At 42.3% G+C, this 60,948-nt stretch overlaps 5 protein-coding genes across 18 annotated transcripts; 3 read left to right on the top strand and 2 right to left on the bottom strand.

The window, feature by feature from the left end:
* The first annotated feature begins 847 nt into the window (after positions 1-847).
* LOC139378473 (integrator complex subunit 13-like) lies at positions 848-14,444 on the top strand. 6 transcript variants are annotated; one of them, XM_071120672.1, is made up of 18 exons: positions 868-892; positions 1,631-1,879; positions 2,033-2,107; positions 2,354-2,556; positions 6,101-6,181; positions 6,407-6,497; positions 6,774-6,902; positions 7,449-7,472; positions 8,337-8,421; positions 8,564-8,656; positions 8,893-8,982; positions 9,109-9,287; positions 9,784-9,951; positions 10,099-10,253; positions 10,516-10,746; positions 11,591-11,724; positions 11,989-12,124; positions 12,589-12,863. In XM_071120672.1, the coding sequence occupies exons 2-18, from the start codon at positions 1,655-1,657 to the stop codon at positions 12,623-12,625; spliced, it is 2,136 nt and encodes a 711-aa protein (XP_070976773.1). In that variant the 5' UTR covers positions 868-892; positions 1,631-1,654; the 3' UTR covers positions 12,626-12,863. The 6 variants fall into 6 exon arrangements, with proteins under 6 accessions (XP_070976775.1, XP_070976773.1, XP_070976774.1 ...); XM_071120670.1 differs by lacking the exon at positions 868-892 and adding an exon at positions 911-1,225; XM_071120671.1 differs by lacking the exon at positions 868-892 and adding an exon at positions 1,341-1,361.
* A 771-nt stretch (positions 14,445-15,215) lies between these two features.
* Positions 15,216-22,959, top strand: LOC139378477 (high-affinity choline transporter 1-like). Its single transcript, XM_071120677.1, has 9 exons — positions 15,216-15,280; positions 19,588-19,771; positions 19,902-20,015; positions 20,178-20,333; positions 20,776-20,924; positions 21,266-21,409; positions 21,675-21,828; positions 21,955-22,172; positions 22,299-22,959. Exons 2-9 carry the CDS (start codon positions 19,588-19,590, stop codon positions 22,863-22,865), a joined length of 1,686 nt encoding a protein of 561 aa, XP_070976778.1. The 5' UTR covers positions 15,216-15,280; the 3' UTR covers positions 22,866-22,959.
* Positions 22,960-25,025: 2,066 nt separating this feature from the next.
* On the top strand, positions 25,026-34,250 carry LOC139378471 (zinc finger protein ZFMSA12A-like). Of its 4 annotated transcripts, XM_071120665.1 has the most exons (10): positions 25,026-25,221; positions 25,941-26,143; positions 26,463-26,525; positions 28,102-28,194; positions 28,302-28,397; positions 28,644-28,754; positions 28,952-29,072; positions 29,191-29,752; positions 32,191-32,255; positions 32,351-33,903. In XM_071120665.1, the coding sequence occupies exons 1-10, from the start codon at positions 25,209-25,211 to the stop codon at positions 33,700-33,702; spliced, it is 2,679 nt and encodes an 892-aa protein (XP_070976766.1). In that variant the 5' UTR covers positions 25,026-25,208; the 3' UTR covers positions 33,703-33,903. The 4 variants fall into 4 exon arrangements, with proteins under 4 accessions (XP_070976766.1, XP_070976767.1, XP_070976765.1 ...); XM_071120666.1 differs by lacking the exon at positions 26,463-26,525 and having other exon boundaries at positions 25,038-25,221; positions 32,351-34,250; XM_071120664.1 differs by lacking the exons at positions 25,026-25,221; positions 26,463-26,525 and having other exon boundaries at positions 25,673-26,143.
* Positions 34,251-38,047: 3,797 nt separating this feature from the next.
* On the bottom strand, positions 38,048-48,962 carry LOC139378465 (zinc finger protein ZFMSA12A-like). 6 transcript variants are annotated; one of them, XR_011628302.1, is made up of 10 exons: positions 45,927-46,136; positions 44,893-45,095; positions 44,719-44,808; positions 44,403-44,498; positions 43,838-43,948; positions 43,604-43,727; positions 41,855-42,065; positions 40,113-40,162; positions 38,762-40,000; positions 38,048-38,376 (listed from the first exon to the last, which is right to left on the bottom strand). XR_011628302.1 is itself a non-coding variant. In XM_071120656.1 (9 exons), exons 2-9 carry the CDS (start codon positions 45,040-45,042, stop codon positions 38,886-38,888), a joined length of 1,947 nt encoding a protein of 648 aa, XP_070976757.1. In that variant the 5' UTR covers positions 45,043-45,095; positions 46,464-48,962; the 3' UTR covers positions 38,048-38,885. The 6 variants fall into 6 exon arrangements, 5 of the variants coding, with proteins under 5 accessions (XP_070976757.1, XP_070976754.1, XP_070976756.1 ...); XM_071120656.1 differs by lacking the exon at positions 45,927-46,136 and adding an exon at positions 46,464-48,962 and having other exon boundaries at positions 38,048-40,000; XM_071120653.1 differs by having other exon boundaries at positions 38,048-40,000.
* An 802-nt stretch (positions 48,963-49,764) lies between these two features.
* LOC139378464 (zinc finger protein ZFMSA12A-like) lies at positions 49,765-58,991 on the bottom strand. The gene is made up of 9 exons (XM_071120652.1): positions 58,813-58,991; positions 57,976-58,178; positions 57,508-57,567; positions 57,225-57,320; positions 53,009-53,119; positions 52,775-52,898; positions 52,216-52,465; positions 52,025-52,074; positions 49,765-51,900 (listed from the first exon to the last, which is right to left on the bottom strand). Exons 1-9 carry the CDS (start codon positions 58,868-58,870, stop codon positions 50,540-50,542), a joined length of 2,313 nt encoding a protein of 770 aa, XP_070976753.1. The 5' UTR covers positions 58,871-58,991; the 3' UTR covers positions 49,765-50,539.
* Between the last annotated feature and the right edge of the window lie 1,957 nt (positions 58,992-60,948).

Raw genomic sequence — 60,948 nt, 5'->3', positions numbered from 1 at the left:
AAATACATTATTTATATGATTAAATGAAAAATATTTCAATTGAACGTGTCATATGCTGCACATGGATTGTGCACATTTTCAACAGCAGGGATCATCAGCTAGATTCAGCCATGGGACAATTTTTTCTTGAGTGGATGGTCTGGGGGGTGGAACATAATAAAAACATATTCGTACACTTCAAATTGACCGCAAGAAGCCTAAACAGATATAACATTTGACTAAAACAGCATCATTTCAAACCTTGATTACATTTGGGAACATTGGGGGCCGTCTTTCAGATGGGGCATTAAAACTGGTGTCCTGACTCTGTGGTCATTCAAAATCCCATGAAGTTTATTGTAAGAGTAGGGGTTTTCACCCCGTTGTCATGGCTAAATTCCCAACCTGGCCACATTCCATCATGGCCGCCTAATCATCCCCCTCATTCCTAATTGGCATACATCACTCCTCACCTCTCCACCTGATAGCTGATGTGTGGTGAATGTTCTGACACAAAAATGGTTTCTCAGTTGGTATAAAAGTGCTATATAAATCCAATACATTTATATTTTCTGGTATACAATCACATACGTGGTGGCAGGTAGCCTAGTGTTTAGAGCTTGGGCCAGTAACCGAATGTCATTGTAAAGAAGAATAAGAAAGAATGAGTATTTATTCTTAACTGACTTGCCTAGTTAAATTAAAAACATATGAGTGGGAATACTTGGGGACATATTTCCAGAATAAAATCAATTGGAGCTATTTTCCTGGTGTTTTACAGCCTGTCCAACAAAGAAAATTCAGAAAACTTGGGGGGCCAAATAAAAACAAATTTGGTCCGAGGGCCTCCACTTGGGGAACCCTGCTCAATTTATCTAAGCAAAGAAGACAGGAACCATGAAAATATGTTGATGTAAGACACGGACCATCCATACACGACGGACATAGTTCCATCAATAACATCTACAGCCGCCTCGGATTTATTTATTTTTGCTCCAGCATTATGTCGTTTTTTTTATTACCCACATAGATAGCTATTAACTTAGTTGTACAACTACAATCCGTATTTTCGCTGGTGGAAAGGAACCATAAAATACGGGTGCTATATGGTGTGAAAACCTGACTTTATTTTAGACTAATTTGTAAGATAACTATGTTTTGATAGCTAATCTGGCTAGCAAACTAAACTAACATTAGCTTGGTTTAACATTGGCAAATCGATGCGCCTCAGTCTCGTCAGTCCCAGGTACTTCTGCAGACGGCTCACCCACTACTTAGCTAGCTAGCTAACGTAGCAATTAAGTTTTTTTTTAATCGGTCTGGAACTAGCTAAACTAGCTAGCTAGCTAACGCTTGTAATTAAATCTAGCTAGCCAAGTTAAGTAAGTAAGCAAGCTAGCTAACGACCGTTATCCAGGGTAACTTATCTTAGCCAATTTACTTTAGCTAGCTAAATCTATAGCTAAAGGACATTGTCATAGGGCATGTTTCTCGTTCAGCCAAGTTAGTTACTGTATATATTAGCAATGTAAATTGGTGTCAGTACGTCGGCTGCAGCTAGCTAACGTTACTGGTGCCTTGCTCTTTTCATCTAAATTGAGAAGAGATGGTTTCTTAGCATCAGACTAAATATCTCCTATCACCTCTGCAGAACTCACACAGGGCTGAACCAGAGATGAAAATGTTCTCAGTCTCCCACAAGACGGCCTTCGTGGTCGACCACTGCCCTTATATGGCAGAGTCCAGTCGGCAGCAGGTGGAGTGTGACGTGCTGACCAAGAGCCGTGGCCAGGGCATGATCCCGCTGGCCCCAGTGTCCAAGTCCCTGTGGACCTGTGCTGTGGAGTGCTCCATGGAGTACTGCCGCATCCTCTACGATGTTTACCCCCTCAAGAAACTGGTAAGTCCCTCCATCCCATAGCCTGGCGTTGCCTGGTGGTCTAGTCTGTTTTAGAACAGAGTATAGTCTGTCTGGGTTGGCCAACTCGTCTGTGTTCATTCATATTCCGAGTTGGGCACAGCACATTATATTGCTTCAGTGGTTATGTTTCAGATCAACTACATTGTGAGTGATTCAGAGTTCCACATTCTGAACAGCTGGAGGCAAGAGGACCAAAGCACTCATGAGGTACTTTATTTCCATCTTCGAGAGATGGATGCTTATTTATCAACAGGGCAGCAATTTTGTACAGCACTAATTCTATGGTTCTAAGCAATCTATTGTTGAAAGTCTACTGCTTTTTGTTATTGCAATACTCACTACACTACTACCAATCTCATTGTCTCAATTTGAGGTTAACCAATCCTGTCCAGATAGAGGTTTTGTTGTATGTATTGTTGACTTGACCTGCTTCCCTTTGTAATCATGTGATAGCTCATGTCTGCTCTGGCAGCTGTGGGTCCACCTAACCCGCAGGAGGACCCTGAGTGTTGCAGCGTCCTGCACGGCCTGGTGGCAGCGGTGGAGTCACTGTGTAAGATCACTGAGTACCAGCACGAGGCACGCACCACCCTCATGGACACTGCTGACAGGGTGGCCAACAGGGGGCGCATTATCTGCCTTACAAACGCCAAGAGGTAAACATTAACATAATTAGTAAATAATTGTTTGTTTATTTATTATAATAAAACATTTTTAGGGGATAGATCAGCTATGAAATTAACAGAAATATTTGGAACTATCAAATAACATTACTTGTATAATTTAAAATCCCCAAATCCACACACTTACTCATTCACAGATTTTTCTTTATTTTTACTTTTTTATACTTTGTAGAATAATAGTGAAGACATCCAAACTAAAAAATAACACACGGAATCATGTAGTAACCAAAAAAAGTGTTCAACAAATCAAAATATATTTGAGATTCTTCAAAGTAGCCACCCTTTGCCTTGATGACAGCTTTGCACACTCTTGGCATTCTCTCAACCAGCAATTACCTGGAATGCTTTTCCAACAGTCTTGGAGTTCCCACATATGCTGAGCACTTGTTAGCTGTTTTTCTTTCACTCTGCGGTCCAACTCATCCCAAACCATCTCAATTGTGTTGAGGTTGGGTGATTGTGGAGGCCAGGTCATCTGATGCAGCACTCCATCACTCTTCTTCTTGGTCAATTATCCCTTACATAGCCTGGAGGTGTGTTAGGTCATTGTCCTGTTGAAAAACAAATGATAGTCCCACTAAGCGCAAACCAGATGGGATGGCGTATCGCTGCAGAATGCTGTGGTAGCCATGCTGGTTAAGTGTTCCTTGAATTCTAAATAAATCACAGACAGTGTCACCAGCAGAGCACCATAACACCTTCTCCTCCATGTTTTAAGGTGGGAAATATACATGCAGAGATTATACGTTCACCCACACCGCGTCTCACAAAGACATGGCGGTTGGAACCAAAAATCTCAAATTTGGACTCCTGACCTAAGGACACATTTCCACCAGTCTATGTCCATTGCTCGTGTTTCTTGGCCCAAGCAAGTCTGCTTCTTATTGGTGTCCTTTAGTAGTGGTTTCTCTGCAGCAATTTGACCATGAAGGCCTGATTCACGCAGTATCCTCTGAACAGTTGATGTTGAGATGTGTCTGTTACTTGAACTTTGTGAAGCATTTATTTGGGCTGCAATTTCTGAGGCTGGTAACTCGAATGAACTTATCCTCTGCAGCGGAGGTAACTCTGGGTCTTCCTTTCCTGTGGCAGTCCTCATGAGAGCCAGTTCCATGATAGTTGTTGTGACTGTATTTGAAGAAACTTTCAAAGAAAAAACGTTCAAATTTTCCAGATTGACTGACCTTTTTTTATTTAACCAGGTAAGTTGACTGAGAACACATTCTCATTTACAGCAACAACCTGGTGAATAGTTACAGGGGAGAGGGATGAATGAGCCAATTGTAAACTGGGGATGATTCGGTGACCGTGATGGTATGAAGGCCAGATTGGAAATTTAGCCAGGACACTGGGGTTAACACCCTTACTCTTACAATAAGTGCCATGGGATCTTTAGTGACCACAGAGAGTCAGGACACCTGTTTAACATCCCATCCAAAAGATGGCACCCTACACAGGGCATTGTCCCCAATCACTGCCCTGGGGCATTGGGATATTTTTTTAGACCAGAGGAAAGGGGGCCTCCTACTGGCACTCCAACACCACTTCCAGCAACATCTGGTCTCCCATCCAGGACCAACCCTGCTTAGCTTTAGAAGCAAGCCAGCAGTAGGATGCAGGGTGGTATGCTGCTGGTTTATGTCTTAAAGTAATGATGGACTGTCATTTCTCTTTGTTTATTTGAGCTGTTCTTCCCATAATATGGGCTTTACCAAATAGGACTATCTTCTGTATACCACCCCTACCAAACACATTAAGAAGGAAAAAAAAATCCACAAATTAACTTTTAAGATGGCACACCTGTTAATTGAAATGCATTCCAGGTGACTACCTCTTGAAGCTGGTTGAGAGAATGCTAAGAGTGTGCAAAGTTGTCATCAAGGCAAAGGGTGGCTACTTTGAAAAATCTCAAATATAAAATACATTTTGATTTAACACTTTTTTGCTCACTACACAATTCCATATGTGTTATTTCATACTTTTGATGTCTTCACTACAATGTATACAATATTACAAATAAAGAAAAACCCTTGAATGAGTAGGTGTGTCCAAACTTTAGACTGTGTATATATATTTTTTTATTATTCCACTACCCCCCCCTCTCCCGTAGTTGTAGGACCTGTGGAAAACATTACAATTCTATATATACACTGAGTGTACTTTACATAGACCAGGGATCATCAACTGGACTCAGCTGCAGGCCGATTTCTTTTTTTTTTTAAATGTATTTTTTTTTATCTATTTTTTTTTCATGAGTGAATGTTCAGGGGGACGGAACATAATTACAAATAATGTATAGACTGCTCATTGACCACAAGAAGCCCAAATGGAAGACTAAAACCTAATCACTTCAAATCTTGCTGACATTTGTATACAATTACACATTTCTAATATGTGTGATAATACTTTGGAACAGATTTCCGAAATTAAAATCACTTGGAGCTGATTTGCTGGTCTTTTTACAGTCTTATGTCCAACAATAAAAAAAACATTTTTTTGTTCATATAATTTTTGGGGCCAAATTCCCAGTTGGGGAACCCTGACATAGACTGATCAGGTGAATCCAGGTGAAAGCTATGATGCCTTATTGATGTCACTTGTTAAATCCACTATAGATCAGGGCTCTCCAACACTGTTCCTGGAGAGCTACTGTCCTGTAAATTTTTTCTCCAACCCTAATCTAGCATACCTGATTCTCATAATTAGCTCGTTGATAAGATGAATCGGGTCAGTTACAACTGGGGTTGGAAGAAAAACACACAGGAGGGCAGCTCTACAGGAACAGGGTTGTGGAGCCCTGGTATAGATGAAAGGGAGGAGGCAGGGTGAAGAAGGTTTTTTAATCCTTGAGACAATTGAGACATGGATTGTGTGTGTGTCATTCAGAGGGTAAATGGGCAAGTTCCTTTGAACGGGATATGGTAATTGGTGCCAGGTGCACCGGTTTGAGTGTCAAGAACTGCAATGCTGCTGGGTTTTCCACGCTCAACAGTTTCCCGTGTATATCAAGAATGGTCCACCACTCAAAGGACATCAAGCCAACTTGACACAACTGTGGGAAGCATTGGAGTCATGGGCCACCATCCCTGTGGAATGCTTTCGATAGCTTGTAGAGTCCATGCCCCGACGAATTAACCACCACAATCTTAATTCCAACCCTCCGATGTCCACAGACTAACCCATCTTTCCCAGAAGACTTACGAAGGTCTTGAACCTCTCTGTTTGTGCCAAGATTTCCCCTAAAATAAATACTCATATTTCCCATTGATTGATGGTGGTTTTTCAGATCTCCTAACAGTGCTGTTTGTAGGTCCCTCTGAACACAGATTATGACTTAACAACCACTCCTGGACCTGACTCCAAAAGTGAGCCACCGAAGGACCGTACCAAAAGAGATGATCTATTGATTCTGTTAAACCTGGTTATTAATTGAGAACCTGTAGATACTGAATTAATGCCCATCTTTGAAGGCATCCATGGAAATCCTAATGGGGTATTGTGTGTTTGTCTGTTACAGTGACACCCATGTGCGAATGCTGGAGGACTGTGTGCAAGAGACCATTCTAGAGCAAAACAAGATGGCAGCAGGCTCAGACAGGTATGAGATATTGAGATGAGAATAACACTGTTTTTACACTCTTTAGTGGGGATAAATATGAACTTTAGAAGTCAGATTTTTGATGGGAGAATTCAAATGGATTTTAGAGGAGGAGATTTGTTAGACTGGGTTAATTTCATTGGTCATCTTAGAAGGGTTTTGAGAGGATCCTAAAGAAGTGTCCTGAATCTTTCCAATGCATTCCAACGTGTCTCTGTGTTTCAGACTGATGTCTATCCAGCAGTGTGAGCTGGTGCTCGTCCACATCTTCCCTCAAGGAGAGGACACACTGGTCTCAGACCGGCCAAAGAAAGAGGTAGGTTTAAACCTGCTCAGGGTTGCATTAAATTGACTCTGTTTTCACCTAGTCTAAAGGTTAATCTAGATATGTATAACATCACTCCAAACACACTTTGTCATATCAACGCATACTTAATCTGATGTAGATAAAATATACTGTTAGGATCCTGTAAACGTGTGCTCATTTCCACATGCTGTAGTTACAAAGTTCTATAGAGATGCCATACAATAAAAAATGGCATGCTACTTTGTTAGTGTTAAAGTCCTACATAGTCCTCCTCTGTACCGACAGGTCTCCTCTCTGCTGACCAGCGAGGTTCACAGTGTGCGGGCAGGGAGGCACCTGGCCACAAAACTCAACATTCTAGTGCAGCAGCACTTTGACCTTGCCTCCACCACCATCACCAACATCCCAATGAAGGTACGTCTTCTGCCCTCTAGCTCTCCCAAGGTTCAGGCCTTCACCAGCCCCATCTATAACCTTTCACCCTTTTCACTGACTCCCACCCATTACTTCCTTCAGGGCTGTGTCCCAGCAGTCTTGAGTTAACTATTTTCCCGCCTCCTTCATGTCATGACTGATGTTAGATTAGTTATTTAAGGTATAAGGTGGGCTATTTTTGAAGGCTGGACGAACGTTTGAAAAGGGCGACGTCCCGTCTGCAAAATGACCTATCCTGACCCGCCCACTTATTTTCTCTGCATCCACAAACCAACACATTACACATTTTCTATTGGCCCTTCCACCCAATGCACCTATCGCTTCACTCGCCTCAACCTTCTGATACCCTAACCTTGCCACACCCCCACCACATCCTCGGCCCCAAAATGTCCCAAACTTTGTTCTTCTTCCCCGTCAGCCATTGTGCACTATGATTTTACACACTGTTCTTTATTTGTTCATCATCATGTTGAAATGACTCTTGGAACCGCTGCTGTTTTCATGCTGTATTTTCTGTTTTGCTAGCCCACATTAAATGTTTGCGAGCAGGTCAGTACTCTTAAACACACACCAAGAGGGACCGCAGAACGCAAGGCTGTGTGGATTGGTTTTGTCCATCCATCGGACGCTCAACAGCTCTCACTTTTGATTGGCCGCCGATTGTCCACTTGACATTCCAGCAGCCAATCAGTGTTGAGTGTTAGCATGTTTGGTGGATGAGAATGTACGCATTACGTGCCCTGTAGTTTGCCCCCTCCCCCGGCCTCATGTCCTGTCTGACTCCTTGTTGGTGCCTTCTCTACCTCAGAGTTGATTGGTCGCAGTCCCTCCTTGTAGTGTCTTGTTGTGGTCCTTTGTGCTGTGTTGAGTAGTACGTATTGGTATCAGACCACCCTCTGTCCCTCCTTTCCCTCTCTCTTTCCTCTCTCTCTTTCTCTCATTTGAATAGTAAGTCATTTAGTCCTTAGCCATGATAGGCAGGTAGACGCCTATCTCCTAACTTTCGCCCCAAATGTTTTTGTCCTCCATGTAGTCCCATGTTATTCATCTGAGTTAGAAAACATGTATAGCCCTTTTCACTGAAATACACGTCAGACCCTTAAACTTTAGACTGCAACAACCACAGCTGTCAATCTTCACATCACTGGAATCACTTTTATAGGAAGAATGGAAGAGAGAACAAAAGAGAGAGACGAGATGCAAAAATCAGTGGTTTATGCATTTGCTGGTACTTCTTGAACCTTTGTTAACATGAAAGCAGCAGTGTTTGTTTGTCTTGACAGCAGTGGATAGGCACTCACTACTGCAAGTCGCTCTGGATAAGAGCGTCTGCCAAATGACTACAATGTCAATGAAAAGGATACCTCGCTGATGTCTTTTTTTTGGTCTTCTCCGTCTCCTTTGGGTGTGAAGGAGGAGCAGCACGCCAACACGTCGGCCAATTACGACGTAGAGCTCCTGCATCACAGGGACGCCCATCTTGAGTTCTTCAAAAGTGGTGAGGTTTTAAGAAATAATAATAAAATAATCTGTATTGTTTTGGCCACTAAATTATTGTGGCTTTTAGTGGCTTGGCCATAAAACCACTACAGTAAACATTCAGTTCTCCCTTTCATCTCTCCTCTTTTTCTGTTGTTCAGGCGACCTGCACATGGCTGGTAGTACGAGTCGAGACAGTGGACTTAAGGAGACGGTTACTCTTAAGTGGTGCACTCCTCGCACCAACAGTGTAGGTAGGCACCATGAACCCTGGGAAACGTAGTTATTTGTTGTCGCGCTAACTCAATTAAAAGTTTCGGTAGAGGTGGGGCTTGAGTGGCGTTTGAAATTATAAAGATAAAAGAAGAGGTCCTTGGTATCGACACATCAAAATCCCAAGAGCATTTTCTGTTGTAATATTCTCCTTTGGCTTATCTGGATATTTCCCATCTTTCTTGCGTGTGTGTCTGTGTGTGAACTGGTGGCTCAGAACTGCACTACTGCACTGGAGCCTATCGGATCTCGCCTACGGACGTCAACAGCCGACCCTCATCGTGTTTGACCAACTTCTTGCTGAACGGTGAGCCTGAATATTTTTGCCCCTGCCCCTTGCCTCTACCCCCTACCCTAAATGTTAATACTACTTGCATACAGAAAATACAAACAAATGTAGTTGAAATACAGATGGTGATTGATTGCATTGCAGGTCGCTCAGTGCTGCTGGAGCAGCCCAGGAAGTCTGGGTCAAAGGTCATCAGCCACATGCTGAGCAGCCACGGCGGGGAGATCTTCCTGCACGTGCTCAATAGCACCCGCTCCACCTTGGAGGACCCTCCCTCCATTAGCGAGGGCTGCGGGGGCCGGGTGACTGACTACCGCATCACTGTAAGCCCCTCCCACCTCTTCCTCCTCTACCCCATAGTGACTGACTACCACATTACTGTAAGCTCCTCCCACCCCTTCCTCCTCTACCCCATAGTGACTGACTACTACATTACTGTAAGCCCCTTCCTCCTCTACCCCATAGTGACTGACTACCACATTACTGTAAGCCCCGACCAACCCCTTCATCCTCTACACCATAGTGACTGACTACCACATTACTGTAAGCCCCTTCCTCCTCTACCCCATAGTGACTGACTATCACATTACTGTAGATTTGTTTACAAATCTAATGCATATAAAATGTCAATGTGAAAACACAAACAACGAATTGGTGTAACAGCTGTGTACTGTGTTATGTAACAACGTGTACCTGCAATGTCCTATATTTACGCTGTGTCTATGTAACTACCATGTTAACACTGGTATGTATAAAATACACTTATTCTAAAGTGGGACCAAAAGTTTTATACCAGTATCTTTGGGGTGTCTGCCGCAGGACTTTGGCGAGTTTATGAGGGAGAACCGTCTGACTCCTGTCCCAGAGTCCCCAGACACTGAGGCTAGTGGGAAGCCCCCGGCGGAGAGGGCCAAAGCCCAGCTGGAGCGTTATACTCGCTATTGGCCAATGATCATCTCCCAGACCACCATCTTCAACATGCAGGCGGTGAGCAGGACAACAGCCTTCTTTCACACACTGCACAGTTGCTCACCTCATATCACTCGTTTGATTTATTTTTTTAACGGTCTGTGTGACTTGTGTGTTCATTGTATGTGTGTGACTGTGTATGTGTTAATTGTGTGTGTGATCCAGGTGGTTCCGCTGGCTAACCTCATAGTGAAGGAGAGTCTGAGTGAGGAGGACTTGCTGACCTGCCAGAAGACCGTTTACAACCTGGTGGATATGGAGAGGAAGAACGACCCTCTTCCCATCTCCACTGTGGGCTCCAGGGGAAAGGGCCCTAAAAGGTAGTCTGTCTCTGTGTAAGAGAGAGACTGATGTTGTGACTTATTGTCACTCCCTGAGTGTTTAGGGGTGGGAAACAGGGTGTGTGTGTGTGTACGTGTCTGTGTTTGTATGTTAAGGATGTGTGCGGAAGAGAGTGAATTGGGGAGAGTCTGAAAGTGTAACTGTGTCGCTCCCTGAGTGTTTGGAGGTGGGAACCATATAAGTTCAGTGTGTGTGCCTGGTCTCCTGTCCTGACTGGTTAATGTCTCCTCCGGGCTTTAGGGATGAGCAATACCGCATCATGTGGAACGAGCTGGAGACTCTGGTGAAGACCCACGTAGCTGGCAGTGAGCGACACCAGAGGGTTCTGGACTGCATCATCGCCTGCCGCAGCAAACCCCCCGAGGAGGAGGAGAGGAAGAAACGGGGGAGGAAGAGGGAGGACAAGGAGGACAAGGCAGAGAAGAGCATCAACAAGGATTCAGAGGACAAGAGTTGGCAGGAGTCAGAGAGGTCAGGGTGACAACACACATTTTGTTTGACCTAAGCCTGACCTACTGTTTTAAACAACAGACCTGCATCCAATCAACTCTGTGATTCTGAAAAAATCCTGTCTGAAAAATGTATTTTTAATAATATATACAGTACCAGTCAAAGGTTTGGACACACCTACTCATTCAAGGGTTTTTCTTTATTTTTTCCTATTTCCTACATTGTAGAAAAGTAGTGAAGACATTAACACTATGAAATAACACATATGGAATTATGTAGTAACCAAAAAGTGTTAAACAAATCACCCCAAGCAACCCTTTGCCTTGATGACAGCTTTGCACACTCTTGGCATTCTCTCAACCAGCTTCACCAGGAGTGATTTTCCTGTCTTGAAGGAGTTCCCACATATGCTGAGCACTTGTTAGGTGTCCAAACTTGACTGGCACTGTATATACCGGTTTAGTATTTTACCCTGGTATTCTCCTCGTCACTGTCATACTGTGTTGGATTCTACCCCCAAGCCATAAGACTCCTGAACAGCTAATCAAAGGGCAACCCAGAACCCTCTTTTACGCTGCTGCTACTCCCCGTTTATAATCAACGCATAGTCACTTGAACTCTACCTGCATGTACATATTACCTCAATTACCTTGACTAATCGGTGCCCCCGCACATTGACTCTGTATTTTACTGCTGCTGTTTAATTATTCGTTACTTTTCTTTTTTCTACTTATCTATTTTTTACTTAACACTTTTTTACTTCTTAAAGTATTGTTGGTTTAAGGGCTTGTAAGTAAGTGTTTCACAAGTTCTACACCTGCTGTATTTGGCGCATGTGACAAATAAAATTTGATTCATCCACCAGGCTGAAGGGGGCACTAGAGCGTGGAAAGGAGGAGCAGGGGGAGTCGGAGGTCATAAAGGATTCTCCTGACTCGCCAGAGCCTCTCAACAAGAAGCCCCGTCTGGAAGAGATTCAACTACCTGAAAAAGCCAAAGGTGCATGCCCCACCCCCCTTCTGGTTGGCCTTGACCTTATTGTCCTCAGATCCATGGTGTGACCTGGCATGTTTGTCCAATGCCAAGTTCATGGTTATCATTGCAATGAGTAGTATTCTATTATTATTTGTTTTGTTTCATCACTGCATTAATGACCTTTTTTTATTCAGAGACAATACATTAAGGTGTGCCATTACCAGTATGGTTCCTTTTCACTGATCTTTCTGTCTCTGTGGGTGTTTTCGGCCTGTGGTTACAATGTAGGTCCGGTGTCCCTGCTCACCATGTGGACTAACAGAATCACTGTGGCCAACTCCAGGAAACACCAGGAGTTTGCCGGAAGGATCAGCTCTGTGAACAACAAGGCAGAGTTATACCAGCACCTTAAAGATGAGAATGGGTGTGTGATAATGTACTGTATATAACCATTCCCCACATCAGTGTATTATAGCCCCTAGTTCTAATTAAGCAATAAGGCCGAAAGGAGGTGTTATATGGCCAATATACTATGGCTAAGGGCTGTTCTTATGCACAATGCAACGCGAAGTGCCTGGATACAGCCCCTTAGCTGTGGTATATTGGCCCTATACCACAAATCCCAGAGGTGCCTTATTGCTACTATAAACTGGTTACCAAAGTAATTAGAGCCGTAAAAATACATGTTTTGTCATACCTGTGGTATACAGTCTGATGTACCACTTCTGTCAGCCAATCAGCATTCAGGGCTCGAACCACTCCGTTTATAATGTTTGATAGAGATGCTGTAGTTTGTTTTCTTGACTGAAATCTGATTGTCCAGTACCTGTTATGGAGTAGATAGTCTTATGATAAATAATTAGTTGACTTTTCTTCTACTGTTAACAGAATGGACGTCCACGAGAATGGGAAAGCCACCAGATGATGTGACCTGTCTCTATACAGGATGCACTCACTCCACTGAACACCTTACCACAGCAGGAATATGAGCTTGGACCAGAGATCATGTCAATCTGAGGTGTATGGACTGTCCTCCCCTACTCTGTCCATACCAGGCATAGATTAATGGGTAGCAGTCAGACTTTGTAATTTTTGTGATTTTTAGGTTTTCTACCCACGTTTGTATGGATAGGCTCACATATTGTGTGAAGCAATAAAGTTGTCAACAGGCAGTATTTTTTTCCTGTGCCGTTCTACTTTTCTCGTGGTTTGGTTAATGATACTACTTGGCATCAAGTCTCGTAAATAACAAAATGCAGTTTTGTCAGTTTGGAAGGTTTTTGTCTGAAATATACAGTAGTAAAATCCAGTTATGATGGATATTGCATCTTAATTCTACTAAGATTCCTCAATGAAATGAAAAATGAAAATGTATGCTTTGTTGTACATTTTGGTACATAGAAGTACAAATGTGTGTAGATTATCACAGCAATACAGTTCCAGTATAAAAGGCACATTCATAATTGCCCTCCTAAGATCCATTAATACTTTGCCTTCCAAAACGGTTGTGCAACACATTTGTCTCAACAACCCTCGTAGTGGCATGAGTAGTGTGTGTATGAATATGTCACAACCTCACTTCCAAGAATGGATTCATTTGTTTGTATGCTTTTCTTCTTGGGATTTGTGTTCCCATGGTCTGTTATGTGGGTATTGGGGTGGGAACTGGTATTGTGGAGGTGGGTGAAATACACTGCTCCTTGATAAGGTAGTCTTCCCTGGAGATATGTGGGAGAGAGATGCTCTCCACTGGCTGGTGAGGCATTAAGCCACAACCTCGGGGGAGGTGGGGCACTTCTGGTTGGAACAGGGGGGGTATCCTTGGCCTTATTGTCCTCAGATCCATGTTGTGAGCTGGGACAACCCCCTCTGAGGGCCAAATCGCAAGAGTTTTTACCCTCACACGGCTTCTACAGAAATAGAAAACTGTAAATGTAAGGGTGACTGCCAGAAAGAGGCAGCAGACCACTAGCAGAGCTGTCAACACACTGGCCATCCAATGATAGGGGTCTGTCTGTCGCACTGATACACTAGTGGGATCTGAGGTTGGGACGGTGTTGACAGAAGTGGGATATGGAGTACTGGTGGAAAGAGTGGGACTAGAGGCTATAGTTGTGGCAGTAGTTGGGCTGGAGAAACAGTCACGTCTGAAGCTCACAGGGCCTACCTTGCTGAAGGGGAACTCTGGGAGCATTGCCTGGCTGAACGCAGGGCTACTCTGTCTGGCCTCTGAACTAATTTCCTCCCACATGCGCCAGACCTGACCCACAGGGTACCGTCCCTCGACACCATCTCCCCCCCACCTGTCATAGGGTGAAGTTGTATCAAGACACAAGAGTGGATCCAGGAGTCATTGAAGAAGCGGGACAGCTTGTCCAGGAGAGGCTCCACCCTGTGGCGCAGTTGAACATGATCATTCAAGTCGTCCTCCGCATTGGTGTCATACCATGTCATTATGTGTCCAATTACTAGACTGCCTGGTTACGAGGAAACCATAAATGCTACCAGGCAGGGACCCTCCAAAGGCTTCTATGACACATTCAAGGCTGGCTGAACACATTGCTTTCTATAGTTTTATATGTTCAGGGTTCCACTTTACTATCATATAGAAAATAATATAAAATAGCCTTACATTATAACTGTAACTCAAGTTATGTAGTCTACATCTATGAAATGCACCTGTCAGCTCATTTATGTAGACAAAACCCTGTAGCAACATGCACAAGATACAGCCACCTCAAAAAGAAGCCCCATCCACCCCTATTATGCAGCCATGTCCTATTTCATCCCCCTCTTACAGTTGTGATGGATAGAGAGGGGGATGTTGACAAACCCAGGGGGTGACATCAACGAGAGACTTTTGAAAAAATAAACTATCACTGGGTTTCTCAATGCCGCTAGGCTTTAGTTGCCCTGTCATTTATTCAGCTCTCCACTGTGAAAGAATGTGGTCACGCAACAGGACAACAGTGGTCAGTTGTTACTCAAAGTCTCAACATTTCCCTTTTTCTTTACTTATGGAGTTGAGTAACAGAGCGTTACTTACCTTAGATTTTAATTGACCCAGTTTCCCTGCAGTGAAAGAATGTTTGGCTTGAGTTGCAAGCTGACCCTTGACAAAGTGGCCACCTGGTCCCGCTGGGTTTGGGTTTATGCTGTGGGGTCACACCTGAACTAACTTGTATTGGGGGCCATCATGTCTCAGCAGGATATGGATATGGGCCAGACAGTTTAATGATTAACATGAGGAAATTGGCGCACTGGAATCCCAGACCATAATGATTCCTTATAAGGGATGTAACTGACGATGACAGAATACAGCTCAATGTAGTAATGCAAAGCTAAAATAAATCAGTAAATCATAAATTCCACTAATATATTTTTCACAGTGTGGTCAACATATTTTTACTGCAATTGTTTTTTTAGTTTAGTCCACATGAGTGTACTGTAATGATCAATTATTAACTTGTTATATTGACTACACTAATAAACTCTTAGGACTAGAGGGAGGAGTTAGAAGATGTTCTCAAAGTACATTTAGGTTTTTCCTCTGAGAGGATCAAGGAAATTGCACATCGAGGTAAGTTTAAACAGTTCTTAGCATCTTATATTTGTTTTGCCATATTGATCGTACTTGGGAGTAGTACACTTTGGTATGTCTCAATGCTGAAACATCAATCAAAGAAGTGTCTACTGAACTTGAAGAAAAATACTACAAAGTATATAAAACCAATTAAATATGTGACAGTATCTATTGAATATTGGAACATTAAAATAGGACTAAATTTATATTAAAATGTTATACTGTTTTGCATAATTGACTGACATTTAGAAATATGATAACATTTGAAGGGTGCACTGTACTGTCTGGTCTTATGAAAATATTGCGAAGACATATTACAGAACTGTACAAGATCTGTTTATTTACATAACAATATAATTGTCTCATAGTTTCCATATATGAAACCACAATGAATGCAGAATGATATAACAATTTTTTTTGTGTGTAGTAATTAAAGTGTAATGCTACATTTTTTGACAAGTCAGAAACTCGGGTACCTCTGAGTTAAAATTAACGTAAGTTGTTTGCGTAGAGCTTCCTATTGGTTGATTCTGATACCCAAGTTTCACACTTGGAAAGTATAATCTTTCTACAACTAGTTTCCAAGTTTGACATTTCCGAGTTTCCTAGTTCTGACTCAATCTGCCTGACTAACCGGTGTCTATGTAGCCTCACTACTTTTATAGCCTTGTTACTGTATATAGCCTGTCTTTTTACTGTTGTTTTATTTCTTTACCTACCTATTGTTCACCTAATACCTTTTTTTGCACTATTGGTTAAAGCCTGTAAGTAAGCATTTCACTGTAAGGTCTACCTACACCTGTTATATTCGGCGCCCGTGACAAATACACTTTGATTTGATTTGACATGCAGCATAACTATTTTGTAATTATACAGTAAATACATTACCATTTTCTTATGTGCAAGACCATTCACATATTTCCATCCACCTCTAGTATGTAGTTCCAGTGTAATGCCTTTGTAAAGAGATTTTTTTTGGTATGGGATGATTGTGTGTGTGTCAGCATGTTAATGAAACCGACTGACTGACTGAATGCATATCTGCTCTCTCTTTACTGGTTGCCTTGGTGAGTTATTGGGCTAAGGTGAAGATGAAGATCTATGGCAACATCTCTGAACACAAATCCCTCCTTGCTTTACCCTTATTTGGGTTTCACGTTCATTTCTCCCATATATTCCATGTGGAGAAGACTCCTGTGGAGTGGACTCCTTTCTGTTGTTTTAAATGCTGGTGTTATGCAAATTAGATTGGAGTTCACCCTAACAGCACGTTTATAATGGACATTACTTTGAGAAATCAAACAACCAGAAATAATTTCCAATGGGAGGAAAAGACACAGGGAGACATTGTCAGAGGTTGTCCACTTGGTGTGACAAATTGCAGGAGTCATTATTTTTCAAAGGAGGGAAACACCTTCTGTTAACCCTCCTATTATGTTGCTGATCAACTTGACCCCTAAAATACTAGTTAACCTCTCTTTATCTCCATGAAATTAAATACCTTGTCCTCGTTTAGCGTCATGAACCCAACTCAAAATGTGGACACACTGATGTGTTGTAGAATGTCTGTAGATTTTGTGTACAAACATGATGTTGTGGGTCATTTTGACCCAGAGGCTTTCATGTGTATAGATAATTTCACAGGTCCAAAATAAACAAATGTCTGATGTATTTTGTTTTGACTGGTTCTGGTTGCACTTTTATAATTATGTTTGGGTGAAAGGGAGCTTCCCCAAGCTTCTTAGCGTGAGGGCAGCAGATATCTGACACAGACACTCAAAAATGAGCTCCAACAGAAAATGCTTGTTTGTGAGAAAGAAAAGGTTTAACAAATAGTACTTAAATATAGAGTTCTTTAAATCAAATGTTCTTGCATTTCTTCTTTCTGAAAGGTCTGACAAGACAAAATAAAGTTTTGGTTGTTTTTCCTTGATTCTTTGACTGTCTTGAGTGTGTTTAAACTATACGGGTCAATCTGACTCATACCACAATGGCCGTACATTTTTTTCAGCAAAGCACCTGGGTTAAATGAGTGAGGCAAACTACTTCTGGTGAACAGAAAGAGGCAAAACGTTAGGCTGAACTTTATGAAAATCACAGAACGAAACCACTGTGTGATTAACCAATCGGGGGAGGGAAGGTCTAGCGAGCTTGAACAACGGGCTGGATTGGCTATTGATAAGTTCCCTACCTGTGTGAATGTTGTTTGATACCACAAGCTACATTTCTTTGGAAATAATAAACTGAAGTGATCCGTCACTTACCGGGCATGTCCACTAGCAAGAGATGCCTCCGACAAAGTTACGGAGCCCATTCATTTTCAGCGTAAGGAAGTAAGTTAGCAAGGCAAGAGCAGCTCGCTGAACAGACCCTGAACAGGGAAGGACTTAAATTGGGGAAAGCTTGATATATGTAAATTATTGCCAATATTGCACAACCAATTAAAGCTTAGAATAGCTTCCAGCCCCTACTGGATTGGCTGTCGATACCTAGCAGTACCTATCATGTTATTGGCTTGCTAGCACCCACATGGCAAGCTAGTCAGGGCGAAGCTAGCGTGGCTAGGTGAAGCATTGCTTGCTGGTGGATATTGGCCATTTATAGTAGACAGCCTATGAGCGATTTAACAGTTTGTTTCAAGAGGCAACCAGAGTTTTGCGAAACATTATGCAAATTATCATTAGATGTACGTAAAAAGTATGAATTAGTTGAACTTTTGATGGACAAAGTGGACAAAACTATATAAACTCAGCAAAAAAAGAAACAGCCCTTTTTCAGGACCTTGTCTTTCAAAGATAATTTGTAAAAATCCAAATAACTTCACAGATCTTCATTGTAAAGGGTATAAACTCTGTTTCCCATGCTTGTTCAATGAATCATAAACAACTAATGAACTGGATTGGCTGTGGAAGGGTCATTAAGACACTAACATCTTACAGATGGAAGGCAATTAAGGTTACAGTTATGACAACTTAGGACACTAAAGAGGCCTTTCTACTGACTCTGAAAAACACAGTAAGAAAGATGCCCAGGGTCCCTGCTCATCTGCGTGAACGTGCCTTAGGCATGCTGCAAGGAGGAATGAGGATTGCAGATGTGGCCAGAGCAATAAATTGCAATTTCCGTACTGGGAGAAGTCTAAGACAGCGCTACAGGGAGAGCTGATCGTCCTCGCAGTGGCAGACCACGTGTAACAACACCTGCACAGGATCGGTACATCCGAACATCACACCTGCGGGACAGGTACAGGATGGCAACAACAACTCCCTGACTTACACCAGGAACGCATAATCCCTCCATCAGTGCTCAGACTGTCCGCAATGCAATAGACTGAGAGAGGCTGGACTGAGGGCTTCTAGGCTTGTTGTAAGGCAGGTCCACATCAGACATCACCGGCAACAACGTATTGGCACAAACCCACCATCGCTGGACCAGACAGGACTGGCAAAAAGTGCTCTTCACTGACGAGTAGCGGTTTTGTCTCACCAGGGGTGATGGTCGGATTCATGTTTATCGTCGAAGGAATGAGCGTTACACCAAGGCCTGTACTCTGGAGCAGGATCGATTTGGAGGAGGAGGGTCCGTCATGGTCTGGACTGAGCTTGTTGTCAATGCAGGCAATCTCAACGCTGTGCATTACAGGGAAGACATCCTCCTTCCTCATGTGGTACCCTTCCTGCAGGCTCATCCTGACATGATCCTCCAGCATGACAATGCCACCAGCCATACTGCTCGTTCTGTGTGTGATTTCCTGCAAGACAGGAATTTCAGTGTTCTGCCATGGCCAGCGAAGAGCCCGGATCTCAATCCCATTGAGCATGTCTAGGACCTGTTGGATTGGAGGGTGAAGTCTAGGGCCATTCCCCCCAGAAATGTCTGGGAACTTGCAGGTGCCTTGGTGGAAGAGTGGGGTAACATCTCACAGCAAGAACTGGAAAATCTGGTGCAATCCATGAGGAGGAGATGCACTGCAGTACTTAATGCAGCAGGTGGCCACACCAGATACTGACTGTTACTTCTAATTTTGACCCCCCCTTTTTTCAGGGACACATTATTCCATTTCTGTTAGTCACATGTCTGTGGAACTTGTTCAGTTTATGTCTCAGTTGTTGAATCTTGTTATGTTCAAACAACTACTTACACATGTTAAGTTTGCTCAAAATAAATGTAGTTGACAGTGAGAGGACGTTTCTTTTTTTGCTGAGTTTACGTTTTCGTCCATCTCTGTGTGACATTGGCCTAAGTCTCGATGGTCTGTCGTCAATATTTATGTATCTTATAGAAATTCCCTCTCCTCCCTGAAGATGGCGCTTAACTGGCCCGGCCTGCTGTCAATCGGGGTGTTCTACCTCATCGTCCTCGCGACAGGCGTCTGGGCGTCCAGGAAGTCCAAACGCGAGGAGAGGAAGTGCACTGGAAACCTTAGTGAGGTTGCCATGGTTGGAGGGCGGAACCTCAACATCTGGGTCAGCATCTTCACTACCACAGGTGTGTTGTCAACCTAACTAACTTGTAACATAAGATCACCTAGATTTGAAAGTCATTGAGTCTCTTTCAAAGTACTTTAGTGTTTTTCAATGTTTAGTGATTGTTCTGTGTGACCACCCATTCTCTACAGCTACATGGGTGGGAGGAGGTTTCATCTTAGGCAATGCTGAGGTGGTCTACGACCCTAAAAGGGGCCTGGCTTGGGCCATCGCACCAATAGGCTTCGTCCTTAGCCTGGTTGTAGGTATGTATGGTTATGTTATCCTAACACTTGGGCTGTGGAGGCTGCTGAGTGGAGGATGGCTCATAATAATGACTGGAATGGAGCGAATGGAATGGCATCAAACATATGGCAACCATGTGGTGTAAGGTAAATAATTCACAGTAAATGGATTTGTGACTGCAGGTGCGTTGTTCTTTGTGAAACCGGTCCGAGAGAAGAATTACGTCACCATAATGGATCCGTTCCAGGAGAAGTATGGAAACACGTTAACTGCTATTCTCTTTGTCCCATCACTCCTTGCTGACATCTTCTGGATAGCCTGTGTGCTCGCTGCATTGGGTAAGTCAGTTGTTCTGTCAGCAAAATAGCCATCACAGCACCTTTTAGCACGTGCCAGGACTAGAGCCACGTTTACCTGGTTATGTCACGTGGAAAAACTGTCTCTAGCTTAGATTTCTCTGAGTGATTCTTTGATGTCATTTATTGAAGAATAAGTAATTGTTTTCCACCACCACATTTTCTGGAAGCATGAGAATGAGTCTAAAGTCTAAACTCTCACATTATTAGTTGCTGATGTTGGCCAACTCCCTGATGCATGAATGAGTGCATGAACCTGCATGGCATGTCTGTAAGTTATACATTGGGTGAATGGTTGAGGCCTTCTAGCGACATCATGACACTAGATCTCAGGGATGTTGATGGCTATAGGCTACACACAGAAGCTTGCAAGCTACTACGCTAGCTAGAATGTGTGAACAATCTGTACAATGCTTTGCTCTAGGGGGAACGGTGAGTGTGATCATGGATATCCCATCACCCTTGGCTGTGGCCCTGTCTGCTGCCGTGGCAGTTCTCTACACATTACTGGGAGGGCTGTACTCGGTGGCCTACACTGATGTCATCCAGCTCATCTTCATGTTCCTCAGTCTGGTGATAAAACTTTGTCCTGCACTCTTAGAATTTTTTTTTTCAAAAGGGTTCTTTGTCTGTCCCCATAGGGGAACCCTTTATGGAAAGGGTTCAACATTTAACCCAAAAGGGTTCTACCTGGAACCAAAAAGTGTTCAAAGGTTTCTGCTATGGGGACAGCGGAGTAACTATTGGTTCTAGGGTCAATGTGTTATAGTGAGTGAGGCACGTGTGTGGTCTACTGTATATATACACGCCAAGATTAACTTTATTTACGTGTCAGCGTTTCTGTATGGGAATTGCTTCAACTTCTTTTTTTCTTCCCTTTCAATGGTTTTGTGGTTATGTTTTTTCCCTTCCAGTGGTTCTGTGTGCCCTTCATACTGATGAGCCCCGCCTCAACAGACATTACAGTCACAGCGGTGACAAAACTGTATCAGGAGCCATGGACCGGCAGGCTGAAGTTGGCAGATGCAGGGCGCTGGCTGGATGACCTGCTACTGGTGGTAATGTCAACATAAAGTCACATTTCACTCCAATTTCACAGTTTGTCAAAGGTGGTCAAACATGGTCTAATATCTAGTTGATTCCACATCACAGACCATCTGTTGTATAGATCTATATCTAAATGTCTCCCAAACGATAACCCTATAATTTTCATTGTATTGTGTTACCTTTCTATTTTCTGTGCTGGTTGTTTTCTCATTTAGATCCTGTCACTTTTTGGATTTCAACATTTTTATGGTCCATTTCAATGTCTCGCTCTCTCAGACTCTAGGTGGAATCTGTTACCAGGCCTTCTACCAGAGAGTCCTGGCCACAGCCACTGTGGCTCAGGCTCAGTTCACTTGCTATGCTGCCTCTGTCTTCTGCTTCATCCTCGCCATACCACCTCTTCTCATTGGTGCTGTGGCAGCATCCACAGGTACAGCAGTATGTTCATCAAAATGGAGGAGTATTCTTCATGGGAAGAGCCGACTGTCCCAATAATGTCAATCACTGGGAGTTCTGTAAATCTCATAAGCTTGCTTTTTTTCTCTCCCTCACTTAGATTGGAACCAGACCAGTTTTGGTCTACCTACTCCCTACGAGCAGGGCAAGGCGGGTATGATTCTGCCCATCTCCCTGCGCTACCTGTGTCCACCTTTCGTCTCTCTTGCCGGAATCGGCGCCATTGCTGCTGCCGTGATGTCATCTATTGACTCGGCCCTGCTGTCTTCTGCGTCCCTTTTTGCCCGAAACATCTACAAAAACATTTTCAGCAAAAGGGTGAGAGAAAGTTGGAGAATCTACTTACAAACATCTTAGTTTATTCTATGTAACTATCTATTTGTAAATGTTTCCCACAAATTTACTGAATAGGGCACTGCGATTGATTTTTCTTCTTCATTTTAGGCCTCTGAGAAACAAATTCTACGGGTTGTAAAGGTGTCCATCCTACTGTTTGGTTTCATGGGGGCGGGCTTGGCAATGACGACCTCCTCTGTGTATGTCTTCTGGATTCTCAGTGGAGATGTGATGTACACGGTAGTGTGTGCACAGTTGATCTGCATCCTCTTTCTACCTGGGAAGGTCAATGGGTATGGTGCCTTGGCAGGTCTTGTGGTAGGGCTACTGCTGCGGCTACTAGTGGGAGAGCCCCTGCTTGGTGTGCCTGGACTCATGCCCCTTCCCTGGGACAGCCTACACGAGGACGGGCGTCTGCTGCATGTCTTCCCATTCCGCACCGGCATCATGTTGGTCTCTCTGGCCACCATCCTGGTTGTGTCACGTTTCGCAGCCTGCCTTTTCCTTAAAGGGCTACTGCCTGACAACTGGGATGTATATGGACTTGGCCAAAAAAGGAGGATTTTGATGAAGGATATGGTAGCTAAGGATCTGACTGAGAAGATTGGACTGAACACAAGGCAGATGGACCCATCTCCTCATGCAAGCACAGAAGATATGAGGTCTTTACAATGACTTGGGGTTCCATCATGTAGATAGTTACAGTGGGCAAAAAAGTATTTAGTCAGTCACCAATTGTGCAAGTTCTCCCACTTAAAAAGATGAGAGAGGCCTGTAATTTTCATCATAGGTACACTTCAACTATGACAGACAAAATTAGAAAAAAAATCCAGAAAATCACATTGTAGGACTTTTAATGAATTTATTTGCAAATTATGGTGGAAAATAAGTATTTGGTCACCTACAAACAAGCAAGATTTCTGGCTCTCACAGACCTGTAACTTCTTCTTTAAGAGCCTCCTCTGTCCTCCACTCGTTACCTGTATTAATGGCACCTGTTTGAACTTGTTATCAGTATAAAAGACACCTGTCCACAACCTCAAACAGTCACACTCCAAACTCCACTATGGCCAAGACCAAAGAGCTGTCAAAGGACACCAGAAACAAAATTGTAGACCTGCACCAAACACATGAAAATCATATTTCAACCAGGCAGGTGCGCCACAAAATTCAGAAATAGCGATATAATTAATGCCTTACCTTTGAAGATCTTCTTCTGTTGGCACTCCAAAATGTCCCAGAAACATCACAAATAGTCCTTTTGTTCGATAATGTCCTTCTTTATGTCCCAAAAATGTCAATGTATTTTCCGCGTTTGATTCAGAAATACACCGGTTTCAACTCGCCCAACATGCCTACAAAGTATCTAATAAGTTACCTGTAAACTTGGTCCACACATTTCAAACAATGTTCCTAATCCAACCTCAGGTACCCTAAAATGTAAATAATCAATCAAATTTGAGACAGAATAAACTGTTTCTAATACCTGATAAAAACAACGTGAAGCGTGCTCCAGTTCACGCGCACCAAAACAGTAGAGTCCACCTGGAGTGACTATTTCTTAACTTTTCAAAAGAAAAACATTGAACAATTTCTAAAGACTGTTGACATCTAGTGGAAGCCATAAGAACTTCAGCTAGGTTCTTAATAATAAGGGTATCCCATAGAAAACAACTGGAAAATCCTATGACCTCAATTTTTTTTATTCCCTGGATGGTTTGTCCTTGGGGTTTCGCCTGCCATATCAGTTATGTTATACTCACAGACAGTATTTTAACAGTTTTACAAACTGTAGAGTGTTTTCTATCCAAATCTACCCATTATATGCATATCCTGGCTTCTGTGCCTGAGTAACAGGCAGTTTACTTTGGGCAAGCTTTTCATCCGGAGGTGAAAATACTGCCCCATACCCAAGAGAGGTTAATTCAATAAACAATGTTACCTTTTCAAAGAAATGTAGCTTGTGGAAAGTTCTGTTACCTTTTCTTGTTACTTGTTTGTCATCTTCATGTTTATGATACATTTGTATAAATATTCTTCAAAGTCTGTTTGTTTAGAAATAAATTAAAATACAAGCTAAATAACGAGTGATCAAGCATGAATGACACCACCCTAGTTAGGTGGAAAAACAAGGTAAAACGGTGAACTGTCACTTTAAGAGTTTGTCTCCCAGACACATATTAACTCGGTTCTGGACTAAGGAGCATTTTCAATGGAGATTCTTTGTGTGCACATTCTGGATCCTGAGTGTCTATAATATCATATACACAGTGGTGTTAGCCCAGTTAGCTATCCTATTTCTGTCTAGACAGATCAATGATTATGGAGTGTGTTTGGGCTTTGGGATAGGGCTTTTCCTCTGTGGCCTGTTTGATGTGCCCACACACATACCTCTTCTTTGCTCTTTCCCTTACTTCTCTCCTCAGCCACAATCTTTCTTGTGTCACGTTTGGCAGGCCCCCTTTTCCTTACTGGCTACTGCCCCATAGATGTGATGTGTTAATTAGGTCTGTCAGAAGGTGATCTTTAACAGCTGTGGCTGCTAAGGATCAGACTGAGGAGAAAGGACTGAATACTGTCAAATAAAATCTAAGGCCTTTCTTCTGCCTGTATCTCATTTACAGTTGAATTAATTTGGTATTAATGAACTGATCATATTAGTTGTCAATTAATCAAACCATTATTTATTTAAATGGTATTCAATTCAATAAACATGTTTATGTTTTTGTTAGTTACTTCCACCTCATCAAAAAGAAAAAAGAAACAGCTTCATGAATGATGTAAAGTAAGTTACTTCATGATCAGAACACGTGCAGCGAAAAGGACTTTTATTTTGACAATTTTGTGGACGTTCCCACCCGGAAGTAGCTAAATACTCGAGGACACGTTTTTTCTTTCTGTTTTGTTCATGCATTTTAGAACAACATCTAATAATAATACTGCAGTTTTACAGCAGAATGCTGTAAACAGTTTTCAGCATTGATACAGTCATTTAGCAGACTTATAACACAGCAAAAGATGGATGCTATGGGTATGTAGCTAACAGCCTCCTGTAGGTAGCCTAGTTATATATGGCTTCAAACTTGCCGTGGACATTGTAGCTATTTTAGCACACAGTTTATTTTTATATGAGGGATCTATCTATATGTCTATATGGCCCCAGCTAGCTAGCTTTGCAACCTGGTCTCAGAGCATGTCGTATTATTCTGTATGTAAATCAACACCTGCCGTTTATTATGATATGTTAAGTTTCGTATGGTATGTAATCATTTGTGGACGTCCATTAGCCATTTTGTATGATATGTTACGAAGTACAATATAACGTATTATATTACGTATTATATGTTTCATATTTTCAAACGTACAATAGTTACGAATTTGCAAATGTATGATATGATAAGAATTCTATCTTGGTGGCTAACGTTAGGGTTAAGTTTAGGAGTTAGGTTAAAGGTTAGCTAACATACTAAGTAATTGCAAAGTAGCTAAAAAGTAGTAAGTAGTTGAAAAGTTGATAAAATGCTAAAGTTGTCCTTGATGAGATTCGAATTAGCAACCTTTGGTTGATAGACATTCGCAGTTCGGCGCGAGATCACCGTTAGACGATGACTTGTTTCTGCGCATGAGCTTAGCTAGCCAACGTTGCCATGACATCTCCTACAAGCAAGATCAGGGATTTCTATTGGAGAAGCAGTTATCTTTATACTGTACTGTCTTTGATATTACTGTACATCCTTCTCTACACAATAGATTACCCCCTTCCTTTCTCCTCCCTGCGCCTTTTGGTCCCACCTCTACGGCTATTGTCTGCATTTATGTGGCAGGTAGCGCATCAGAGGGCCATCAAGCACTATGGAAAGTTAGAGGAGTTTGTGACAGTGGTTACACAAACTGTCCCAGAACTTATAACTGACAGACAGAGGACATTGCTTCTTCTGGCATTAAGGGCAAGGGTAAGTACATTCTGAAACGTACCCTGGTTGTAGTAATGTGTTTAACAATGTGTCAGGTGTATGAAGGGCTGTGTCTAGCCCAGATGTATTCTTAAGGAGCCTACCGTTACTCCTGAAGGTCCAAGGACCTTATGCTATTTTCAGAGGTAGATTGGCTATGACAGCCAAATACTACCATCTAAAGGTGAATCGATTTAAATTGTTACGTGATATGGTTCTAGAAACAAAAAACCCTCTACTTTCATATCACATCAAAAATAATTTAATAAATGCAAAAATGTTAACTTACTGTACACTGTTTTAACCGGCTTTATCACAGTTGCAGCAAACAGTATATTTCAGGTTCAACACGATTCTGCCGGCCTTCTTCGGTTACACACAGGTATGCTAGATAGATAATTAGCGCAATTGGTCCCTCTGTCTTCCGTAGACATGCGCTGTAACGAGATATGGCCGTGTGGGAACCATAATTATCCCTATAAAGGTGTGTATCAATTAAACCTTTTTTATTATTTCTCACTAATATGAAAGAAGGTTTCCAAAACCGTACCGCAAGCGATGCGTGATAATGTTCAGATTGAGCATAGGGGCTCTTAACAAAACTCTGTACAGAAGACACCTTCATCCAATGACTCTTATGTGTAATGTACTAAAAGTTAAATTAATAAAGGTTAAATCAATAAAAAATAATGGAACAGAGTCATGATCAAGGGCTAGGCCGTGTAGACTTGACAGTTAATGCTGTTTTTGTATTCTGATCATGGAAATCCGAACACATCATGCGTCTACACCTACATTTAAATGTGTCCCAATTCCCTTTTCCTGCGCTATATTCAAATGCCAGTATGCATTCTGCAAATGGTGGAATAAGCTAAATATGATAACACAACAACAACTTGATGGCAGTAGTTAACTACTGTAGCTTACTAGCCAGCTAACCTCTGTAGCTAGCCAGCAAGCAAAGTTAAAGGGATTGCAAATAACTCTAGCCAAAACAAGGGCATTATTTTTCAAAATAATGCAACCAAGCTTTCACTTCCTGGCTGATGTCTTGATGTTGCTTCAATATATCTACATAATTTTCCATCCTTATGAGTCCACCTATTTTGTGAAGTGCACCATCCCTCCTGCAGCAAAGCACCCCCACTACCCGATGCTGCCATGGTTCCCCATGGTTCACTGTTGAGATGGTGTTCTTCGGCTTGCAAGCCTCCCAATTTTTCCTCCAAACAGTTATATTTTTGTTTCATCAGACCAGAGGACATTTCTCCAAAAAGTACAATCTTTCTCCATATGTGGAGTTGTTAACCATAGTCTGTTTTTTTTTATGGCGGTTTTGGAGCAATAGCTTTTTCCTTGCTGAGCGGCCTTTCAGGTTATGTCGATATAGGACTTGTTTTACTGTAGATATAGCGCCTGTTTCCTCCAGCACCTTCACAAGGTCCTTTGCTGCTGTTCTGGGATTGATTTTCACTTTTCACACCAAAGTACGTTAATCTCTAGGAGACAGAACGCATCTCCTTCCTGAGCGGTATGACGGCTGCGTGGTCCCATGGAGTTTATACTTGCGCACTATTGTTTGTATAGATAAATGTGGTACCTTCAGGCATTTGGAAATTGCTCCCAAGGATGAACCAGAATTGTGGAGGTCTACAATTATTTTTCTGAGGTCTTGGTTTCTTTTGATTTTCCCATGATGTCAAGTAACGAGGCACTTCTGACCCACTGGAATTGTGATACAGTGAGTTATAAGTGAAATAATCTGTAAACAATTTTTGGAAAAAGTACTTTTGTCATGCACAGAGTAGATGTCTTAACTGACTTGCCAAAATTATAGTTTGTTAACAAGAAATTTGCGGAGTGGTTGAAAAACTAGTTTTAATGACTCCAACCTTAGTGTATGTAAACTTCCTACTTCAAGTGTAGACACGGCCAAGGATGCAGTTAATATTTTTCAGGTAACTCTTCAGCTGTTTCAAGGTGAGCATCCAGAAGACCTCAACAAAATTAAGATCCATCTTGACAGATTCTCATCCTGTGGTCTTTCACAGGTGAGTTGGTATGGTTTGTTCTTGCACTTTTCTGTATATAGGGTCAAATATATAACATTTTCTGGTTGCCCTGCTTTTTGTATCATTGTGTTGGGTTTATGTTACAGAATAATGATGCACAGATGCATGAGTTGGAAGAAAACTTCCTCAAACTCACCAAAAACCTTCTTGAAGACCCAGTCGAGAGGATCCAATTCTTCAAGGTATGGCTTAAATCTTAATTGTGAATAACAACATTTTGTCACTGAATAGCAGACATTATTAACCAGTTGAATTATCAAAAAAAGTTTATAGTTAATCTCTGACGAATGGTCAGTCTGCCCTTCTGCTATAGCAACTGTGCCAAGGGCAGCAACATCAATATTATCTATCCTTGGTTTTGCGGACGTACTTGTCTGTCATACAAATTGTGTGACTCCTTTCACTTGCTCTCTCTATCTCCCTCTCAGGCAGATTTCCCTGTGGTGTATGGCTGTGATTTTGACAGAGCTTTGCAAGCACTTGTTTGTCAGTTCCTCTCCAGACTAGAAGATCTGCTACCAGTGCCAGACCTTAAGCAGGTAGAGAGAAAACCAAGGGAGATGTAAATAGCCCTGATATTCAATGCAGTCTTTATGAGCTCCATTTTGGCTCTATGTTTGTTGTTATATGATCATCTTTAAAATGTTGCATTTAACACATTGAGAGTGATGTTTGAGATGTAAAAGGATTTCTATGCTTTTGTTACACTCTCATTTTCGGTGTACTGTCTTCATAGACTGCATCCTGGCTCAGCGTTGTACCCTCTGCCTCGGATGAGTGTCTGCAGTCTCTTTCTCACACAGAGGACCTGCAATACCTGCTTCAGCACCACACATGCTGTGGAAAGTTAGACAAACGTGATAATCTAAGCTCCTTTATCACAAGAAACACATTGTGACAGGCCACTCACTACATGTTAACTTTTCTGACATACTGACTTTTTACTTTACTGTCCTCTACCCTTGTGTCTGTCAGCATTTCCCTCCTCGGCAGAAGACTGCATCCTCGCTTCACTGTCCCTCCCTACCACAGTGGGAGTGGCATATACCTTAGATGTCTTGCCTAACTTGGAAGGCTCTACCCATGTAAGCAGAGAGATGGAAACTTTGTCAGACAGCAGAGATTCTCAACAGACAGAATCAAGAGCACGTTTAGATGGAAACCAGAACAGTAAAGAAGACAGAGTGTCTACCATGGGTAGCGATGATGATGAATGCACAGAGAGAGGTGTGGAAGAGGAGAATAAAAACACAAGTGCTGTGGGAAGGGTTATTACCGAAGCAAAGGACCAGAGGAGATGTGAAGGGGCTGTTGGGGACCTGTGTGCTGCTGGAGCACCAGACCTCGCAGCCAACTCTCCAATGGTCACCTCCAGTGTGGCTCAAAAACCCTCAATATTTCCCGCCCAACTTACACTCAAAAGCAAAGGGGACCACAGAGTCAATTCCTCCAAGAGATCTAGAAAGAGCCCAGAAGGGAGGATGGCTGAGTCCAGTGTGAACTCTGATACACCTCTGCTTGAATCCTCACAGGAAACGTAAGAGAAAAGTGTGTTGGAATTGTGCTTGTGAATTAGGTTTTTATTTTATTTATGATTTATTTATTTATATGTATTTCTTTATTTAACCAGGTAGTACAGTTGAGAACAAGTTCTAATTTACAACTGCAACCTGGCCAAGATAAAGCATAGCAGTGTGACAAAAACAACAACACAGAGACACAGAGAAAGATCTATGTACAATGTGTGCAAATGTAGAAGAGTAGGGAGGTAGGCAATAAATAGGCCATAGAGGCAAAAATAAATACAATTTAGCATTAATACTGGAGTGATAGATGTGCAGATGATGATGTGCAAGTAGAGATACTGGGGAGCAAGAGGGTAAGTAATAATATGGGGATGAGGTAGTCGGGTATGCTATTTACGGATTGGCTGTGTACAGGTACTGTGATCGGTAAGCTGCTCTGACAGCTGATGCTTAAAGTTAGAGAGGGAGATATAAGACTCCAGCTTCAGAGATATTTGCAATTCGTTCTAATCATTAGCAGCAGAGAACTGGAAGGAAAGGCTGCCAAAGGAAGTGTTGGCGTTGGGGATGACCAGTGCAATATACCTGCTGGAGCTCGTGCTACGGGTGGATGTTGCTATGGTGACCAGTGAGATGAGATAAGGCAGGGTTTTACCTAGCAAAGACTTATAGATAACCTGGAGCCAGTGGGTTTGGCGACTGATATGTAGTGAAGGCCAGCCAACGAGAGCATAGAGGTTGCAGTGGTGGGTAAGAAATGTGGCTTTGGTGATAAAACGGATGGCACTGTGATAGACTACATCCAAGAATGCGGTGATTGACAGAGTCGAAAGCCTTAGCCAGGTCGATGAATACGGCTGCACAGTACTGTCTTTTATCGATGGCGGTTATGATATCGTTTAGAACCTTGAGCGTGGCTGAGGTGCACCCATGACCAGCTCGGAAACTAGATTGCATAGTGGAGAAGGTACGGTGGGATTCGAAATGGTCGGTGATCTGTTTATTAACTTGGCTTTCGAAGATTTTATAAAGGCAGGGCAGGATGGATATAGGTCTATAACAGTTTAGGTCTGTCTCTACCTTTGAAGAGGGGATGACCGCGGCAGCTTTCCAATCTTTGGGGATCTCAGACGATACGAAAGAGGTTGAATAGGCCAGTAATAGGGGTTCCAACCATTTGGGCGGTTGATTTTAGAAAGAGAGGGTCCAGAGGGGGTTGGGCGGGTTGCTGCAAGGGGTGCTGAGGTGTTGGCAGTGTCAGGGGTAGCCAAGTGGAAAGCATGGCCAGCTGTGGAAAGATGCTTATTGAAATGATCGATTATCGTAGATTTATCAGTGGAGACAGTGTTTCCTATCCTCAGTGCAGTGGGCAGCTGGGAGGAGGTGCTCTTTTTCTCCATGGACTTTACAGTGTCCCAAAACTTTTGGGAATTGGTGCTACAGGAACAAATTTCTGTTTGAAAAAGCTAGCCTTAGCTTTCCTAACTGACTGACTATATTGGTTCCTGACTTCTCTGAAGAGTTGCATATCGCGGGGGCTATTCAATGCTAATGCAGAACGCCACAATGTTTTTGTGCTGGTCAAGAGAAGTCAAGTCTGGGGTGAACCAAGGGCTATATCTGTTCTTAGTTATACATTTTCTGAATGGGGCATGCTTATTTAAGATGGAGCGGGAATCACTTTTGACGAGCAACCAGGCATCCTCTACTGACGGGATGAGGTCAATATCCTTCCAGGATACCCGGGCCAGGTCGGTTAGAAAGGCCTGCTCGCTGAAGTGTTTTAGGGAGCGTTTGACAGTGATGAGGGGTGGTCGTTTGACCGCGGACCCATTACGCACGCAGGCAATGAAGCAGTGATCGCTGAGATCCTCGTTGAAGACAGCAGAGGTGTATTTAGAGGGCAAGTTGGTCAGGATGATCTCTAAGAGGGTGCCCATGGTTACGGATTTTGGGTTGTACCTGTTAGGTTCCTTGTTAATTTTTTTTATATTGAGGGCATCTAGCTTAGATTGTAGGACGGCCGAGGTTTTAAGCAAGTCCTAGTTTAGGTCACCTAACAGTACGAATTCTGAAGATAGATGGGGGGCAATCAATTCACATATGGTGTCTGGGGCACAGCAGGGGGCTGAGGGGGGTCTATAACAAGCGGAAACAGTGAGAGACTTGTTTCTGAAAAGGTGGATTTTTAAAAGAAGAAGCTCGAATTGTTTGGGCACAGACCTGGATAGTATGACAGAACTCTGCAGGCTAACTCTGCAGTAGATTGCAACTCCACCCCCTTTGGCAGTTCTATCTTGTTGGAAAATGTTATAGTTTGATTTGTTTGACATACACCATCAACACCATGCATCTTTACATTTGAATCCATTATATTAAACTACTGTTATCTAATACTGTGGTGCATTAGTATTTAACTGAACATGCGCTGTGGATCCTCCCCTAATAGGACTGGTGCTGAAGAATCAAGACCATTTTCTCCAGACCATGATGACACAGAAGAGGAAAACAACGGTACGACTTTTGAAACTTACTTGTAAACGGGGCCCCAAGGAATCCATAGTTGTGCAAAGACAATGGCATTTATTTTATTGCGTTATTCTCCACAGAACCTGCTTCAGGGGAGTCTTCTCGGCTGTCTAGCTGCGCTCAACCACCACCTAGTGACGTATCGACATCCTCGGAGACCCTTTCCAAAGCATTGTCCACTGCACGGCGTATTGCCAACAAGTGCTCCCAGTGTGGAAGGTGTTTTATCTATCCATCTCAACTGGTTCAGCATCAGCGAATTCACACTGGAGATCGACCCTACAAATGCACCCAGTGCGGAAAGACTTTCAGTAATTCAACTGGGCTTTCAAAACACCACCAAAAACACTGTCTAGACGCAACCTTCGATTGCCCCAAGTGCGGAGAGAGTTTCAGATCTCTCCGCGAGCGGTTCAAACACCTATCTACTCACAAGTCCCTCAAATGTCTGTTGTGTGGAAAGAGTTGCCAGACGACTTCTGATTTGCGAAAGCACCAGCAAACACATAGTGTGACGCCGTCGTTCAACTGCTCTCTCTGTGAAAAACGTTTCAAGTTCCTGTCGAGCCTAACCAGACACAACAGGACCCATTCAGTGGAGGGGGGGTACGCTTGTTCCAAGTGTGGGAAAACATTTGGATCTTTAAGTGAACGGCTCCAACATAAGAGGACACATAGGGCACAGCTCAACTGTACGGATTGCGGACATTGTTGCAGTTCCCGCTCCGAACTAAAGAGTCACCAGCAAACTCACTCTCGTGAACCTCTCTTCAACTGTCGACACTGTGAAGACAAATTCTTTGGGTCAGTAGAGCTGAAGATCCACCAAAAAACTCATGCAGTGGACAAACCCCATCAGTGTGATGCGTGTGGAAAGTGCTTTGGTGCCTTAGCCACCCTTGTACTCCACCAACGGACGCACACGGGGGAGAAACCCCACACATGTCCTCGTTGTAATAAGCAGTATATCTCCAAAAGTCAGCTGACGTCACACATGCGGACTCACACGGGCGAGCGTCCATACAGCTGCTCTTACTGTGGGAAGTGTTTCTCTCAGTTAGCTAATCTTACTGTGCACACAAGGATTCACACGGGGGAAAGACCTCACATCTGCTCTCGGTGCAAGAAAGGGTTTTGCTCAGTCGGTGACCTGCAGAAGCATGAGCGCTCTCACACCAAAGAGAAACCTTACAGGTGCACAGTTTGTGGAAAGGCCTTCACAGTGTCAAGTCATTTGACGGTTCACATACGCAGTCACACAGGAGAGCGCCCCTACACCTGCCCTGAGTGTGGAAAGAGTTTTGCGCAGAGCTCTGTCTTAACTAAACATCAATTCACCCATACAGGAGAGAGGCCATACCCATGCCATCACTGCGTAAAAAGTTACACCCGTCTCACACATTTGAAGAGACACCTACAAACACACACTTGAGAGAGTCCGGTGTGTTTTCCTGTTTTGGTTTCTTTCTGAAAAGCGTTACCATGGATTGCTGTTTCACTGTCTGTCAATGTGTTATGCTGAATAACGTCAATGTATAACTGAAAACCATGCTCAACATGCCTTTTTGTGAAACTGTAGTTTGTGTACATTACTGCCAACATGTATGGAAAATAAAAATTTCAAAATATAAAATAACCTCGTCACTACAGTATGTGTCATATAAATGAGCCATTTTATGATCATTTCTAGCTTGGGCCTGCTTCTCTCTGGATGTTTGGGCCTGCTTCTCCCTGGAAGTTTGGGCCTGCTTCTCCCTGGAAGTTTGTGGTTTGAGTCAGTTTATTTTGAATGTAGCAAATGTCAGCATAAAAACCAATACAAAAACTGAGAAGACAATATTTGAACTTTGAAATACAACTGTATTTTTTTTCTTTCTTCTATGCAAAAAAGCTGTTACAGTAGGCCTAATTTATTATATTCTACCTTACCTATTCTATATGTAATAAGCATTTAGCTTAATTAAAAACAATACACAGAAACAGGTGTGTACGTAAATGTAAATATTGTTTTTTATTAAACTTTTATTTATTACCGTTTATAGATTATAATTTCAACACTTAAACTGCTACAAATGTAATCTTCATTTCCACATGGAGGTAGTAGGTATTTGAGCAATTACGTGTTTTCTATTGTTAAACGTAAACTTGTATGCAGGTGTGTGAGGTGTAATTATGGCTTATGGTCATGTGCCTGCAGGGCCACTTTCAGTTGCCAAACTTTGCAGCGTGCGGGTTTCTTCTTTTTTCTAATTTTATTCAACTGTTACCATGCACCTGCAAAAATGTTAGCTCAGATGTGCGAGTGCCTTTTGAATTTAAAAACTTTGCGTATAGAAATAGAGCCGACATGATTCCTTGTCAGAGCAGCATGTTTGTTTTACATTACATATTTATATCTGAACGTTCCAAAACTAACTTGTGACCTACTGAACGTGCCCCTAGTGTGTGAGGTAACTGTGTCATGGTGACTGGCCTATGCCCATATATGGAGTTCCTGCTGCAAAGGCTGAGATGACACAGACAGCCCAATTCTGATACGTTTTCCTCTAACTGGTATTTTGACCAATCCGATCAGCTCTGAAAAAGATCTGATGTGATTGGTCAAAAGACCAGTTAGTGGAAAAAATATCAGAATTGGCTACTTGTGTAAATGCCGTCTCGTCGTTGTTGGTAATCAAGCCTACCACTGTTGTGTCGTCCGCAAACTTGATGATTGAGTTGGAGGCGTGCGTGGCCACGCAGTCGTGGGTGAACAGGGAGTACAGGAGAGGGCTCAGAACGCACCCTTGTGGGGCCCCAGTGTTGAGGATCAGCGGGGAGGAGATGTTGTTGCCTACCCTCACCACCTGGGGGCGGCCCGTCAGGAAGTCCAGTACCCAGTTGCACAGGGCGGGTCGAGACCCAGGGTCTCGAGCTTGATGACGAGCTTGGAGGGTACTATGGTGTTGAATGCCGAGCTGTAGTCAATGAACAGCATTCTCACATAGGTATTCCTCTTGTCCAGATGGGTTAGGGCGGTGTGCAGTGTGGTTGAGATTGCATCGTCTGTGGACCTATTTGGGCGGTAAGCAAATTGGAGTGGGTCTAGGGTGTCAGGTAGGGTGGAGGTGATATGGTCCTTGACTAGTCTCTCAAAGCACTTCATGATGACGGAAGTGAGTGCTACGGGGCGGTAGTCGTTTAGCTCAGTTACCTTAGCTTTCTTGGGAACAGGAACAATGGTGGCCCTCTTGAAGCATGTGGGAACAGCAGACTGGTATAGGGATTGATTGAATATGTCCGTAAACACACCGGCCAGCTGGTCTGCGCATGCTCTGAGGGCGCGGCTGGGGATGCCGTCTGGGCCTGCAGCCTTGCGAGGGTTAACACGTTTAAATGTCTTGGGGGTAGAATCTGTTAAGAAGCCTCTTGAGGCAGTATGGATAGAAGTAGTTTAGCTCGTCTGGTAGGCTTGTGTCACTGGGCAGCTGCACTATTTTGTGGCTCCATAGCTCCCTACACCATTAACTAGTGGCTCCATAGCTTCCTACTCCACTACCTAGTGGCACCTGTGGATCTGTTGGGGCGGTATGCAAATTAGAGTGGGTCTATTGTTTCTGGGATAATGGTGTTGATGTGAGCAATGACCAGCCTTTGAAAGCACTTCATGGCTACAGACGAGTGCTACGGGTCAGTAGTCATTTAGGCAGGTTGCCTTAAGTGTTCTTGGGCACAGGCACTATGGTGTTGTGCACATGGTCCTGCCAGTCCATGGTGAGTAATTGCAGTCCTGATGTCCAGAAGTTATTTTCAGTCATAAGAGACGGTAGCGGCAACATTATGTACACAATAAGTAAAAAAACAAGTTACAAAAAACGTAAAGAAACGAACAAAAAACACAATCGGTTGGGGACATGTCAAATATATATGCCTTATTATTAAAATGCCTGCCAAACGGCCACATTCCCCATTGACTGTGGATTGAAAATGTCTGATTGCTTGGGAATGTCCTCCCAAGCCCACTTTATTATGTTTGATTGAGATATCTAGAAAATATTGTTTATGTAGGCTCTGATGATATCTGATTGGATTTTAGTTATTTTGTTTGTGGGTCATTACCAGAATGTCAGCCCTGGGGGCCCAGTTTAAAAAAAATCTATATGGATTTCATAGAAATATAATGAATAGAACGGGAGTCCCCATTCAAGTCAATGATTAGTCCGTTCTATTCATTATATTTCTATGCATTTCAACCTATCCGATAGAATAGATAACGTTTGAAAAACTGGGTTCTGTTGATTCAGAACTATAATTGTTAGTGAAAACAGTAGATTTGATATAATACACAACCAACTCTTACAGTGCAACTGCAAAGGTATTCAAGTCTGCAAGTTTTTATTTTTATCACATGACCTGGTAAGCTTTCTGAAGGTTAGAAAATGCCCCCACCACTTTGTGTATATTGTTTCATTCGCAGAAATCACTTCAATGAGACCATTTGCAAGATTGACACACAGCGAAGAACATCAGGAATAACAAATGACAAACATTCTGTAGCAGAGTAGCGATGTATCTCATACCTTTACCTTTCTGGGTGTTCAATACAATCACCAGCATTACTTTAGCATCGTGAAGAAGAATTGTATTTATTTTATCCACACAGAAGATATCACCCTTCTAGGAAACTGGTCCTGAGGTCCATAGTGTCAGGTCTGGATGAGACACTACCCCCCCCAGCTGGAGGACTCAGTCCCAACTTGAAGCTCATCTGCATGTAATGTAGTGGTAAAACAAATAGATGGGTAAACCTTGATCGCCGGTCACGGTGAAAAAAGTAACACACCCTATAATTTCAATGACTTTTTCCTCAAAGGTGGGTAAACTGTCAAAAAAACACTTACGCTGTAGTAAACAACTTGGAAAACCCTGTGAAACCTGTATGTCTGCATTTACACAGGCCGGCAAATTAATGTTTTCACTAATGAGTCTTTTGACCAATCAGATCAGCTCTGAAAAAGATTGGTGATTGGTCAAAAGACCAATTAGTGGGAAAAAAGATCAGAATTGGGCTGCCTGTGTCTACACAGCCTATGTGAACTGTGCTGATGGAATCATGTTTCTGGATAAAGATATGTTTCAGCTCATGTTTTACCCACTGCAAAGTGAGAACATGTTACTGATAGAAGCAAAGGAAGATAGAGGTAACTTCCTAAAACGAACATAGTGTCTTAATAGGGCTTTGGGCCTTCCAGCACAGCTTCAATGCCCCTTGCCATAGATTCTACAAGTGTCTGGAACTCTATTGGAAGAATGTGACACCATTCTTGCCCAAGAAATTCCACAATTTGGGTTTTTGTTGCTGGTGGTGATAAACCCTGTCTCAGTGTTCAATTGTGTTGAGATCTGGTGAGACACACCCTTTAAACCCCCTATGCTTCTTCTTCTTGTGAATTGCTTAATTAATTCAGGAACCACACCTGTGTGGAAGCAACAGCTTTCAATTTACTTTGTATCCCTCATTTACTCAAGTGTTTCCTGTATGTTGGCAGTTACCCGTCCTTCTGAGCTTTGGCTTGTTTGATTGCACGAGGCCCAGTCGGGGGCCCTCTGGTCCACCCAGGACATCTAGGGCAGTCGCGTCCCAGTTCTGAACAGTCACCTGTACGATAACCCTGTAAGCCAGTGCCAGATGGGAGCACACCAGCATGTAATGATTATGAAAATGCTTGACTCAATCATTCATCTACTTTAATGTTTTGGAATGACACAACGTTTACACAAAGGCTAAACGGTTGGCATTTTTAGATGGATATGTTTATTGATATATTAATGCATAACTAAATTACAGAAGAGTAGATTCTGGCAATTATACTGCATTCAACAGAACAATAAATCACTATATCACCATGGAAATAAATCCAGGTGCTGAACATTTAAACAGTTTCACCAAAACTCCATATAACATTACGTAAACAAACAGATGGAACAGCCTCAACCAGTGGCTTATGTACATATTTGCATCCTCAACTATTATGCAGAGTGATTTTTAAAAAGGGCAAGTTTACTATTTAACAACTTATTGTTAGATGGTTCATCACCTTGAAAGTAGTCTATGGGCCAGGAAAACCTGAAATCTATGGTTCAGTTTTCTTTAAGCAGCCGCTACAAACTTAAGCTAATTTTAAACACCTATAACTATAAATCAAAGGGAGTGATAGGGTCAATTATGCAATTGTTCTCAATGTAATAGCCAAATCAACTGAGATAAATCCAATATTTGGTTTTACATTAGCAAAAGGTAATTTAGCTATTTTTTTTTTTAACATTTCATGGATGCCCCATATCACTTCCATTGATTATCAGCTAGTGGAGGCTCACGTTAGCTTGTTAGTTTGTAGTGTCTGTTTAAAGAAAACTGAAGCACAGATTAGTGTCTCCTGGCCCATAGACTACTTAAAGGATGAGGAATTGTCAAGCTGTAAATGACTGAACTTCCCCTTCAACTGGGAAACAAGGCTTTAAAGTGTTGAGGATATGATAAATTAGTTTGGTACTGGGTGTACTTCCTGCATCTCCACCAATGCCACTATTACAAAAGCTCTACAAAAAAAAAACAATGTAAATACACAACATTTTTCAATGATTTTTCTTCATGTGATAGTTCAGGTGTGAACTGCGTTTGTAAGTATTCGGGCAACGAAGACATGAATATGGCCTCTCCCCTGAATGAACTAGCAAATGTTTTTTTAAGCAAGTTCTCCGGATAAAACCCCTCCCACATTCATTACAAGTGAAGGGACGCTCTCCCCTATGCCCACGCATGTGGACCACTAAATGGCTCGACTTAAAAAAACGCTTGTCACACTCTTTGCATTGGTAAGGTCTCTCCCCAGTGTGAAAGCGCTGGTGTACCTGCAGATCCCCTCCTGATGGAAACGCCTTCCCACACACAGAGCACATGTAGGGTCTCTCCCCTGTGTGGAGCCTTATGTGCACAGTGAGATTACCTTTCTGAGTGAAACATTTCCCACAGTAGGAGCAGGAAAAGGGACGATAATTCATATGAGTGCGCATGTGATCCTTGAGGCGACGGTTTGTTACGAAGGACTTTCCACATTGGTGGCAATGGTGAGTTCTCGGAAGCTGCAATCCTTTCTTCTTTGGAAGGTGCGACGATGGCCTCAGATCCGACCTCTTGTGGGCTTCCACGTGGTGCACTAGACTGGGCAAGTTGCTGAAGGTAATTCCACATTTGTGACAGTCAAGCGTTTGGACGACACTGTGACTTTTTTCGTGGGTGTCCAGTTGATTCGATTCGGGAAAGCTTCTTGCACAGTGACGACACTGGAATGGATATTGTGGTGATGTCTTAAAACTCTTCCCGCTCTGTGGACAGATGGACATGGCTTCGTTGTGTGGACACTGGTGTCTCAATTTCTCACGCAGAGAACCAAACTCTCTCCAGCACTTGGGACAGCTAAAGGCAGTGCCCACACATTGCATCCTCTTATGGTTTGACAGACTTGTAAAGAATTTGAATCTATTCCCGCAGTTGGAGCACTTGTATGGATTATCCCCACAGTGAATTTGCTGGTGTTGGACAAGTTGAGACTGATAATTAAAGCACTTCCCACACTGAGGACACTGGTGGAAAATGTTAATGTGTGATGAACTGGAAGTAGATGGGGCACACTCATTTGAAGCTGAAGAAAGGGGAGTCAACACCTGAAACGACACCCCTGCAACTGGGTCTGTGGAAAAATGAATAAAAACATTGACGTTTCCCCTTCCATTGCCCGACAATGGTCAACTGCGGCTTTCCAAAGGGTAAATGCACTTGACTAAAAGTTTGTGAGGTCTCACCTGTATCACCACCTTGCATGACACTGGTAGGAGAAAGACCAGAACCAGCCCTGTGAAAGGCACAAAACAGACATGCAAATTGATGACCATTACTAAGTCAAGTGGTAAAGTTGTTTGATGCACTGTTTAAAACAACAAAAATGTATAAATTAATTCTCACATACAGGGTCTCAGAATATTCACACCACTTGACTTATTCCACATTTTGTTGTTACAGCCTGAATTTAAAATGGATTAAATAAAAATATTGTCGCCCATCTACACACAATACCCCATAATGACAAAGTGAAAACATGTTTTTCGAAATGTTTGCAAATGTATTAAATGATATACAGAAATAATTCATTTACATAAGTATTCACACCCCTGAGTCAATACTTTGTAAAAGCACCTTTAGCAGCAATTACAGCTGTAAGTCAAAACTGTAACTCGGCCACTCCGGAACATTCACGGTCTTCTTGGTAAGCAACTTCAGTGTGGATTTTGTCTTGTGTTTTAGGTTATTGTCCTGCATCTCCAAGTGTCTGGTGGAAAGCAGACTGAACCTGGTTTTCCTCTAGAATGTTGCCTGTGCTTAGCTCCATTCTGTTTACTTTGTATCTTGAAAAACTCCCCAGTCCCCAATGATTACAAGCATACCTATAACACGATGCAGCTAACAGTATGCTTGAAAATATGGAGAGTGGTACTGAGTAAGTATTATTTTAGTGCCTTGTATTTTAATTGTTTAGTTAACCTTTATTTAACTTGGCAAGTCAGTAAAGAACAAATTCTCATTTACAATGACGGCCTACTTGTAAAGCACGCCTGGCCAAACCCTTCCCTAACCCGGATGACGCTGGGCCAATTGTGCGCCGCCCTATGGGACTCCCCCGATCACGGCCGATTGTGATACAGCCGGGGATCGAACCCGGGTCTCTAGTGACGCCTCTAGCACTGCGATGCATTGCCTTAGGCAGCTGCGCCATTCGGTAGGCCAAGCATAATGCATGTTTTGGAATATTTGTTAATCTGTACAGGCTTCCTTCTTTTCACTCTGTCAATCAGGTTAGTATTGTAGAGTAACTACAATGTTGTTGTCCAGCCTCAGTTTTCTCCTATCACAGCCATTAAACTCTGCAACTGTTTTGTATTCACTATATATTCACCATTGGCAGTTTTCTTCCTCTCCAGCAACTGAGTAGACGCCAGTATCTTTGTACTGACTGGGTGTATTGATACACGATCCAAAGTATAATTAGTAACTTCACCATGCTCAAAGGGCTATTCAATGTCTGCTTTTTAAAATTTATTTGGACCCATCTACCAATAGTTGCCTTTCTTTGCGAAGCATTAGAAAACCTCCCTGGTCTTGGTGGTTGAATCTGTGTTTGAAATTAACTGAGGAACCTAACAAATAATTGTAAGTGTGGGGTACAGAGATGAGGTAGTCATTGAAAAATAATGTTCAACACTTATTGCACACAGAGTGAGTCCATGCAACTTATTATGTGACTTGTTAAGCAAATATTTACTCCTGAACTTATTTAGGCTTACCATAACAAAAGGGGTTAAATACTTAATGACTCAAGATTTTTCAGCTTTTCATTTGTAAAAATTTCTAAAAACATAATTTAACATTGTGGGGTATTGTGTGTAGGCCAGTGACAAAACATCTTAATTTAATCCATTTTAAATTCAGGCTGTAACATCTACATTTGGAAAAAGTCAAGGGGTGTGAATACTTTCTGAAGGCACTGTACCTTTTCTGTGCTGACTCGTCCTCTACATCTATGTCATCTTCATTCGCTTCATCACAGGTTTCATCGCAGCCTATAATATCTCTTGTGCTCCCCATTGCCACTAAATGTGCTGTCCTCATAGCCACACCAGTGTCCAGATTGGTACGGTTTAACTGGTCAGGGAAGGCATCGGATTCAATATCTGATTCCTGAGGAATGTCAGAGGAGGAAACTGCACAGACAAAAACAAATAAGTTTAAAAAAAATTAAATATCTGCCAGGCTGTTCTGAATACTTCTCATATCCCTAATTTACATTTTAATCTGTCAAATTGTTTATTATTTGGCTAATCCATTCAAAATGAACAAGAAAGGTAAGGAACATGGTGAGTGGAAGTTCCTGCACATAAATCAGATAATTTTTTTATGGAATCCATGTGAGAGATGCCGACTCGGTCTCGACCTTTAAGTCTTTATTGAAGACTCATCTCTTCAGTAGGTCCTATGATTAAGTATAGTCTGGCCCAGGAGTGTGAAGGTGAGTGGAAAGGCACTGGAGCAACGAACCGCCCTTGCTGTCTCTGCCTGGCCGGTTCCCCTCTCTCCACTGGGATTCTCTGCCTCTAACCCTATTACAGGGGCTGTGTCACTGGCTTACTGGTGCTCTTCCATGCCGTCCCTGGGAGGCGTGCGTCATTTGAGTGGGTTGAGTCACTGACATGATCTTCCTGTCCGGGTTGGCGCCCCCCCTTGGGTTTGTGCTGTGGGGGAAATCTTTGTGGGCTATACCAGGCCTTGTCTCAGGATGGTAAGTTGGTGGTTGAAGGTATCCCTCTAGTGGTGTGGGGGCTGTGCTTTGGCAAAGTGGGTGGGGTTATATCCTGCCTGTTTGGCCCTGTCCGGGGGTATTGTCAGTGTCTCCCGACCCCTCCTGTCTCAGCCTCCAGTATTTATGCTGCAATAGTTTGTGTCGGGGGGCTAGGGTCAGTCTGTTATATCTGGAGTATTTCTAAGGTCTTATCCGGTGTCCTGTGTGAATTTAAGTATGCTCTCTCTAATTCTCTCTCTCTTTCTTTCTTTCTTTCTTTCTTTCTTTCTTTCTTTCTTTCTTTCTCTCTCTCTCTGAGGACCTGAGTCCTAGGACAACCTGGCCTGATTACTCCTTGCTGTCCCCAGTCCATCTGGTCGTGCTGCTGCTTCAGTTTCAACTGTTCTGCCTGCGGCTATGGAACCCTGACCTGTTCACCGGACGTGCTACCTGTCCCAGACCTGCTGCTTTCAACTCTCTAGACACAGCAGGAGCGGCAGAGATACTTTGAATGATCGGCTATGAAAAGCCAACTGACATTTACTCCTGAGGTGCTGACCTGTTGCACCCTCTACAACCACTGCGATTATTATTATTTGACCCTGCTGGTCATCTATGAACATTTGAACAACTTGGCCATGTTCTGCTATAATCTCCAACCGGCATAGCCAGAAGAGGACTGGCCACCCCTCATAGCCTGGTTCCTCTCTAGGCTTCTTCCTAGGTTCCGGCCTTTTTAGGGAGTTTTTTGTAGCCACCGTGCTTCTACACCTGCATTGCTTGCTGTTTGGGGTTTTAGGCTTTCTGTACAGCACTTTGTGACATCAGCTGATGTAAGAAGGGCTTTATAAATACATTTGATTGATTGATCCTCAGATGCAGTTGTTACATCAATAAACCTTATCTAACCATGTGGCGCTAAAATGATTTGTATAAAAAATGTATAATTTTCTATGAACTTACTGTTTGTGTACAATGTTCTGCATTGTTTGTAATTCTGGAGCAGAAACTGGAGATCTTCTGAGTGAGAGAAAGACTGCAGGCATTCATCCAGGCCAGAGGAGCCAGCACTCAGCAACAATGCAGTCTAGGGAAAAGAAGGACACAAATAAAATGCCAAAATAGATTCCAGGCCAACTACAGTTATTCATTTGAATGCTGTTGTCTCAAGACAATCTTACAAAAGTGATTCTGCACCTGCTTAAAGTCTGGTAGTGTAAGCAGCTCTTCCAACCTAGTGAGGAAGTCACAGACCAGTTCCTGAAGCGCTTTGTCAAAATCAGGTCTGAATTCCTCAAGGAACACCACCTGGAAAGATGGAGAGCCAGTGAGATAATGCAAAAGGAAAACAGTTAGCCTACTTAATGATTGGTTGGGAGACATTGCATAATCCTACTTTGGGTGCCTTTTTCTTCTCTCTTGCCAGAGTCTACTAGTTATGACTTATCATACAACAAAATGCAATTTTTCAAGGACATTATTACTAGGTTCTCCCTGACTGTACCATCGATCCAGTCAAGACATATGGCAAAGACTGCCGTTCCAAACTGCCTCAACTATCTGAAGCTGACTAGACACCATTCACTTTCCATTAGGATTATTAGTTATGCCGGTTTGTTTTGCTTTTGAAGCGTTTTGAGATTCCATTTTGTAATGAGAAGCGCTATATAAGCAAAATAAATTATTATTAGGTTGAGTCAGGCTAAAGAAAATGTTAAACTAAAACAGGTTCAAGACAAGCTTGACATGAACAGCTACTTACTTGAACGAAGTGTTCACGCTCAACTGGGTCTGTAATCAAGCTTTGGGTGAGCTTGGCGAAGTTAGCTTCAGGTGATTCCATGCCTGCATCATAGGACTGTAAAACAATGTGGAAAACACACTGAAACCGGACGGTCATTTTTAGACTTGGTGTTAAAGGGGGGTGACAAATGGAACACAACTGTCCATACCAACTAACTTAAGCTCTTGATTTTAATGTGGCTGAATTATCAGGGTGTTAATTCTCATTTAAGTGTCCAGCAGGGGGAAAAAAAGTTCAAATCCTGACATTGCACTATAGCATTTGATTTACCAACCTGAACCTGTGCAAGTTGAGAAGACTTTATAGAATAAAGGAGGGTTTGGAGGCTGACAGGGTGTTCAGCAGAAAATCGCCCCAAAGTTACCTGGAAGAAAAGTGGTGATGGAGTCTGATACTTTGCATAAAACTATAGTGATCCTGTATGAAAGATTAGAAAGAATTGTCTTACCCTTGCTCTCAGCCCCAAAATAAGGAGGGTCCTCTGTCTGTCAGTCATAAGTTCTGGGACAGTTTGTGTTACCACGGTCACAAACTCCTCTAATTTTCCATAGTGCTTAATGGCCCTCTGTTGTGATACCTGCCACATAAATGCAGACATCAGTCGTAGAGGTGGGACCAAAAGGCGCAGGGAGGAGAGAGGGATGGGGGAATCTATAATGTGAAAAGCACAGTGTGTTACTGTTAGATGGCTAGTTAAATCAATTACGTTTAGCTATGCACATCTTAGCTACCGTTATGTCATAATAACATTGTCATAACAAATTTCATAACAATCCCAGCAGACAATAGCTTGCGCCAAATGCACATGTGGACACTCAATAATATAATAATAGCTGGCTAGCTAGTCAATAACATATTGTAAACTTGGTGGATGGAACCCTGAATGCTGATTGGCTGACAGCCGTGGTATATCAGACCGTATACCACAGTATTACAAAATATGTATTTTTAATGCTCTAATTACCTTGGAAACCAGCTTATAATTGCAATAAGACACCTCAGGGGTTTTGTGGTATATTGCCAATATACAATGGCTAAGGGCTATATCCAGGCACTCCGCGTTGCGTCGTGTGAAACAGCCCTTAGCCGTAGTATATTGGCCATATACCACAACCTTTCGGTCTTATTGCTTCATAAAAATATCGAAAGGCACAGCTAGCTAACGTTAGATATACAAGAGGTTTTGCTAGAAACGGCACAATAGCTAGCTAGATATCCAGCTACTTCCTTGACGTCCGAGTCGTTTTCGCTAGACACCAAGTGCTAGAAAACTGACCGAAACGTGGAGCGACGACCCGAATTTGTCCAATTAGAAACGCTCGTTTACATGTTCCGTTGCAAAACGTTTAGCTACGGTTTGTTCTTATACGACCCTGGTCATAGCTAGCTAGCGACCTGGCCCACCTAGGTTAGAAAGCTAGCTAGCAAACACACAATATTGTTTTCTAATCTTGCAAGTTACCACCAATACCGTATACATACCCATTATGGCCCATGTGCCAATCAATATCTTAGCTACCTTAGCTAGTGAGCGCCGCATGAGACAGTAGAAAGTAAATCTAGCTAGCTAATGTTACCACCATAAAAGAGGATGTGAAACCTTTGCCACCAAGTACTATTTTAACGTCAGTGTCCAAAAAAGTCTTCAAAATAAAAGTCATCAATTATGCTAAATGTGTAATATTTAACCATCAAGCTATTCAATATATGTTAATGAACTTGATTATTGCCAATACAATCTGCATTTTAGTTATTACTAACTATATTTACATGTAACCATTAACTTCATCATTAGTATAATAAGGTCTAAGACATATGTAACAAGGGCATTGTAGACTAACATGAGACATCTACATCATCATACCATTATATACCATATCTGTCTAAAATAGTATGCCTACTAATCACTTCCTCATGCTGTGATTGTGAATTGAATAGTCGTAATCAATGGCAGCCTAAGATGTATCCCTATCAAGGAAAGCTATGTAAGGGTAGGGCTTACATCCGTTATATACTTACATTTTTTATTATGCGAGCCACTTGACCTACTGGAGCTTCATGGGAGTGGAGTCATAATTCTCTGTGACATGTCAGACCGAGGGACCATAGGGAATTTAATCATTTCTGAAAGTTGATAAGGTATCCACCAATGTGTTTACCTGTGTTGTTCATGATGCCTCCCCATTGATAGTCACTTTGTGCCAAAATAGAGTACGGCAGTCACACACACTAAACCCTGTTCCTATAATTCACTGTACACTATTCAGGGAGTAAATGCTGATTGCACCCACAATTCTATGAAACTGTATGGAAGAGGGTGAGTGTTTTCAGAAACAGTGTGTTGTGAGTAGGGTTGCACATTTTGGAGAATATTCAGAGGTGGAAACTTTACGTGGGAATTAACAGAATATGTGGGAGTTAACGGAAATATATGCAAAGTAATATTAATACCACATAAATGTAGATGTTTTTTGCATTGGATATATTTACCATATATGGAGACAGAAACATAAACCTTTTACCTTATAAGTAGACATAATTGCAAATGATTAAATCCTTCCAAAAGAAAAAATAATTTAGTTACTAATTGAACTTTAATTAAATGAGTTGACTCTTCACATGGGATGATTACACTGAACAACAAAAGAAAGGGAATATTGAATGATCCCCAGTGATCCATCGCATCTCCCAAAAATGCTTTCAACATACATCTGTAAAATTATAGTCTAAAAACTAAATATTTGGTTGTCTTCCTCTCAGGCTTCCTCCTCAATCAGACTGAGGCCTCATCTTCACTGTCACTTTCCAACCTAGTTGAGGATGGCTCGTTGTCAGGCTCAAAAAGCCAAAACAAATTTGCCCGGATGGCCACCAATTTTTCAACCCTTGTATTGGTCAGCCTGTTGCGTGATTTGGTGTGTGTGTTCCCAAACAAGGACCAGTTGTGCTGAGGCCGGCTGATGTTGGTGGGATTTGGAGGATGATGGAGGCAACAGGGGAAAGAGCCTCAGAAACACAAAGTCCCTTCCACCAGGTGGCTGATGAGATATGTTGGCACGACTGCCATACTGCATCTCCATCCCAAAGCCCTTGCTTGGAAGTGTACTTTGCCAGACTGCCAAGAACCTTGCCCTCATCCAGGCCAAGGTGGCGAGACATGGTAGTGATGACACCATAGGCCTTGTTGATCTCTGCACCAGACAGGATGCTCTTGCCAGCATACTTCGGGTTCAACATGTAAGCTGCGGCGTATATGGGCTTCAGGCAGAAGTCTTCACGCTTTTTGATGTATTTCAGACCTGCAGTTTCCTCTGCTTGGAGCAACAGTGAAGTGGGCTGGGCAGTACGGATTTCTTCTCTTGCATCTGCAAGCAGAGTCTGAACATCAGACAGGATGGCATTGTCTCCCTTAATCCGTGCCATGGCTACTGCTATAGGTTTCAGGCGTTTCAGGCTGCTTACCATTCTCTCCCAAACTACATCATCCAGGAGGATCCTCTTGATGGGGCTATCCATATTGGCAGACTGTGATATGGCTATTTCTTGGAGTCTCCTTCCCCTCCAGGAGAGACTGTCAAACATTATGACAACACCACTCCAACGGGTGTTGCTGGGCAGCTACAATGTGGTGCTCTTATTCTTCTCATTTTGCTTGGTGAGGTAGATTGCTGTTATAACTTGATGACCCTTCACATACCTAACCATTTCCTTGGCTCTCTTGTAGAGTGTATCCATTGTTTTCAGTGCCATGCAGTCCTTGAGGAGCAGATTCAATGCATGGGCAGCACAGCCAATGGGTGTGATGCGAGGGTCGGATTCTTCCACTTTAGACCAAACAGCCTTCATGTTCGCAGCATTGTCTGTCACCAGTGCAAATACTTTCTGTGGTCCAAGGTCATTGATGACTGCCTTCAGCTCATCTGCAATGTAGAGACCGGTGTGTGTTGTCTCTAGTGTCTGTGCTCTTGTAGAATACTGGTTGAGGGGTGGAGATTATGTAGTTAATTATTCCTTGCCCACAAACATTCGATCACCCATCTGAGATGATTGCAATACAGTCTGCTTTCTCTATGATTTGCTTGACCTTCACTTGAACTCTGTTGAACTCTGCATCCAGCAAATTAGTTGATAAAGTATGTCTGGTTGGACGGGTGTTTGCTGGGCGAAGAATATTCAAAAATCTCTTCCAATACACATTGCCTGTGAGCATCAGAGGTGAACCAGTTGCATACACAGCTCGAGCAAGACATTCATCAGCATTTCTGATGTTCCTCCATTGAGTCAAAAAAACTTCTGATTCCAAGAGGCCCATGAGCTGTTGCTATTGATAAGGTGTCGGATTCATCATTTTCACCTCAAATAGAAGTAGAGGGACTTTTGTCAGAGGTTGCTTGTAGTGAGTGTTGAGGGAACTTTATGCACTTAGCCAGATGATTCTGCATCTTTGTTGCATTCTTCACATATGATTTGGCACAGTATTTGCAAATGTACACAGCTTTTCCTTCTACATTAGCTGCAGTGAAATGTCTCCACACATCAGACAGTGACATTTTCCTGTAAAGATTAGGAGAAAAAAAGAGGAAAAAAATCCCAAATACAATTCCATGTACAGATATAGTTAAGCAGTTATATTAAACAACTCCTTTGTAAGATGCATGTTTTAAAATGAAACATGTATGGAAACAGGTTAACTAACACTCAGTTAGCAGGCTCAAATAAGCGAACACCCACATGGTAGCAAAAACTAACTAGCATAAATTGTTAACAAGTTAGAAATGATTTAAACACACTTTTCTGTAGGCTACTGTTAACAAAAAAATATTGTATGTCATGTAAAATATATTCACCCCACTCAGTATTGTAATGAAAACTTACCAGAAATCATGTAGTCCTTGGCTCAGACAGTGTTGTAGTGTGGGTTCAATAGCATCTCATTAGTGTGCAAGACCTTGAGAATCAGCTGTACATGTGATGGAAGATTGCACTGTGCATGCAGAGGGTTGCAATTCTATTTAATTGGGGATAGTTTAACCAAAATATGCCACAAGACCTAGAATTGCCTTGTGTGTATCCCACAAAAAAAGGTAAACTTTTATGAGCCAACATTGACAAATTTAAGCAAAATTCCAGGCTTAACTTCCCACTAAAAATGTCAGGAACATTTCTGACCCTTTGCAACCCTAGTTGTGAGCAGCCAATAACCCAGAAAACAGAATATACAACCTGATGGTGTTGCGATAGCATGTGATTGTGCAGGTTGGTCACATGTAACACAGAGAGCACAGTGCTGAGTGCCCCTAAAAAATAAATAAATAGAAGCTTAAGTATTAAAACCTTTAATAATAGGTATAACAAAGAATATCACAACCCTCCAAATATAACACAAGAAAATACACTTTTCTAGATTTCTTGAAAGTCTAGAAATACGCTTATCAAATAACACATTATCATTATTACTGTTAGAGTAAATACTTATATTACAATTGCACATGCATTTCACCAGCTCAACCTCTATCCATGACTACTGCTCCTATTACATAAACATGTCTACATGCAAACAGCTCTACATGTCTATAATACATCTGTAAAGGAATAATATTTGTATTGAGAAAAACAGAACATCACATGAAACTATAAAGTAGCTTCTTAACTGGTCCAGTAGATTGGACACCAAATCAGGGACGTGATGAGGTTCTGAGACATGATGTATAGAGAGACTAGAGTCCACACCCCCTTCACCTTCCAAGGCCCCTCCCCCATCCGTGAATGACGCTGCACGTTTTTGGAAAACCTACACCGGACAATTCCTTTGTTTCTGTGTTAATGATAAATTCTTAGTTGTTCCAATTCAATTCCGTGCATGAAGCCATTGCAGAGGGTTTGTTTGAAACCTACAATGAAAAATGCAGTTGTTTCCATGTTAACAATAATTAGAACACCCATTAATCTCTCTGGACTAGTATTGATTTTACCCCATAACCTGTTGCTTCGCTAGCGAATTGCACTCCCAACTACCCACTAAGAGGGTTACTCAAAACTGAGAGGTAGGTCCGGAGGGGAAGTATTGGGACATTTTTCTGTGCGCAGGGCAGCGTTCAACAATTTGAAGGACCACCTCCTAGTCTCTCCATGGCATAGCCTCGGGACATGCCAACATGTGCCAACATTTTTATGTTAAGGCTGTCATGATAGATTGCTGGTACGGCCACATGTCCAGCCACGGCGGCCACATGACCAGCCATGGCGGCCGCATGTCCAGTCATGGCGGCCACATGTCCAGTCATGGCAGTCGCATGTCCAGTCATGGCAGTCGCATGTCCAGTCATGGCAGTCGCATTAGTAGGATTCTCCTTCATATGATAGCTTGGTTGTGAACTGCGTTTGGAATTATTCGGGCAACGAGGCCGTGAATAAGGCTTCTGCCCTGAATGAACTAGCAAATGTTTCTTTAAGCAAGTTTTCCGGATAAAACTCCTCCCACATTCATTACAAGTGAAGGGACGCTCTCCAGTATGCCCACGCATGTGGACCACTAAATGGCTCGACTTAGTAAAACGTTTGTCACACTCTTTGCATTGGTAGGGTTTCTCCCCAGTGTGAAAGCGCTGGTGTACCTGCAGATTCCCTGCTGACTGAAAGGTCTTCCCACACACAGAGCACATGTAGGGTCTCTCCCCTGTGTGGATCCTTATGTGCACATTGAGATTACCTTTCTGAGTGAAACATTTCCCACAGTAGGAGCAGGGGAAGGGACGATAATTCAAATGAGTACGAACGTGATCCTTGAGGCGACGGTTTGTTACGAAGGACTTTCCACATTGGTGACAGTGGTGAGTTTTCGGAAGCTGCAATCCTTTCTTCTTCTTTGGAAGGTGCGACGATGGCCTCAGATCCGACCTCTTGTGGGCTTCCACGTGGTGCACTAGACTGGGCAAGTTGCTGAAGGTAATTCCACATGTGTGACAGTCAAGAGTTTGGGGGATTCCGTGAATTTTTTCGTGAGCATGCAGTTGATCCATTTCGGAAAAGGCCATTGCGCAATGACGGCACTGGAATGGTTGTTGCTGTGGCGTCTTAAAACTCTTCCCGCTCTGTGGACAGATGTACATGACTTCGTTGTGTGGACACTGGTGTCTCAATTTCTCACGCAGAGAACCAAACTCTCTCCAGCACTTGGAACAGCTAAAGGCAGTGCCCACACATTGCATCCTCTTATGGTTTGACAGACTTGTAAAGAATTTGAATCTATTCCCGCAGTTGGAGCACTTGTATGGATTATCCCCACAGTGAATTTGCTGATGTTGGACAAGTTGAGACTGATAATTAAAGCACTTCCCACACTGGGGACACTGGTGGAAAATGTTCATGTGTGATGAACTGGAAGTAGATGGGGCACACTCATTTGAAGCTGAAGAAAGGGGAGTCAACACCTGAAACGACACCCCTGCAACAGTGTCTGCGAAAAAATGAATACAAATATTGAAATCATGGAGGAAGTTTCCCCTACCATTGCCCCACAATGGTCAACTGAGGCTTTCCAAAGGGTAAATGTACTCAACTAAAAGTTTGTGAGGTCTCACCTGTATCACCACCTTGCATGACACTGTTAGGAGAAAGACCAGAACCAGCCCTGTGAAAAGCACACACAGAAATGCAAATTGTTGACTATTTCTGGGTCAAGTGGTAAGTTTGTTTGATAGACTGTCCAAATGCAAATGGATATTTACCAACTGTACCATTTGAAATAACAAAAATACATTTATTCTCATACCTTTTCTGTTTTGGGTCGTCCTCTACATCAATGTCATCTTCATTCCCTTCATCACAGGTTTCATCGCAGCCTATAATATCTCTTGTGCTCCCCATTTCCACTAAATGTGATGCCAACTCCATCCTTTGGCAGTCTCTGCTTTGTATCCCAGTCCTCATCCCCACACCAGTGTCCAGATTGGTACGGTTTAACTGGTCAGGGAAGGCATCGGATTCAATATCTGATTCCTGAGGAATGTCAGAGGAGGAAACTGCACAGACAAAAAAAAAAAAAAAAAAAAAGTGTGTTTTTAATGTATCTAGGTGACTGTTCCGAACACCTAGAAGCAAAACTTCTCAAATCCATAAATTACATTTTAATCCGTCACTTTATTTGACTAATCCTTCCTACTTTAAATCCCTTCCAAATGAACAAGGATGGTAAGGAACATGATGAGAGGAACTTCCTGCACATAAATCATATTATTCTCCTCAGATGCAGTTTTTACATCAATAAACCTTATCTGACCATGTTGTGCTAAAATGATACGTAAAACATTGATAATTTTCTATGAACTTACTGTTTGTGTACAATGTTCTGCATTGTTTGTAATTCTGGAGCAGAAACTGGAGATCTTCTGAGTGAGAGAAAGACTGCAGGCATTCATCCAGGCCAGAGGAGCCAGCACTCAGCAACAATGCAGTCTAGGGAAAAGAGGGACACAAATAAAATGCCAAAATAGATTCCAGGCCAACTACAGTTATTCATTTGAATGCTGTTGTCTCAAGACAATCTTACAAAAGTGATTCTGCACCTGCTTAAAGTCTGGTAGTGTAAGCAGCTCTTCCAGCCGAGTGAGAAAGTCACAGACCAGTTCCTGAAGCACTTGGTCAAAATCAGGTCTGAATTCTTCGGGAAACACCACCTGAAAAGATGGAGAGTCAGTGAGATAATGCAAAAAGGAAAATAATTAGATAAATGAAGTATTGTTTGAGAGACCCTGCATGATCCTAGCCTGGGTGCCAAGCCTGTTTCTGCGCTGTTTCTGGGCTGTCTGCGTAAACACAGCACAGACAAACTCATGTTAGTGAATGACTAGTTATGATTTATAGTAGCGTAGGCCTATTCACTATTCAAATGCTATCTTGTTGACTAACAATCTTACTTAATCTCAACTCAACTATATTTTCCACGAACATCATAACTAACTTGAGTCAGGCCAGAGAAAATGTTCAAGTAAAGGCCCGCACAGACTGCATGATTTTAGCCGCCTTATGACACGATTTTGTCATCCAGACAAAATGTCCACGTTGTGGGTAAATTCTTAGGTCGTAAACGATTGTCGGACGTCTTGGCTTGTTCAATGTGACAGGGTCTGCCTATTAAAGGAAAACTCCACTCTTTTGGTATTTGTTCCATTAGTTCATTGTTGATGTAGCCCCAAAATGTTTTGTCTGTCAGCAATCGAGTTAAGATGTAAAACTTTCAAAATACAGCTGCTTTTTGCACAATCATATGATGCTGCGTTTTGGTATTTGTTAATTTCGAAAGTTCTATATCTTGAAAACTTGATTGCTGACATGTGCCCTCCAAGCTCACCACCAAGCTAAGGACCCTGGGATTAAACACCTCCCTCTGCAACTGGATTCTGGACCTCCTGACGGGCCACCCCGAGGTGGTGAGGGTAGGCAACAACACATCCGCCATGCTGACCCTCGACACGGGGGCCCCTCAGGGGTGCGTGCTTAGTCCCCACCTGTATTCCCCACCTGTACTCCCTGTTCACCCACGACTGTGTGGCCGCTCACAACTCCAACACCATCATTAAGTTTGCCGATAACATAACGGTGGTAGGCCTGATCACTGACGATGATGAGACAGCCTACAGGGCGCTACAGAGAGCAGTGCATACGGCAGAGCTCCCTGCCATGCAGGACCTCTATACCAGGCAGTGTCAGAGGAAGGCCATAAAAATGGTCAAAGACACCTCCCACCCAAGTCATAGACTTGTCTCTGCTTCCGCACGGCAAGCGGTACTGATGCACCAAGTCTGTAACCAACAGGACCCTGAACAGTTTTTACCTCCAAGCCATAAGACTGTAAAATAGTTCATCAGTAGCTACACAGAGTATCTGCATTGAACACTTACATCATCACAGCATGCTGCATTTACTGTTTATTATCTATCCTGCAGCAGTTAGGAAGGCATAGCCACACTGTGCCTACTCTCCCACTTACAGTTTCTCTCTCCTTCCACAGACTCCCTGGAAGGGGAGTTACGGACTCTGCCAGTGAGGCCACACCACCGCAAGAGACTACAGGTGGCCGCCGTCTTCAAACACCCTCTGGCCTGAACGGTTGTGGACTACAATGCCAGAGACACAAAAACCTAATGTAAAAGCATCTGAAACTTGAACTCGTGTTTACACTCATTGCCGCTTGTGTAGTCGGGCACAACCCACTCTTCCCGACAGTACCCAGTGTATATAGCCAAGTTATTGTTACTCATTGTATTTATTTCTAATTTATATTTTCTCTGCATTGTTGGAAAGGGACACATTAGCAGAACCTTGCATAATGCACATTCACTAATAATGACTAACTTAACGTAGCAGGCATTAGGCTACAGAAAATGAACAGGTTAAATCAAGCTTTATTTATACAGCACATTTCAGCCATGGAATGCAACAATGTTCTTCACAGGAAAAAAAAAAAGTTGAAATGCTATATTTACTACACAACAAGAGGATGAATAACAATCTGAACAACTAAAAAGTACCCCAAGGTAAAGCAAAGCTAAAAAAGGTGTGTTTTAAGATATATATATATTTTTTTAAATCACAGTTTTGGTCCTCAGGTTCTCTGGCAGGCTATTCCAGAGGCTGGGGGCATAGTAACTAAAGGCTGCCTCTCCATGACTCCTGGTCCTAGGCTTTGGGATAGTTAATTGGCCAGTGCGCCAGAGGACCTGTGGGAGCTACTGTACTGGACACATAACTTAAAAGCATGCCTGACATGTATTGGGGTGCACACTCTTGGATTGATTTAAAATTCATTCATTCAAAAAAAACACACAGACAGCCAGTACCGAGACCTTAAAATTGGTGTAATGTGTGCTGTCCGTCTGGTCTTGGTCAGTACCCGTGCTGCAGTATTCTGTATGTTTTGCAGTTGACTCATGGCTTTCTTGGGTAGACCAGACAGAAGAGCATTACAGTCGTCAAGCCTGCTTGTAATAAAAGCATGGATGAGTCTCTCTGTATCAGCCTAAAAGAGAAATGCCAACACCTTGGCAATGTTCCTCAGGTGGTAAAAAGATGTCACATTCCTAATGTGTATTTCAAAATGGAGTTCAGAATCTAAAACACCACCTAGGTTTTTTACCTGGTGTTTTATCTGTATTGTCCGTGAATTAATAGGTGTGGACAGATTCTCTCTGTGCTTTGGCTCCAACAAGATGTTCCTCGGTCTTGACTTGATTTAGTTGGAGGAAGTTGTGAGCCTTCCAAGTATTTAAATCACTAATACAGTCTAATAATTTATCAGTGGAGCTAAAAATCCAACGGGGACACTAATGTAAAAAGTTGTATCGTCTGCGTAGCCGTGAAAATCAATGCTGTGCTTTCTGATAAGGCTGTAACATTTATAAACTGAACCGGACCCAAAATCAAACTTTGTCAAACGCCACGTGATGCGTTCACCAAGGGTGACAAAACTCAGACTGGTTAAACAGGTACTAAACCACCGGCGAGGCCAACCCACCTCTCCAGAAGGACATCATGGTCAACAGTGTTGAATGCAGCACTTAGATGCACAAGATGATCTCTCAGAATATCACAATGGACCTGTAACTTTTACCTTTTCTACTTACGCTCCATCTTTTCTGCAATTTCTCTTTAATTTATTTGTTTCCTCTCTCAACTGCAAATAGCAAGTTGAAACCGCTTGTCAAGGAGGAAGACGTGATCTCTCATCTTTGTTGTTGTGAGTGACAGGGAGAGTGGCTTGGTGTGTGTAAACCAGAGGAAGAGGTGAAGCGAGCAGTTTCACGCACGCTAAAATCTGTCCAAAATAAAGCCCAATGCATTTCAAATGGGCTTATTTTGGACCTAAGCTCGGGACAACAACCCCAATTGTTAGTGTGAAGACATGCATCTCATCATTACATACAGATCTCTGGTGTAAAAAGGGAAGGCGCACACATCACAGAAGGAGCCGAGACCAAAAAGACATGAGAACAAGTGGACATAAACACTCATAAAAATTTAAAAATAAAAACACTTGATTCTTGCGATACAGTTACTTGAAATATCGTACAAAACATCATTTCAAATTATTTTGATATAGTCGCCCAGCCCTACAATGGACTAATAAAACAAATACCAAAATATAGTTTTTGGGTGGAATTTTCCTTTAAATACCGCTACTTTTCCTAAGCTCCGAAAAAGTTATGGCAGTATCAATAAGAAAACGACCAGCAATGATGCCATTCATAACATTTATTGTTAATTTTTTAAATCACACTTTGTAGAATGAAAGCTTGGTGCAAGTAATTGGCTCTGTAGTTATAAATAACCATCACACCTTGAATGTCAAAATTGCAATGCTTTTATTGAGTAATGCCAATGATTATGCTACAGGGCTTATATTCGGCATTAGCGTTTCCATGTTGTGATGAGCCTCTTCAAATCGAGAGTTTAGCTTTTTATTACAAGGACCGCTCAGTCACAGAGGTAGGAGGAGTAGTGTCTGTCAATCAACATAGCAACAGCTTGTTGTTTTTCTTTTGACGCCAATGCTTGATACGCCCAGTTGACGTAGCCTAAGTCGACTGACATTGCCTCGCAAGCCAATCACAGCATATGACGCCAGAACTGAGGTAAACCTTACAACCCAGCCAGGTTGATGTCAAGATTTTAATTTGGTCACGTTGCACAGTGTGACATGTTATAATCGTAAAAGACTGAATCTGATGTAGTGTGGGAAGGCCTTGTAGGTTCAAGACAAGCTTGGCATTAACAGCTACTTACTTGGACGAAGTGTTCACGCTCAACTGGGTCTGTAAGCAAGCTTTGGGTGAGCTTGGCAAAGTTAGCTTCAGGTGATTCCATGCCTGCATCATTGGACTGTAAGTTTAAAAAAAAAAATCATTTTTAGAATTTCAGACAAATGGTGCACAACCATCCATACCAACAATCTTAAATCTCGTGTTTTTAAATGTTTCTGAATTATGAGGGTGTTAATTATCTCATAAGTGTTCAGCAGAACAAAATCTCCAATCTTGGCATTGTATTCATACTTTGATTCACCAACCTGTGCATGTTGAGAAGACTTTATTCTATAAAGGAGGGTCCGGAGGCTGACAGGGTTTACCTGCAAGAAAAGTGATCAAGATTGATACTTTGCATAAAACTATTTTCTACATTTTACCTATACAATAAGAAAGTCCCCCTGCTTCCTGGATAAAGTCGCATACTGTTTTTTAATGGGCTTCCAGATTATATTAACAAATTCATATAAACACAGTAATTTGAGCTATGTGAAATTCTACCTGATGCCTTATGTTTTTTTATTTATTACAAAAACAATTGAAAACCTCCATAAAAGGCATCAGGTAGAAGTAAATTAATCCACGAATATAACTAGAATGCAATATCTTAATTGCCCATGTTTTCATTATTTTTTAAATCCCATTCATAAACAGTATGTGACAGGATACAGGTGGGACTGTCCCAGCATATTGAAGGGATTCTGTATGGCATAATATGTGGCATTTCTTACCCTTGCTCTCAGACCCAAAATAAGGAGGGTCCTTTGTCTGTCAGTCATAAGTTCTGGGACGGTTTGTGTTACCACGGTCACAAACTCCTCTAATTTTCCATAGTGCTTAATGGCCCTCTGTTGTGCTACCTGCCACATAAATGCAGACATCAGCCGTAGAGGTGGAACCAAAAGGCGCAGGGAGGAGAGAGGGATGGGTGAATCTATAATGTGAAAAGTACAGTGAAGTGTGTTAGATGACTAGCTAAATCAATTCCATTTTGTAAAAACATTAGCATAGCAGAACTAAATTAGCTAGTTTTGCATATCTTAACTACAGGTAGTTAGTTATTCATTGAGTGATAAATGTTACGGTTGATATAACATTGCCAGCAGATAGCTAACTTAACGTTAATAGCTTAGCTTGCACTTACGTATTAGCTATAAGGCTAGCTTGCACAGAACGTACGCAAATAAGCACAATAACATAATTCAAAACTGAACGTTAGTCAATAATATAACAGATCGCCGTAGCGGCACTGCTAGATAGATCAACGGGTTTCGCTAAAAACGGCAAAGTAGGCCTAGCTAGCTTCCCAGCTACTTCCTTGAGATCAGGGTCGTGTTCATTAGACACCGAAGGAGAAAAAAAACGGACAGGGACAGCCTGAACTTATCCAATAAGAAAAGCTCGTTTTCGTTTTGCATTGCAAAACGGTTAGTAAAGTGTACACGAATGAGGACAACCCTGCCTGATCATGGCTAGTTGGCCACCTAGCTAGAAAACACAACCTAGACAGATTAACAAGAAACAAAACACAATATTGTTTTATATAATAAGTTACCACGAATACATACCCATTATGGCCCATGTGCCAATCAGTATCTTAGCTACCTTTGCTAGTGAGCGCCGCATGAGACGGTAGAAAGTAAACCTAGCTAGCCAACGTTACTGCCAACGAACAAAGAGGATGTGAAACCTTTGCCACCAGTAGGCCTATTACTCCAGCGTCCAAAATTGTCTTCAAAATAAAAGTCCTAATTACGGGTTCACAGCAATGATATACTGTACACAGTCTACAAAACGTTGAGTACCTTCCTAATATTGAGTTGCACCCCCTGTCCTCAGAACAGCCTCAATTCGTCGGGGCATGGACTCTGCAATTCTTCCCACAGTTGTGTCAAGTCGGCTGGATGTCCTTTGGGTGGTATACCATGCTTTATACACACGGGAAACTGTTGAGCGTGAAAAACCCAGCAGAGCCGACTTGAGCCGACTACCGACTACTATACCCCGTTCAAAGGCACGCAAATATTGTGTCTTGCCCATTCACCCACTGAACGGCACACATACACAATCCATGTCTCAATTCTCTCAACACCTACAAATCTTTATTTAACCTGTATCCTTCCATTCATCTAAACTGATTTAAGAGGATTTAATGCTGCAATATGTAATATTTTTAGGCAACCAAATTGACATAGAAATGTGAGTTATAGATCTGTCATTCTCATTGAAAGTCTAAGAAGCCGTATGTGGGTATGTACGGATGTATTGTGATGGAAGGTGGGGTTTGTGTTTTTGTGTTTGGAAAAGTGTGGAGTTAAGTGAGTGACACTTGCAACACTAGCTGCAGTAACCTATGGGGAGGGGGGTCGCACTCGGATAATCAGAGAGGAGGGATATTATTGTGGCCCTGGTAGCACAAAATAAATCTAATCAATTGTTATTTGTCACATGCGCCGAATACACCGTGAAATGCTTACTTACAAGCCCTTAACCAACAATGCAGTTCAAGAAATAGACTTAAGAAAATATTTACTAAATAAACTAAATTTAAAAAATAAAATCAAAAAGTAACACAAGAAAATGACATAACAATGAGGCTATATACAGTTGGTACTGGTGCCGAGTCAATGTGTGTGTGTGGGGGGGGGGGGGGGTACACACGTTAATCGAGGTCATTTGTAAAGTGAGGCTTTGATAATGTACAACTGGAGTTTATATATACACACATGCCTGGAATATTTAAATTTTTGTAGAATCTCTTGTAAAATGGGTTGAAGTTATGTATAGTAATCCTAGGTGTAAAATAGTTAATGGCTACTTCAGATAGATTTTAACTGTCAAGAGGAGTAAAACAAGGTTGTCCACTATCGGCATATCTATTTATTATTGCCATCGAAATGTTAACTGTTAAAATCAGATCCAACAATAATATCAAGGTGTTACAAAGTATCAAGGTGTTACAAAACAAGGTGCTTAAAAACAAAGGTATTGTACGCTGATGATTCATGGTTTCTTTTAAATCCACAATTTGGATACCTTCACAGCCTCAGAGGATCTAGATACCTTTTCTAACCTCTTTGGATTACAACCAAATTATGATAAGTGTACTATATTAAGTCATCAAAAAGAAATGAGGACCAAGGCACTCTTCATATAATTAATTAAAATACCTTTATTTGTATGGCATGCTCAATAGAAACAAAGTTTAAAAAATCCAACGTGTTTCGGCTGCATGGCCTTCGTCAGGGAGTGCAAAGAAATAATACAATGTCCTCTTTTGACAGCTTTTCCAATTAGAAGATGGAGTGGTGACAAAATTGATTGGACACACCTAGTAAGCAATACTATACACATTAAAAAGTGAAATACTGTAGCTATGTTATCATAAACATTCAACTCCAAGCTAGAAGTATCAGAACACTTAGAAAGGTAGTTCTAACCTTAAATATGACTGGGAGAAGTGTCAAGAATAAGAAAGCAATATATTCCATAGTACACAGCAAAACATGAACAACAGTCTAAACATGGCTGAGTGCAATTGAGCAAAATGTCCACTAGATGACAACAAATGGACCTATCATGAACCTACAGGAAGGGTGAGAAATCCATATCTTCATTTAAACCAGGGAATTTAGTGGCCTGTAGTTTGTAAATCCAAAATCAGGATGTCCAGGACCCAAGCAACAGTTCCAAAACGTCACTGC

This window comes from Oncorhynchus clarkii, chromosome 21 (genome assembly GCF_045791955.1).
Source record: "Oncorhynchus clarkii lewisi isolate Uvic-CL-2024 chromosome 21, UVic_Ocla_1.0, whole genome shotgun sequence".
NCBI lineage: Eukaryota > Metazoa > Chordata > Actinopteri > Salmoniformes > Salmonidae > Oncorhynchus > Oncorhynchus clarkii.
This window is presented reverse-complemented; position numbering and strand designations above follow the sequence as displayed.

Excerpts from the sequence above, each read along its gene's own strand:
- LOC139378473 (XM_071120669.1), top strand. Across the intron at positions 10,254-10,515 it reads AGGGGAAAGGGCCCTAAAAG|GGATGAGCAATACCGCATCA; the intron begins GTAGTCTGTCTC and ends TCCGGGCTTTAG. Across the intron at positions 11,725-11,988 it reads ACTACCTGAAAAAGCCAAAG|GTCCGGTGTCCCTGCTCACC; the intron begins GTGCATGCCCCA and ends GTTACAATGTAG.
- LOC139378471 (XM_071120664.1), top strand. The coding sequence starts at position 25,838 with ATGACATCTCCTACAAGCAAGATCAGGGATTTCTATTGGAGAAGCAGT. Across the intron at positions 28,398-28,643 it reads AGAGGATCCAATTCTTCAAG|GCAGATTTCCCTGTGGTGTA; the intron begins GTATGGCTTAAA and ends TCTCCCTCTCAG. Across the intron at positions 29,753-32,190 it reads CTTGAATCCTCACAGGAAAC|GACTGGTGCTGAAGAATCAA; the intron begins GTAAGAGAAAAG and ends CTCCCCTAATAG.
- LOC139378465 (XM_071120653.1), bottom strand. The coding sequence starts at position 45,984 with ATGCGGCGCTCACTAGCTAAGGTAGCTAAGATATTGATTGGCACATGG. Across the intron at positions 44,499-44,718 it reads CTCAACTTGCACAGGTTCAG|TCCTATGATGCAGGCATGGA; the intron begins GTTGGTAAATCA and ends ATTGTTTTACAG. Across the intron at positions 43,949-44,402 it reads AGCGTGAACACTTCGTTCAA|GTGGTGTTCCTTGAGGAATT; the intron begins GTAAGTAGCTGT and ends CCATCTTTCCAG.
- LOC139378477 (XM_071120677.1), top strand. The coding sequence starts at position 19,588 with ATGGCGCTTAACTGGCCCGGCCTGCTGTCAATCGGGGTGTTCTACCTC. Across the intron at positions 20,016-20,177 it reads CGTCCTTAGCCTGGTTGTAG|GTGCGTTGTTCTTTGTGAAA; the intron begins GTATGTATGGTT and ends TTGTGACTGCAG. Across the intron at positions 20,334-20,775 it reads CTGTGTGCTCGCTGCATTGG|GGGGAACGGTGAGTGTGATC; the intron begins GTAAGTCAGTTG and ends GCTTTGCTCTAG.
- LOC139378464 (XM_071120652.1), bottom strand. The coding sequence starts at position 58,870 with ATGCGGCGCTCACTAGCAAAGGTAGCTAAGATACTGATTGGCACATGG. Across the intron at positions 58,179-58,812 it reads TGGCACATGGGCCATAATGG|ATTCACCCATCCCTCTCTCC; the intron begins GTATGTATTCGT and ends TTCACATTATAG. Across the intron at positions 52,466-52,774 it reads CAGAACATTGTACACAAACA|TTTCCTCCTCTGACATTCCT; the intron begins GTAAGTTCATAG and ends TTGTCTGTGCAG.